The sequence below is a fragment of the Amblyomma maculatum genome, chromosome 1 (genome assembly GCF_055883805.1).
Source record: "Amblyomma maculatum isolate TAMU_Amacu chromosome 1, ASM5588380v1, whole genome shotgun sequence".
Taxonomy (NCBI): domain Eukaryota; kingdom Metazoa; phylum Arthropoda; class Arachnida; order Ixodida; family Ixodidae; genus Amblyomma; species Amblyomma maculatum.
The window spans coordinates 311,760,884-311,814,513 of record NC_139344.1 but is presented as its reverse complement, the minus strand read 5'-3'; the positions used below and the strand labels follow the sequence as shown (position 1 = coordinate 311,814,513).

General features: G+C 46.4%; 2 protein-coding genes across 2 annotated transcripts; one reads left to right on the top strand and one right to left on the bottom strand.

Moving 5' to 3' along the window:
• The first annotated feature begins 4,597 nt into the window (after positions 1-4,597).
• LOC146207098 (uncharacterized) lies at positions 4,598-49,119 on the top strand. Its single transcript, XM_084599219.1, has 7 exons — positions 4,598-5,036; positions 5,335-5,466; positions 22,494-22,662; positions 47,064-47,227; positions 47,335-47,839; positions 48,355-48,389; positions 48,814-49,119. The coding sequence occupies exons 1-7, from the start codon at positions 4,811-4,813 to the stop codon at positions 48,930-48,932; spliced, it is 1,350 nt and encodes a 449-aa protein (XP_084455345.1). The 5' UTR covers positions 4,598-4,810; the 3' UTR covers positions 48,933-49,119.
• A 30-nt stretch (positions 49,120-49,149) lies between these two features.
• On the bottom strand, positions 49,150-53,035 carry LOC146207097 (endothelin-converting enzyme 1-like). Its single transcript, XM_084576233.1, has 3 exons — positions 51,293-53,035; positions 49,951-50,063; positions 49,150-49,768 (listed from the first exon to the last, which is right to left on the bottom strand). The coding sequence occupies exons 1-3, from the start codon at positions 53,033-53,035 to the stop codon at positions 49,150-49,152; spliced, it is 2,475 nt and encodes an 824-aa protein (XP_084432359.1).
• Between the last annotated feature and the right edge of the window lie 595 nt (positions 53,036-53,630).

The following is a 53,630-nucleotide window of genomic DNA, read 5'->3' as shown; positions in this document are numbered from 1 at the left end:
AAATAGCGCTCGAGGAAGCGTTTAACAAATATACTGTCTGGTCCATGTCTGCTATATATCTGTTTTATTTATTCAGCTGAACCGGATAAGGTCTTAAGCAGAACACATATTGACTTCCTGATATCCAGCGAGAGAAGAAATTTGAGAAAAGCACCTAAAGTTGACACGGTTGCAATAGTTTAAGTTAATCTTTGATTAAACGATCGAGTCCGGGCTGGATTCAATATATGAAATATTCCGATGACGATTTTATTTGATCTAGAGCCACTCGATTGCGATCCACGCATCGCGATTGCGGATGTAAGGTATCGTATGCATCTTCCTTCTGAGTGAGCGCTCAGTCGATCAGCCCAGGTGGTTGTCCCAATTATGGGAACTATATTCTCAATCGCGATCTAACCCGGAACGGATCGACGACGACTGTTATTGTCCGTGTGACGCAGGTATCAGAAAATACCCTTAATATTTTACACTGTTCATTAATCCAACTTTGAATTTTATTTACTCTTCGGTCTTTTCTTATGGTCCATGGTATATCGCGATGCCGCAGTCAAGTGCTACGAACGTCAATACGTATACGGGCCTCATATGCTTTCGGATAGGTTACGTCGACGTTTCCGCAATTCAGTCATGCTTATTGCTAAGGTGATATATATCAGGTTAGCGACGTTTTATAGCGTCACATTTATGCTACAGAAAAGAAGGGCCATCTTGCTTTTTCGTAACATATATTGGACGCGCGCATGTTTTCAAAAATCGCATATGCGACAATAAACACAAGCAGTCTGAATCATATGACTTCAGTTTTTGTTCTTACTCTTTATTCATTTGTTTTATTAGGAAGTCACTTAATTGTTGCTTCATACATAAATGATTATTATGCGGTATGCTTTCTTTTGTAACAGAAGGAAAGGCAAGAAACAAAAGTGGTGATTGTATCACTGATTCTTTTTTTTTACAAAGTCTACAATATAGTAAAATTTGAGCAAAAAGGCGCAGCAACAATAAACAAGTAAAAATATAGAAATGCACCGGTAAAGGTTTTGGAGAAAGGCCGTACATATGACACCGCAATAATTTTAAAGTAGTCTGATACAAATTTTTGGTGGTATTTTTTTTTTCACTTGCTAATATATGATGCGCTAGATATTCCTGTATAATTTTCCACGTGGTTTCTCGCTTACCACCGCTAAGTAATTTATAATTAATTTTACTTTCTTCACCAGTTTCGGCTTCGCGGTTTCAGCAGCCGAGCGGTTGTTGTACGGTCACAATATTGTATAGGTCACGCGCGGGATTAAAAAAAAAAAAAAAAGCTTCAACCGCAGACTCACTTATTAGCTCCTCATTTTGCGCTTTCAATAGAGCCACTTGTTCTGCGCTCCATGCCAGTTTTCTCTTAGCTCTTCTCAGAGCGCGAGAAATGTTGCAGCATTTATTTGGCTAGTTGCATGCTTTTTCCAATTCTTTCTGCGCATCTTGTGTAAGCCTCCACTGGTATTTTGCATTAAGCGCAGCTAACCCCTTCAGAGTTGACAGTCAAGCGACACTTTTTCTGCAAAATATATTCCCATGAATGATATGTGCTTCCTGAATCAGCTGGTTGCAGGCCACATTCGGAGCAAAGACCCTCGAGTGCACTCTACCTATATAGCTCTATCTTCAGCTTTAAATATTGTTGTATTGTACGCGCTTGTTTTTTTCTTTTCCGAGAATATACACTATTGTGTCCACAGAACTGCGTTCAGGCTTCCAAAAGTTATCACTTTTTCTATGTACAAAGTGACAAAGTTAGGCTCGATAACGCGCGTAGGCTACAGATCCAGCAGGTGCTTCGGTTAATTTGGTCCAAGTTGCAGGTATGTAAATTGAGTCAAACGGATCCCGAGGCTCAAAGCTGCACGTCTGCTGCTGCGGGCATGAGTTCTCGCTCGGCTCTTCTGCTGCCAGCTCCTTGGAAGCATTGTCAAACATCCTTGACGGTGCGTACATGGCTGTCGTCTGCACCACTGGCATTACGGCACTGCGTTTTTGTCGTTTAGCGGCCGGTTGGTCACAGAGGTTCCTCAACTTTCTTTTCGATGTCTTCTTAGGCAGAAGATGGTTCGGATAATGGTCGAATAGCGTTGGCACGGTTTCGGGCTTAATTCGTGGTCTATAGCTCGTTGACGATGCCGTTTATTGTCACTTTGAACGTTCTCTCGATGTAGCTCTCCTCAAAATATTTTTCGCAGACAACACACGTTAAAGTCAACTTGCGGTCCTGTCTTTTAATCAGCCGCTTCCACTACGCAAGCTGCGCAGGGTCCGATGGCACACCGAACATAGAAACTAGCTAGTCCTGAGCGGTAGCCACTCCGACAGAGCGACACGAAACATGTCTTTTCCCTGCCCTGATGCTTTATTTTTAGCATCATTAGTCGTTGCAAATTTAATTATCTCATATGAATGCAAGAAACAGAACGACTAAAACAAAAGAACAGCGTAGACGCGTCCAAAGCGCTCGAACCCACTGGTGGCTCGGCCAGCGCAGCTGCGGCAAATCAAGGGCGCGCCGGCAGCCGACGGCGTCGACGGCACGGATGGATGGATGGGTGGATGGATGGATGGATGGATGGATGGATGGATGGATGGATGGATGGATGGATGGATGGATGGATGGATGGATGGATGGATGGATGGATGGATGGATGGATGGATGGATGGATGGATGGATGGATGGATGGATGGATGGATGGAATATAGGAGCGTCCCCTTTGAAACAGGGTGGTAGCAGTAGCTATCATGCTCATTTTTCTCCATATATCTTAATTATTGATTTAAAATTGTTAACTAAACAATCATTCTATTTATTAAATTTTGCTCCTACATTACTAACATTATGTCACTTCTCTGCTTTTAAGCCACCAATCTTCCAGCCGTTTTTTGCTAGTTTCCACCGCCGCGGTTTATTCACCCGGCCACTGTTATCTCTAAACCCCAGAGCTTCAGGAACAGTGATTGCGCCTGCATCAACTTCCGGATGGATACCATTGCATTCGAGTATAATATGGTCAATTGTTTCACTGGAGTTTCCACATACAGATGCGTCATCTCCATTGTTAAACTTCTTTTTGTAGCTGCGTGTTCTAAGGCACCCTGATCTAGCTTCAAAAAGTAGGGCACTGCCTCTTGAGTTATCAAAGGAATCTTCCTTCCTGATCTGCATTTTCCACTTTCGGTATAATTCCACACTCTGTTTTCTTTCCATCGAATTTATCCAATTTTTACCTTCTGTGTTTTTCACCTGTTGCTTAATGCTCTTTATTTCTCCGTCCTTGTTACTAACATACTTACTAGTTAGTTTCCTAGTTCTTTTCCTCCATTGTGAGTCAACGCTTTTTAGGTACAGGTATTTAAATACCTTAGCTGCCCATCTGTTACTGTCCAATTTCCTCAGGCGTTCCTCATATAATATTTTACTCTGAGCTTCCCGTACTTCGAAAGATGCCCAGCCCATATCTCCCTGTACCGCCTCATTTGTAGTTTTGCCGTGGGCACCTAGTGCTAATCGTCCAACGGATCTCTGATTTGTTTCTAATGTCGACTGTACCTCTGATTTTAGGCACAAAACCGCATTTCCGAAAGTAAGTCCGGGCACCATAATTCCTTTCCAAATACCCCTCAATACCTCATACCTATTGTATCCCCACAATGCCTTATGCTTCATTATCCCGGCATTCCTTCGCCCTTTGGCCTTAAGTGATTGCTCATGCTTTTCAATGTATGCCAATTCTTCGTTTATCCATACCCCCAAATATTTATATTCTGCTACTCTAGGTATTTCAAGGCCTTGAATTTTAAGACCCTGATCAGTTGAGCCGTTGAAAATCATCAGACCCGACTTAACTGCGCTAAAACTGAAGCCTAGAGCGTCCCCTTCGTCTCCGCAACACTTAACTAGAGTTTGCAATTCTTCCAGACTCTCAGCTAGCAGCACAATATCGTCTGCATACATCAAACCTTTACGATGAGCAGCGCCCCTGGCGGCCAAAGTTGGAAGGCATCGCCGGCGCGGACACCTCCTCCCATTGAGAGAGCCCTTCGCACGGCACACTAGCCAGTATATTCTAGGCACATAGCACTATAGCACTGCTCCAGCGCGCACCTTCTAGTTCATAGCCTTCGCCGCTAGGGAACGAACATTACGGGTAACCTGGCGCTACTGTAAACTTGTTACTAAGAAGGGTCTATTAGTTCTGTCATTTTTATTCGTCGTTATAGTTTATTTACCTGCCCACGTTGTAATGCACAAGCACTTGTTCTGCGCATGTGCAGCGAGTAACTGTAGTGCCGTCGCACAAAGCGGAATCGCGGTATGTCTTCTAGCGAGAGAAAAACATTATAAAAATAAACACTCTCCGCTAAAATACAAAAAGGCAAAATTTTAGAAATATAACTTTGGCAAAGATTTTTTTTTTTTTTTTAATTTGGGTACAGTTTGTTTGTAAAAACATGGCGTTCAATGCGTTTGGGGAAATCTAGGGATAAAATTTTAGCCGGAAAAGCTCTATTCATGGCGGATTTTCTCGCCCCCTGGGGGGGCCGACTCGCTCCATTTTATTTTTTATGACTAGCTTCATGGATATTGCCGCGCGCTCCCTCCTAGTTTTTCCTTCGTCCATGCTTCCAAGCGATGGCACTCGCGCGCTAGCCAGCGTTATTGATAGCGCGGGATATTCGATTATTTGTCTAGTTGGCACGCTTGCCGAGTCCTCAGTCGCTCAGTGGTGATAGAGGCTGTGTTAGAGTTCTGTGACTAGCGTGAAATATGACCGAGTCAGATGAGCATGCTGATTTAGACCTACAGTCTGCATGCAGTGAAAACATGGAAGATTATGACGCGAGCAATCAGTCGGATGCCTTCGGACAGCTGGTGCGACGTCTCAACAACATAGTCTGCCGATCAGAGACAAACTCCACTAATGAGGCAAAGGTGCAACTCGATCCTGCTGAAGAAGCGTACGAGTATCAAGCTCTGATGGAACTCCTCACAGGTGCACCACACCCATATGTTGTCCGGGCTCGTGCAATATATATATATATATATATATATATATATATATATATATATATATATATATATATATATATATATATATATATATATATATATATATATATATATATTCTGTTTGATCGTGCGCACTTTGCTGTAAGGTTTAAAGCTCGAGTCGCATGTTCATATATATATATATATATATATATATATATATATATATATATTCTGTTTGATCGTGCGCACTTTGCTGTAAGGTTTAAAGCTCGAGTCGCATGTTCATTTTTGCTCCGCAGGGGATCCCACTTTTATGCCTGCAAATGCGAACGTCCTGTCGCTGGTCTGTGCCGTGTTACACAATGCGTCCAAGTGTACCCTCGTTGGATTGCCCGTTCTTCTGTCACATCACCGAGAACTCCTTGAAAAAGGCAAGCTCATGTGGCAGCAGACCTAGCTGCAAAGGGGCTGGGCTTTATTGTGAATCAGGCTACGTTCACGAACAATGCTGTTTTCCAAAGAGAACTTGAGAAAGGAAGTGGCTAACTGTGTGGGAGCAATCAGTGAGACCTGAGGAATCAAGATTGAATTGAAATGTATACATTCCCCTTTTGAATGGGATATATATTGGGTGGAAATTAGACCTGCAATTCTTGCACGTTGCAGCCCACATGTTTAGCTAGAGCACAGCCTACCCTCTTTGCTACTTTTGAGGCTGTTTGCAGTGCAGTGTCCTATCATTTGGCTGACACTCGTGTTTATAAACAGCCATGTACAGTGCCTATTGCTCTTAGCAGCTACATTATACTGGAAGGTTTTCTTTGTCACCCATCTTGCTTGTGGACCCCTCCTGATTATGTTATTTTCTCCTAGTATCTGCTGTGGTACCACAGGTTTTCAGCTCTGAACATTAGTCTCTTTGTCTGTCTGTATTTTCATGTTCGTGATATAATACAAGAAGTTGCTACTAAGGTAGTTCCAAAGCAAAAGAAATGCAAGAGAGCAAACTGGTTATCTGAAGAGGCTTTGCAAATAGCTGAGGAAAGGAGGATGGCAAAAGTTATGGGGGAAAGAGAAAGATACAAGGTTCTCAATGCAAGGAGAAATAAGAATGCCTTCCTGAACGTACAGTGCCAAGCAGTTGAGGACAACAACCAATTAAGGAACACAAGAGCTCTGTATAAGACAATAAAAGATATCAAAGGAAGCTTCTGTGCTAAGCTGGGCGTGATAAAGGACAAATGAGGCAAGGACCTCACTGAAGCCTCAGAGATAAAGAAGAGGTGGCAGGAATACACAGAAGAACTGTACAAGAAGGACCCGAATGTGCAAACCCAACATAAGTTGGTTGTGATTACTGATCTCGAGCCGGGCATCCTGAAGAGTGAAGTTGAATGGGCATTAGACAGCCTTGCTAAGAACAAAGCTAGCGAAATTGATGGCATTCCAGCTGAGTTGCTTCAAAACCTCAACCATGGCGCTGTTAACATTCTGCATACATTATGTCAGAAGATTTGGACAACCCTGCAGTGGCCACAGGATTGGAGGAGGTCAGTTTACATCCCCATTCCGAAGAAAGGCAGTGCCAAAGATTGTTTCAACTACCGCACGATCGCGCTTATTTCGCATGCTAGCAAGGTGATGTTGAAAATCCTCCAAGGTAGGCTGCAGCAGTATGTGGATCGGGAGCTTCCGGACGTGCAAGCTCGGTTTCGCAAGGGCAGAGGAACTAGAGACCAAATTGTCAACCTTCGCTGGATCATGGAAAAAGCAACAGAGTTCCAGAAACCCATCTACTTCTGCTTTATTGATTATGCGAAAGCGTTTGACTGCGTAAATCACAGCAGATTGTGGCAAGCTCTCCAAGAGATGGGAGTTCCAATTCACCTCATCTGTCTCCTCAGGAGCCTGTATGAAGGACATGAGGCCACAGTCAGAACTGGGCATGGTCTTACTGATTGGTTTCCGATTGAGAAAGGAGTGAGGCAAGGCTGCATACTGTTGCCCTGCTTATTTAATCTATATGCAGAGTGCATCATGAGGAAGGCCGGTCTGGACGAGTCTTCAGCTGGAGTGAAGATTGCTGGAAAACGTATCAACAACCTTAGATATGCGGATGATACCACTTTAATGGCAGAAAGTGAAGTGGAACTCAAGAGACTTCTGATGCGCGTACAAGAAGAGAGTGAGAAGTTTGGGCTTAAACTGAACATTAAAAAGACAAAGATCATGGCGTCTTGCCCTATCAAGTCCTGGAGCATCAATGGACAAGAAGTGGAAGCTGTGACAGATTTTCTCTTCTTGGGCTCCAAGATTACTTCGGAAGGAGACTGCAGCAATGAGATTAGGAGACGCCTGCTTCTGGGAAAGAGAGCAATGGTTAGCCTTGACCGCCTAGTAAAGAGCAGAGACATTAGTCTGCCAACCAAGATCCGTATAACTCGTGCTATGGTCTTTCCAGTTGTGATGTATGGATGCGAGAGTTGGACTGTGAAAAAGGCTGACCGCCGAAGAATTGACGCGTTTGAATTGTGGTGCTGGCGAAGACTCTTGAGAGTTCCTTGGACTGCCAGAAGATCAAATCAGTCGATATTGTCGACCATAAACCCTGACTACTCATTGGAGGGTCAAATGCTAAAGTTAAAGCTCAGCTACTTTGGTCATCTGATGAGAAGAGAGGAGTCGCTGGAGAAAGATTTGATGTTGGGAAAGGTTGAGGGTCGCCGGAGAAGGGGTAGGCAACGAACGCGATGGTTAGATGGCATCCTCGAGGCACTGCAGATGAAGTTATGTGATGTTAGGAAGATAGTGAGAGACCGGAAAGCGTGGCGTGACATGGTCCATAGGGTCACGAAGAGTCGGACACGACTGAACGACTGAACTGATTTTCATCATACTTATGCGTATCCTTGGCTTCTATTTAACATTGCACTTGGTGTATGGCTTTCTATCCCTCATTGGACTGTTTAATCGTGATGTCTATAGCCTTTTAGTTAGCTTTCAAGTCATGGTCCTATCAGTTACATTACTTTTCAGCACTGTGGCAATCTTCTGTTCATAATTTCCATGTTTTATATCTTAATGCAGGTCGTCCAATTCCATCTGTTTGCTAATTTCTCTCCCGAGATTTTGTGCCATGATTATGGTATCTGTAATTCTTTAGGTGCTTGTAATATCTGATTACCCATTACAAACCATTGTCTGCTAGTGAAACTTGAATTAATTTTTATTTAAAGTATATATATTTATTTGCTAGTATTTATTCGTTTTATAAAATAAATAAAAAACTAATATCTTTGATGATTAATTTTGCTTCTTTAGGACCTTCATATTTGGTGAAATTCATCCCTTGAGTTACTTTTCAGGACATCATCATTGGAGAATCAGAGGAGCTTAATACTGTTTTCCCGATGCATCTTTCTACTTAACTTGTGGAACTTAAATTAGCCTGGATGGATGGATCTTAATATGGCAGGGGTGCAGGAAATGAAATCGAAGGAATTCTGTCTACCTACTCTGACTCTCCTTTTTACTCTTTGTAGGTAATCTGGGGAATTGCTTACACAATTTTGCCAAAATATATGGTTGTAAATGCTCACTGTGAAGATATCAGATCCTTGCAACAAAAATGTCTGGTGGTATTATTCCCACCACTCAGTAGGTAGACAAGGTTTGTCAAAGTATTAATTCGAAAGCATTTCTTGGCTCATAAGTGACGTGGACAAGATCTGTGGACACAGCATATTGTCACGGGTTCTTTCGCTACCCGGACGGCAGTCCAGAAGGACAGGGTCAAAGGATGGGGTTGGGGCGCTGAGGCACAGGAAGCAGAGAACCGGCGCTTGACCAGGCAAAGCAGCGGCGGCCCAGAACCACGCGCACTCCGCACAATCTTCGTCTTCTTCCCCCCCCAGAACTGACACGGTTAGCGCGGATTACACTACTCCTCCCCCTGAAAGGCACAGTGTCCCGTTGCGCGCTCCAGCGTAACTGAAACGTTAAATCGAGCAGAGCGCAGAGTCGGAATACATGGTTCTAGCGTTCACAATAAGTTTTGAGGCGAACCACATGCACCACTTCAGAATGAGGGGGCCGACGAGATGTGCTCAGAACAATTGGAATCACCTCGTAATTCACGTCGCTTATACGGTGAACGACCTCGTATGGGCCAAAGTAACGTTTTAGGAGCTTCTCGCTGGAGACCGCGACGGCGAACGGGGGTCCACACCCACACTTTATCACCAGGTGTAAAATGAACTTCACGATGCCGGAGGTTGTACCTGCGTGCATCGACGCGCTGGCGTTCTTGGATGCGTAGTTGTGCCAACTGTCAGGCTTCTTCCGCGTGCTGGGTTACCAGTTGGACATCGTCGTAAGAGTTGGCCTCCGGCTCATGGGGAAGCATGGCGTCAAGCATGGTAATCACCTCTCGGCCATGCACCAGGTCATGCATGCACCAGGTGGAATGGCGAAAACTGTTGTTTCCTGAGTTGCGGTGTTATAAGCGAAAGTTACGTAGGGAAGAATGTTGTCCCATGTACGGTGCTCGACGTCCACATACATAGATATCATGTCGGTCATAGTCTTATTAAGGCGCTCAGTGAGCCCGTTCGTTTGGGGGTGGTATGCGGTAGTTTTGCGTGGAGCGTGTTGCTTAAACACAAGATCTCTGCCATTAGCTGAGACATGAACGTGGCACCGCTGTCTGTGGTCAAGACTTCAGGAGCACCATGACGGAAAATGATGGACTCGGCGAAAAACTTCACTACATCAGCCGCTGTTGCAGAAGGCAAAGCTCGCGACTCAGCATACTGCGTGAGGTAATCCGTGGCAACAGCAATCCAGTGGTGTTCCGAGTTGGACGTAGGTAAAGGTCCGAGCAGGTCCATGCCTACCTGCTGGAACAGAGTCATAGGCGGCGGGATGTTGTGAAGATGTCCTGCAGGTCCTGGTATAGTGAAGAACAGTCTGAGGAAGTTGAGGCCAGTAAAACTTAGAACGAATTCGTGCGAGTGTTCGGCTGTATCCCAAATGCCCGGAAGTTGGGTCGTCATGACAGGCGTCCATAATTTCATTGCGTAGGTCAGCCGGAACAACCAGTAGCCAAGACCTTGCACTCGCTGCGAAGCTCTTTTTGCATAGCACATTGTTGCGAAGACGTAATGCGGGTAGAACGCGCAAGAAGGCGCGTGGAATGATGCCTTCTTGACCTTTCAGATGGGCGATTACTTCACGGAGTTCAGTGCCGTGTCGCTGCCGCGCTGCCGTATCGACCGTGATTATGGTGCCTATAAAAGCGTCTTTATACTTGTCATCTTGACCGTCAGATGCTGATTCTATAGGGGCTCTCGAGAGGCAGTCAGCCTCTGTGTGCCTACGACCGGACTTATAAACTATAGTAGCATCGAATTCTTGCAATCGAAGGGCCCACCGTGCAAGTCGTCCTGAAGGTTCTCTCAGAGTGCTGAGCCAACATAGAGAGTGATGGTCGGTAACCACCTGAAATGGGCATCCGTACAAGTAGGGTCTGAACTTATTAATCGTCCAAACTACCGCGAGGCATTCTTTTTCAGTGGTCGAGTAGTTAGTCTCTGCCTTCGATAATGTTCGACTTGCGTAAGCAATTACACGCTCGGTCCCGTTCTGTTTTTGGATGAGCATGGCTCCGAGGCCCTTGTTGCTGGCGTCTGTATGAACTTCAGTCTCGGCGTCCTGGTCAAAGTGCCCGAGTACAGGGGAGGTCTGTAAGCTTTGTTTAAGGCGGTCGAATGCACGCTGCCGTTCATCCGACCACTGGAAGGCGACATTCTCCTTCGTGAGATGAGTAAGTGGTGCAGCGACATGATAAAAATTGGGAACAAAGCACCTATAGTAAGCACAGAGGCCCAAATACCTCCGTACGGCGTTCTTGTCCGATGGTGTAGGAAAGGAGGCGACTGCCTGTTTTATCGGGATCTGGACGAACACCCGCGCTACTGACGACGGGGCCAAAAAATTTTAGTTCATCGTAAGCAAACTTGCACTTTGTTGGCTTCAGAGTGAGGCCTGCGCTTCTTATAGCTTGTAGTACTGCTTTCAGGCGAAGAAGATGATCGGAGAACGTGCTTGAGAAGATTACAATATCGTCAAGGTAGACCAGGCAAGTTTGCCACTTCAGTCCGGCCAAGACGGTGTCCATAACGCGCTGAAAGGTTGCTGGGGCGGTACAGAGGCCGAACGGCATCACTTTAAACTCATATAGACCATTCAGGGTGATAAAAGCAGTCTTCTCTCGGTCGCACACATCAGCTTCGATTTGCCAGTAACCAGTTTTCAGATCTATGGATGAAAGGTAACGGGCATGTCGTAGATGATCAAGTGCGTTATCAATGCGAGGAAGGAGATAAACATCCTTCTTGGTGACGTTGAGGCAGCGATAGTGAACACAGAATCTAAGAGTGCCATCCTTTTTCTTTACTGGTACCACTGGAGCTGCCCATGGGCTGTGCGAAGGTTGGATTATATCGTCGGCCAGCATTTCTTGCACTTGGTTCTGAATAACTTCACGTTCTTTGAAAGAAACTCGGTAAGGCGACTGACGAACAGGGTGAGTAGCATCATCGGTAATTATTCTGTGTTTGGCAATGGTCGTCTGGCGAACTCCGGATGACGTAGAGAAGCAGTCTTGGAATTCTGCAAGCATCGCTATCAATTTGGCTCTCTCGCTCACAGAAAGATTAAGTGCAATGCTTACACCCAAAGGTGTATCGTTCTGCTGCGAAGAGAAGGAAGAGAAAGCACCTTCGGACAGGGCAACAACTTAAATAGGGGCGGGAATGCTCTCGATGGTACCAAGAGCCGTGCCTTTCGTAAGGCGCTGTGGACTGCCACAAAAGTTGCTGACAAGGACGTGTACGCAGCTGGATACTGGCTGCATACACGTCCTTGTCCAACGCCAAGACCTCGTTCAAGAAGCAGCTGAGCACTTCCTTCTAGCAGAACTTCGCCAGAAGCAACATGTTCGGACGTGACAGGGAGAAATACGCTAGACTGGGGCGGTAAGGTCACGTGCTCCGCCAAGACGCGTGCCGTGCAAACTTGGGGCTTTGTTTGCGCCGAGGTAGATCGAGATTGACGAAACGTGAGGCGGCGGTCGGTAAAGTCGATTACAGCGCTGCAATCACTCAGAAAATCCATGCCGAGAATAATGTCTCTGGAACATTTCGATAGTACAACAAAGGTAACCGGGCACCTGAGACCGTTAATCTCAATATGAGCAGTGCATCTGCCGATTGGTCTCACGAGGTGGCCTCCAGCGGTTCTGATATCGGGGCCATCCCACTGCGTTGTTACCTTGCGAAGTCGGCGGCATAGCTCCCTACTCATAACAGAATAGTCTGCACTGGTGTCAACGAGTGCCGTCACGTCGTATCTGTCGATCACAACATGAAGGTTATTGTACACTGTGCCGCGATGGTCGTCGGAAGGTTCGTCGGGAAGGTCGTCGGGTTGATCGTCGGTTTGCATGGGGGAGCGGGGCGAGAAACGTGGAGGCTCTTTAACAGAAACAGGTTCAGCAACGCCACCTCCAGATGTGGCCGAGCTTAGTCACACTTTCTCGTCGATTGCTGCGAAGGGGAGAATCATACCGGCGGGACGGTGGTGAGCGAAGGTCGCGACGTGAAGACCGGTCGGGTGGTGGTGAACGGCGCAGATAATCCGCGATGTCATGGGGTTGCTCGCCGAACTCCGGGCGGGGAGCATTTCGCTGGAAACCACGAAGACCAAGCTCGCGGTAAGGGCAGCGACGGTAGACGTGGCCTGTATCTCCGCAGTGGAAGCATAGCGGGCGTTGGTCGGTTGTCCTCCACGCGTTGGCCTTGCTCATCCATTGCTGCTGCGGACGAAGATCGTACGCATGGATACGGGGTTGTGTAGGCAAGTACTGACGGCGAACAGGCGGCGGTGGTGGCTGCTGCGGCGGCGGGCAACTAGCAACGGACGCGTACGTCTCAACGGGCTGAGTGGGTGAAGAAGCAACGAGCACTGTGGATAAAGGGCACATTGTACTTCTTCGCGGACAGCATCCGTGAGGGCGCAGGATGCCGTATCATCAGCAGGTGGAATCAGCTGCCGTACCTCCTCCCGTACAACTTCGCGGATAATCTCGCGCAGGTTTGCGGTGTCGAGGGAATCAACCGGAAAGTCAGCAGCTGAAAGGTTCGAAATGCTGGGACCTCCAGCAAGGCGATGATAATGGTCTGCTCGCGTAACCAAGGCTCGCTCGATGTTCGTCGCCTCATTTACAAATTGTGCCACTGTAGTCGGCGGATCTCGAATAAGCCCACCGAAAATGTCGCTCTTGACGCCCCGCATGAGTACACGCACCTTTTTTTCCTCGGTGGCACGGGGGTCGGCCCGGGAGCTAAATCGTAAGACGTCTTGAACAAAACTTGTAACTGTTTCGTCAGGTCGTTGCACTCTTGTTTGCAGACTGTCTTCTGCTCGCTGTCGCCGATACTGATTGGCGAACGTCCTTCGCAGTTCTTCCTTGCAGGTGTCCCAGGATGTAAGAGAGGCCTCATGGTTTTCGAACCAGTGCCGAGCAGTACTGTCCAGGCAGAAATACAAATCCTGAAGACAGTTTTCGGCATTCCAGCCATTGTGGCGGGCCACACGTTTGTACTGTTCCAGCCAATCCTCTACATCTTCGGAGGCATCGGCATGGAACGTGGCAGCTTTACGAGGAGCCATCGGTAGATATACTACGGACGGTGCGAGAAACGACTCCGTCTGTTGACATTGTGTCGTGGTACTTCGGGCCATTGTAAGTCGTGGAGAGCCGGAGTTCGGCAACAGACCAAATTCAGGAGCAAGCCCTTGAAGTCGCCGGCTGGCACGTATCTCGACCTCCTCGTCGAAGGGGCGGCGGCTGAGACTTGGGGGCGGACTCAGAGTAGCGAGTGTTGAGGGGCTGTGCTGCATTTACCCCGCACCTCCACCAGAATGTCATGGGTTTTTTTGCTACCCGGACCGCAGTCCAGAAGGACAGGGTCAAAGGATGGGGTTGGGGCGCTGAGGCACAGGAGGCAGAGAACCGGCGCTTGACCAGGCAAAGCAGCGGCGGCCCAGAACCATGCGCACTCCGCACGATCATCGTCTTCTTCCCCCTCCAGAACTGACACGGTTAGCGCGGGTTACAATATCTGCACAAACTCAATAAAGGAAAAACACGGTCGCCACCTGGGTTTGAACCCATGCTATAAAGAACAGGTCAGCTTCCCTGGCCCAGGCTCGAGAACTCTATACTATTGCTGCAGCCGATCATACCTCAAGTAAAACTGCAACATACTCTTGTGCTGGTGCAGGGAATACTGTCATCTTCACTAAGCTCCAACTACAAAGCACTCTCGCACTGTATATCAAACATTGTCGTCTTCATCAAGTTCCATGTGGGCCACTCTTTCATTTATTTTAGGTAAATATGCCACGCACGTACGTCATTTGGCCGAGGTCCGCTAGCGTAGTGTTAGGTGTGAATTCATCAGGTGGTGTGACAGCACTCGCAATGCTTTCGTATTACTGCACCTAAACAGGCTGAAGTGCACCTCTGGAATTTTTTACATTTCTGGTAAGGAGGCTTTCCATACTTCAAAAGAGCTACCAGGCATGTTCCAGTGTTATTGAAGTAATTAAGCAGTGCAGTTTGACCATCCTTGCCTAGGTTAGAGTAAAATAAGAAATCCTGTCAAAACCAGGTGAATGCCCACAAGTGATCTCATTCAGGCATTGAAAAGAGCTAGCTGTATTGGTAATTCGGCAAAGGTGGCATAAGAAACTGAATTTGGTTGACTTGGTGGTGGTACCTAGGTTGCCCACAATTATTTTACAAAGATCATCTGCTACCTCAACTTTACTGCAGCAGTGATAAAGAGCACAGAAAGGGTGCCTTTCTTGTGGAGGTCAGTGCAAGCTCCTGATAACAGGCCAGATGTGCGCACAATTTTTTCATTGAACTCGACGAGAAAGGACGAGATCGTACGCAGTGTTTGTTCCTCTGTACTTTTGGCATGCCGACAAACTGCGTGCAGGCTCAAACTTCATGTTGATGGTGGACAATGGTGTAGGCGCACAAATATGGCGCGTGCTCTCATCGAGAGAGTACATAATCAGATCCTCTATTTGAGATGGAAGTCCACACAGGAAGTCCCCACAGATGTCCTAAAAGCGGACCAGTCTATGCATCACAAAGTGTTAGGTGAGAACCACTTGATGCCTACATACATTGGCATGTGATCACTTTCCACATCATTGAACCAGGTAACAGGATACGTGTAGAAACAAATACCAGCAGCTACTATAGGATGTGAAACACGTAAATATGTTGGTGAGTTGTCATTTATAGGTCCTGCGTAGGTTGGCCAGGTCTCTTCCTCGACTGTTCGTTATGGCACTACCCCACTGAGGGTGGTGAGCAATAATGTCGCCCACAATAATATGAGGAGCTGCATAACGCTGGATCACTGAAGATAGATATGAATAGTCAATACAATCGAACCTGTATATAACGAACATGGATATTGCGAATTATCGGATAAAAGAACTAAAATCAAAGTTTGGTTGGTCTATGGTTTATTTTTATGGGAGTTCTTTCTGTGTAATGAAACAAATACTTCAAAATTTGACGCTAGATTGGTTATAACGAAGCTGTTCTTTTGCATTAAAACGGCAAAAAAAGGTGTAAACAAGCCAGAAAAAACAAAGAAACAAAATTTTTCAGTCAATCGAATCGGCCGCCGCCGAAGTGTGTTTAAATTGCCCACGCTTTTGCGTGCCATGCCATCTAGCGGGGACAACAAAGACTAGCACCAACGGTCTATGGCCTCCGAGATCACATGCGATGATCTCAGAGGCCATATGAACGGCCATGGCTGGACTCGAGCGTCACCGCCGCTGCTGCTGTTTGAGTCCGACCATGCAACAGCTGGCAGGCTTGTGACTGGCATGTCATCACCATTGCCTTGTCATGGCGTGAGCCCCTGCCATGCCTCTGCCACTGCGACCGACCCGTGCGCGCGCGCTGCACTGCCCGAGTCCGTTGGCTCCATCTCGCAAATTGTGTGCGGAGGCAACATCCGTTTTTAGTATTCATTTTTGCTCTCCAGCACAGAACGAAAGGCGAGATTTCATGTTTACACAGAGCATTTAATTAAAAAATTGTGCATTTTTGCAACTTTGTGTTGTCCCTATTAGTGCACATTTTGTTTTGTTTTATTAGCAAGCTTATTTACAGGAATTTGGCCGTGCACTTTTATAACAAATATTGGATATAACAAACAAATTTTCCTGCCCTGTACTACTTCGTTATAACGAGGTTCGACTGTATAAGCGCCAATTACAGAAAAGTAGACAAGTGTAGTGATCCATGTTGTGGGGCTGTAGGGCATGGCGGATGTACGCATTGTCTCGGCATATTGCTTGTTTCTTCTGCTTTCCAAGACCATAGGAGAGCATATCCAGAAAGGGTGAAGGCAGATTCAGTCAGGAAAGCAGTACTTCAGATAACCTCGCAGACCTTGGGAATTCCACTGCATCAACACAGAGGAGGTGTTAGTTTGTTGCGCTACAGTGAATTATTGCAGTGCCACTAAGCATCCGAAAATTGGAACAGTCCTTGCTGTTTGCATGTTGGGGCCCGCATTGTATGCATGAGCTGTTTCACCATTTCTTTCACCTGCTGACTGTTGGGGTTGTCGGTGTATCAACTGCTTTGGCAACCAAACTGGGCAACGGTCTATTAGAGTAATCCAGTCACCTAAAATGTATTAAAGAATGCGGAAACTATGTGAATGTTAGAGGCAGAGACACAGTAAACCTACCTTTGAGAATTCACTTTCTGCAAACTTGTGCCATTCAAGATAGGGGCAGTTCGGAACAATGCATACGATGCGCATTGATGGAAGAAGCAATATACGGAAATTAACAAAGCATGCTTTGTGCAGTCAGCAGCACACTTGTCCGCTCAACACCTTCCTTTTGCACAAGCAAAGTGAAAGTTTCAAGCAGATGCTCTATTGTAGGGACAATACTATTGCTAGACCGAAGGAGCTTAAGTGCACTGTTTGCCCTAACAACTGCAGTGCACCGATTATAGAACAAGCTGGGCCAAAATGTCACTCACTTTCTTTGTTACGCTGCACATCGCAGTAGCATTCCCTTTGGCATAACCTAACGTGTTGCCAAACTGCCTGCCAAATTTGACGACCACATATACCTGCACATTTGACAGTACTTCTTCAGGGACTTTGCTCCTCTTCATTTCTCTCAATTGTCGCTACAGAATGATTGCTTGCTGGCACACGCTTGCTCACGTCCCTTTTTCGCTGCACCCATTCACAGCTGGTTTTCCTTTCAATCTCCCACAAATTCCGCGATTGCTGCTACAGAATGTTCGCTCGTTGCTACACTTGCGATCTGTAGCGAATCGTGGGCGGTAAGATGACACGCCTATCTTTCCGACTGGCGTTACGTAACCACCACAGTGCTTCTGACTGCCTCTGTGGCTGCCAACTTTGGCTAAATTTGACAGTATAAAACTGAAAGCATGTTTTTGTTCTATAGGTGCCAAAAATTCGATTTATATTTGCTAAATTGAGTTACATTTTATCTTATGCAATATCCGAAGCCTTCTTAATGCCTATAAAATCATTTTCTGCTTGTTGGCAGGTTTGATAATAGCTTAAATTTCACTATTTCTGGCAATTTCATAGGAGAACGCAGGTGTTTTTTTCTATCCTGTAAATTTTGTTTTATTTCTAAGTGAAGTGGTATTCAATCCGGTTCCTAGTTATATTATTTCATTTTTTGGTTATGACAAAAATCAGCAATGCTATGTTTTCGAACACCATTTATTTAATGTGCACTCTTAAGCATAACGCTTTGCAGCATGGTGATTTTGGTGGAAATATATATTGCTTATGGCAGCAGCACGAATGAGCCGAGATGAGTATTCTTGTCGATGACTAAGCTATCTAGCCCAGAGAAAATGTGAGCCAACACGGAGTGAATCTGCTGTGCACATTAGCTGCAGGTTTGGCTTTGCAGGTTAGGATCCAAATTTAAATTCAAATGCAGTTTATTTTCCATCAGAAAACAAATCAATGGAGGAGGCTCGAGCAAAAAGTGAAACATGTTCACTTGATTGCGCTCAAGCCTCCTTTTACATGGCATATAGTGACGACACACAGATGGATATTTATAAAACATACTCGTGGAACATGGAACAAAGCAAACAAAACGTACAAGAGTGGTCTTGCAAAGCTCTCTTGTGGAACAATTTTTATATGTACAGCAAGTACAAAGAAAAAAAAAATTAACTGTAGTAATTTACAAACAGAATGGAAAGTGCATACATATTCATAAAGGCAAAAGGTTTTGTCTGATGCTTGCTCAGACAGGAAAGATCTTTAAATACTAATGCCAATTCCGTTATGTTCGAGGGAGTGTTGGTAATGAGTGACATAGCATTTGTTGACCATAATTTGTCCGCGAATAAGGAACTTTTCAAGGTTCTGAAAAGCATGTATCACGTACATGTGTTGATCGAGTTAACTGTGCTACATATTTTAATTCTTGCTGGCTGTTACGGAGTTGTTGTTTGTATCTTTTTGCCAATGTATTTAGGTATAGATTATGTACACTTGTTACATTAAGCCGCATAAAATATTCACCTGTGTGGGCTTGCAAGTCGACCCCTACGATATGCCGAATAGATTTGTTTTGGAGTATGTGCAAACGATTTAGATTTGTGACGGTTGTTCTCCCCTAAACAAAAAAGCAGTAACTTATATGTGATAGAATCAAGGCATTGTATATATGCAGTTTAATAGCTTGTGGTAGGAAAGAGTGGAACCTCGCTAGTATTCCTACAGATTTATATATTTTGGTTATAGCATAATTAACGTGAGTGACCGATAGCATAATTTTGTGCAGACATACGCCAAGTGTTTTAACTGAACAAATTCTATTGGTTCGGATCCTAATGAGATATTTAAGAAGTGTGGTATTTTCGATTGCCTGGGAGTGAACATGACTGCCTTTTTTTTTTGTATTAATGTCCAGGGAGTTCGCTTTACTCCATTGATAGAGATCTTGAAAGATCGTGTTAATACCAGCCTCTAAGGATTGAAAGTTACGCTCGTGAAATAATAAGGTGGTGTCATCTGCATAGGATGTATAATGTGGGACATGTATGTTAAATAGGAAGGGACCAAGTATGCTTCCTTGAGGTATGCCGGTGGTTACAGGTCTGTATGATGACATGTTGTTATCTATTGAAACGCTTTGCCTTCGATGTTGTAGATACGAAGTTATGAGTGCTAGTGGTGTTCCCCTCACTTCATATATTTCTAGTTTCTTCAGTAATGTTATGTGATTAAGACGATCATTGAAGCGGGTTCGCTGCGTGTTGGTTTACCCTTTTTTTTTTTTTTTTGGACTAGATATTTTTGCAGACAAGAATGCTCATCATCTTGCCTCATTCGTACTGCTGCCATAAATAAATATATAATTCCACCAAACCTATCGCGCTGCAGAGCGTTATGCTTATGATTGTACTTAAGTGCACATTAAAAAAATTGTCTTAAAAAATGTACCGTATGAACTGGAATATAGGTCGAGACTTTTTCTTTAAAAAATGCAAGCTAAAGTAACCCCTCGTCTTATATAGCGCTCTTTAGCAGAATTTGAGGCACAGTCTGACAACAAGTGGCGTGCCTGCTCATAAACGGACAGCTAAAACCGTATCAGCATCCAGCAGTTGCTTGCATTTTATTTTTCCGTCCCAAGCGCATTTATCTTTGTGTGTGCTCTTTTGTTCGACCAATGAGAGTGTAAAATGCATCTTTAGCAATGAATAACGGCATGTAGAGGCAGTTTACAGTGGCTTTCCAGAAAAAGTGATATCCGCCGAAGCGAACAGTAACATGGCTGCTCTTTCAGCGACAATTCGACGGTTCGGCGTGCGGTGCCGCGGACAAGATCAGCTGTTTGCATGCAGCCTTTCAAGAAATGCTGCATAAGCAACACGCTTGATGGAACCAGATGACACACTCTGGGAGGTGGCAAGTAGCAAAGAGTTACCTTCCGATGACGCTACTGAAATTATTTGGAAGTTTGGAGTGAGACCGTAGCTCCGGTGATACAGGGACACAGCTGATGTAAACATATTGCTTCTCCAATTTGTTTTCCCGTTTTATTTTTTATTTATTTATTTTTTTCACTTCAACATAAGGGGGTCGACCTATATTCCCGCTCGACCAATAATACGGTTTATACGGTAGTATTGTTCATTCTCTTCATAACCAAGAAATGAAATAATATATTTAAGAACTGGATTGAATACCACTACACCGCACATTAAAACAATAATTACAGGATAGAGAAAAAGTTCCACCGTCACTTGTGTTCTTCCATGAAATGGCAAGAAATAGCAAACTTATTCCATTTATAGCTATCATCAACCCTGCTAACAAGCAGAAAATGAATTTATAAGCATTGAGAAGGCTTTGTATATTGCATAAGATAATATGTAAATTAATTCAGCAAATAATAAATTTAATTTCTGAGGCTACTTCTTAAGAGGTATTTAGCCCTAAGCCCTTCTATGGAACAAAATCATGTATTCAGTTTTACAGTTATTTTACATATTTAGTTTCATAGCGTAATACTTTCTGGTGCCTGATATTTATAAAGTGCTTAGGATTATTCTAGGGGATTTCGATAGAAACTGAAAATGCGGTAGTTCTTTAAATTTCAATCAAAGTGATCTGTTTTTTATATTTTTGAATTTTGGCTGATTTCGAAATAATGTATAGAGAGAACAGGCAACTCTTGGGCTACAAGTTTTTCTCGTAATAAATAAAAAGGCCTGAATAATATAGAGAAACATTTTCAGTGCCAACATGTCATGCGTCATGCCAGAATGTAGAGCTGAATACTGAGTTAGGACAAGTGCTCTGATTTATATTTGTTTTTATAATTTTGTATGGTATAACGCAACACTTCTTTGTTTTGTAATATTTCCATGGTACTGAGGATTGTTGACAGAGATTTTAAAGAAATTGAAGATTAATATTTTGTTTAAATTAACATCAAAGTTGCCCCTTTTTGATAATAATAATAATAATAATAATAATAATAATAATAATAATAATAATAATAATAATAATAATAATAATAATAATAATTGGTTCATAGGTAAGGAAAGGCGCAGCATCTGTCACACTTGTTTTTGTGGACACCTGAACCGCATTGTAAGGGAAGGGAGGAAGGTGGGTGTGAAAGTGGAAAGAAAGAGGAGCCGTAGTGGAGGGCTACGGAGTAATTTCGACCACCTGGGGATCTTTAACGTGTGCTGACATCGCATAGCACATGGACGCCTCTTCGTTTCGCCTCCATTGAAACGCAGCCGGCGTGGTCAGGATCGAACCCTGGTACTCTGGCACAGTAGTCGGGCGTCTTACCACTGCACCACCGCGGCAGGAATGCCCTTTTTTGCTGTTTTCAAATTTTGGGCGATCTTCAAATATTGCCTGAAATTGTGAACATACCTGCATAACAGAGGAAAAGCTTTAGTGACAACGCAATGCACCATGCCAGACTGTAAGGTTAAAATGGACTTTTTTGCAGAATGTCACTCCTGGAGCAATGTTTGAAACTTTGTTTAATAAATCAACTGCTGCACTAAAAAAAGGTTTTTGATAGCTCTTATAAAAGTAAACATTGCACAGGTTTAGTCAGTAAAAAAAAAAAAAATGGATGAAAAAATTTTAGTGCATAAGCAGGTCTCCAAGCTTGCAACTTTTTGAAATGGCAAAAGTGGCGTTTTGCTTCTCTAATGATATATGACTTTTTTCTGAGATAACTATGCTGTTTTGTAAAATTAAGGTTCATTTCTTTGTGTCGAGACATTTGCCCACTACATATAAAAATTTAATTAAAAACAAAAAAATGGTCATGGGACCTCGATTACCGTTCTCATCTGAACACATCCATATACATATATCTTCCTCATAATTTTCTTTTCTTAACCAATAATGAGCACCTCGAAAAACGTTTACACATACTTTCAGGAGTGCTTAATATTCTTTAGATTGCATTGTGAGGTGGTCTAAACCTCCTAATCACTGTTGCAAAACTCTTACAAATGAGCTGGGAGGTCGGCAAAATCACAGATTTTCTAAGGAGTGGTAGGGAGTGGTAAATGGCCATACCAAATACTGCTAATATCAGTGATCTAATGTCTGTAGAGTTTAACATACTGTGTTCGCTAAAAGCAGCTTATGAAATGTCTCTGCTTGTAGTAGTATCGACACTGTACGATGCATCATGAAAGTGCTAACAGCTAGGATTTAGTCCTCGGATATGTAGCATTTTTGTTGAGTTGGCACATTTGCATTTGTGTCCCACGTGGTGGCAGTGCGAGGCCTGCGGTCCGGTTCCCTTGGCTGGCTGGCGGCTGACCTGGGCAGGGTGCGCTGCTCACTAGCGCAGCGGCTTCTGGCCGAAGGGGACCCGCGCGGCTGCCGTCACATGCTGACACCACTACTGCGCTGGCTGCACCGGCCGGGACAGCTTGACTGCGTTGGGTGAGGAATTCAGCTGGCTGGTTTTAGCATGAGGGGCATAAGTCGCGATACAAGGAAGACATTTGCAAGCACGTGGACATATCCTTCAATACCACTTTATGGTCGTGAAACTTCTCCGTCACTCTATGGCAGAGCTTGGTACGCTGCCCAGAGCGGCTACACAGCGGCGCTGGCATCAATCGAGGAGCATGTGCTTGCGGACAAGCAATGTGTTGCAGGGTGCGTTGTAGGGTTTTTGGTTTTTGCAGCGATTTTATTGGAACATTGTCAAAGTATGTGAATGCGCTTGTTTTCATAAAGTCATTGTGCTCTGCGAATGATGCTGTCAGCTTGTTTTGTGATGGGCTGGTGCTACAGTTCTGGGAGCAATGACGAAAAGGCGTCGCTTTCTTGTTTCATGTGTGGTGTCGAAGTATGACAGATGTGGATACGCGTCATCCGTCAAAAAGAAGTTTCTGACCTGTGATTTGACTTCCCAAATGTGTATGTTTCTGAGAAATATTTAGGCACCATGGACATCGTGCAGTATGATAAATTCGCAGCGAATTGGAAACTTGGGACCTTGAAAAGCTCACAAGACTGATGCCTGCAGGAGTCCTGAGAATGTCCCAAGGGCTACCACGGTATTTAACGATGACAAAACCACGTCCTTGTCCATCTCCAAGTGGCGCCTTATTTCATTATTTGCTGCATACATTTTTTCACTCGGGTAAAAGTCAGCACCTTGAAAGCGACTGTGCATAGTGGAGGCAAAACATTGACAGCGATTTATTAAAATATGCTCAGAGCCCAAAGGCATTGCAGAAGGGAGCGGGAGGAAATATACATTGCATAACACAGCACAGCAAGAAAAATATGCTTGAAGCAATATATATTGGGCGCGAGCCCCACCACTGGAGCGAATGGCGCTAGTGTCGATCTAGGGGAGCAAGGGGGATCACGTGACTCCTCTTACTACTGCTGGAGCAGACGCTGTATTGAATTTATGCATTTTAAAAGCTAGCAGTCGCTTTTATTTATGTAGTTTTGGTTGATAACGAGTGCCAGCATGCACTTTTTGATCTCGCATAGTTTCTGAGGCTGCTGAAGTTTATTTAAGCTGTTGCTACTGTCTGTTACTGCTCTGTATCTGGACGTAAGCGACGGAACCCGGTGCAAGCTCCCATTGCTAGCCGAAAAATAACTCGCATAACCTTCCTTAATCAAGATTTGAATGGGCAAAAAAGCGAGTGGTCATTCTAATGTGTGCAGCAGACATTTCAACGAGCAAGATTTTGTCCATGGAGTTGGTGCTAAAGAGATTGGTGAGCGGCAGAAGAAACGGCGCGCGCGTTTTGATTTGCTCTTATCACTTGTGAAGCTAATGATCCTATAGGTGGAAGGATGAAAAAGATGCTAGTTTCTTCATGGAGCAGTATTCTCCCAGAAAAACGAAGGATCGTGCGAAAGCCAGAAGGTCTCAAATTCTTCAGAATGAAGGCGTTGACTCGGAAGTTTCACTGAAATGAACTAGAAGATCCTGTCGCCACAAGCAGCGGTATGCGGTTATTCTCGTCATTTGAAATCGCCACAGTACTGGAGACGCTGCAGTTGTCTCAAGTACTGTAGTGATTTCAAATGACAGAGTATGTGAATAAACGAAAGATAGAGCATTACATGCATGTTGTGATATGTTGAGGTATGCGGGAAAAAAAATACTTTGTGCAGGGAAAACAAATATCCGGTTGAACCAAGCGTGCCAATGAAGTAGTCAGTGCACAAGAATTCGCTGCGTGGAACACACTTCTTCACACTTGCTATACAAATTAATCCACGTGTTCCCCACAGTAAAACTTGCCTGCTCCACTACGTTCAAGGGAGCAGACGAACTGCCGTTTCTGCCGGCGCTATTCAAAGGCGCTCAGTATCTATCGGGCACCTGACATCTCCGCTGCTCTTGCGGATGAATCCCATTACCTGTTCAGTGGCAACTTCAGTTCTTTTTTTTTACAATAAGAGCAACACCAATACTGCGCAGCCAGTGCGCGTCGTCGTCAAAGCTCGCCAACTTCGCTAATTCGTCAAGTGTTTTCTTGCCGAATGAGTGGGTCTCATACCTCAAAATAAGCTTACACGGGCCCAGACCAAGGTGTATATTAAATGAATAAACGAACGCAATATTAATATGCAGCTAAACTGTCTAGGAAACCGTCCTACAGCAGCAGTTCAACGCGCGTTATCCCACTTAGTTCGTCATGGGGGCGCTTCCGAGAGGTGGCGCCACGGTATGTCCTCGCGCCCAATATATAAAAAAAATTTTCTTGTGAGAAATAGGAATGCTGAAAGCAGGTGCAAATAAAATTGACTAGAGTGATTGCATACGGCAGCCAGTAATCTTGACTACTTGGTAAAACATTTGCAGGGATGTCTCCTTACGTGCGGAAATGCAAAAGCACTATGAGTTTCGTGCCTAGTTCATTTATGAGTTCGTCATTTTGCTCTTTTGACGTCTGCAAATTTACTTTTACTTACTTGCTTGCTTACTGTACTAACTTTACTTCTTCGTACGGTTCTTGTTTTTACAACTTCTGTGCACTGTGTGCGATGTCTGTATAGGTTAAAAAATCCCAGGCAGTGGAAATTTCCAGAGCCCTCCACTACTGCATATCTCATAGCCTGAGTCGCTTCGGGGTGTTAAATCCTATGCATGTCGCTAGTTAGACAAAGGGGCATTTAAATACCATGAGAAAAGCATAGTTATTACCATCATATATCCGCGCTTTCTTTAGTGCCCAGTACTTTCTCCTCATCACTGGCGTCACTGAGGTTGTGTTTATTTGCTGGCACTTGTCAACCCAATGAAGTGATTTTTTGGAAAGAAAATAATTTACATTGCCATGGTAAACACCTTGGTACAAAGCTGAAATCTGTATCTAAGCGCATTGAAGTTCAAAACGCTGCTATTCGATCAGGGTCAGAGAATTTAGCGACACTGTGTCATAGCATTTAGCTTACAAATCGTGGAACCATGTAAACCTATGCGTGCTAAAACATACAATAATAAACTCAAAACAAGAACAAGTGAAAATGTTCACTGCTGTGCAAGTATCGCAAGGGAGAATGCACTGTTCTGGTCAGCACCTCAATGCCGCGCACAGTAACAAGTGCGATATTTTTGCTCGTTCGTGTGCTACAGTCTCGGACGTTCAGTTATCAACCGACCAGTGAAATTGTCAACATGCAGCAAGATGAAGCGACATACTTTGAATCCTCTGTTAATCTTGGATGATCACATGAGCAAGCCGGGCGAGCAACAAGCGCAATGTGAATCCATTGAGTTCTGTCTGTTAACACGGGCTTTACTTTTACTTTACTGTGCACTGCTCCGCAGTCACTCGTATGTTGTAGATTAATGAACACTTCACACCCTTCGGCAGTGTTTTAGTTTGCACTATAAGCATAACAAATCTTCCGGCAGGAGCTAGACAGTCAAGAGTAAGGAGCTAGCTGCGCGTGGCTCTGTCAGCAGCGTCTTCTTCATATAAGCTTAACTCTGCTATGATTATGCATATGCAGTGGACACAGGATTTCAGCTTCAATTTCGCACAACTAAAAGCAGGCAAAACAGCAGGAGCGAGAAAGCGAGAATTTTAGGTGCAAACACACTGTATGCAGCCAGGACGGCCGGCCGCTTGCGGCCGCCCGATCGGCAATAGCGCCCCTCGTGGCCGCTTTTGTCAGCAAACCAAACTTCGGCAAGAGTTTCATGATCATTAGGAGTATTAAAGTACTCTGACGTGGATATGTCAGACTTGTACAACATTATGAAATTTGCTCATTGCAAAGTGCGTAAAATTGTAGCCATAGTGTTGACACATGATGTAGCAGCGCTCCTTGCTATTTCAACTTGTACAGATAGCGATAAAGGCTTGTTAAGTTGCCGAGCTGCATCGGTCGTACTGCAGGTGTTGCGAAATTGTTCGGTGCCTTTTGTCTCTGTGGCAGGGTGTGTAGGGACTGAAACTTGTGTCGACAGCAAGTCATTTGATGCTGCGTTTTGTTCTATTTCTCGGTACTGCATGAAAAATTAAGGGGTGCGCAACCTTTGCCATAAAATGGACACAATAGTGCCTTTAACACCGCCTCTTCATTGCGCGTATTTGCTTCCTAATGACACAGCTAGTCATTGGCGTACAGTCACCTACTTGTTTCATGATGCACCGTAAAACAGGTGTTAAAAACAGTTGTTGGAGTTATTAGATAGCCTTGTGTATATGAATTCTTCCGCACTGTTTAGTGTCTTTTGAACTGGCTGTTTTTACCCTGCATAACTAGGTGCACTTTTTATACTTCTTGCACGCCATCTGCACTGCGGTGGCACAGTACAATTGCAGGATCGAGTATTGCCGTTCCCCAAAAACTGCAGCAACGGAAGTGCCGATTGCGTCACTACAAAATAAAACATAACAAAAATCAAGTCAAGAAAGCCTTACGATTTGTTTGAGCATAGAAAGCAGTACATAAACTAAAATGCATATGCAATAAAATACTTGGCCGGATTAAAATTGCTTTGTGGTAATCCGCTGATCATGCCAGTTGTGTCTGTCACGCCATCTTTAGTATGTTGCACAAGTTGGATGTGCAGTGGTGCGGTAAGCAAAACTGCTGCTTTCTGTTGACCATCAAAAAGCTGCGTTTACTGGTTGTAGCATTTTTTTTATAAAACACGAAAGGCAAAACAATAATTAAGCGTTTGTTCACGATGCCAACACACTGTTCACAGATATAGGGGGCGTTTGAGCTCGAAGTGCGAAAACTCAAATCCTGTTTCCCAGCGTGTTTCTCTGCAAGGCGAAGCTCAATAACGAAATTGTGCTTGCTTCCTCCCTCTGAGGAAGACCTTAACTTCGGTTGGCAATGCCTCCGGGACATTTCGGCTTCGACAGTGGACACTGTTGTGCTACAAAGTAACCTTAGCAGCAAAGCAGACGCCGCGGAATGGGTGCAGCGCTACAGTGCTGCTACCAACTCTGTGTGGATTGTGCACTGTGCCCAAAAGAAGGGCAAATGCGAAAAGCAAGTCAGCATACTTTATGTGCTTTCTGTCATCCACTTTTGGTATATTAAGCGAATAAAACCTGGATAACTTTGTTTTGTAGTTGTGTAATAATGCAGTTTGCTTTCCCACAAAGGTAAAGCTCATTGCAAAGGTGCGCTGTAGAAAAGGTAACCTGCACTTTATTTTATTACTATTTTTCTGGGGACATAACTACTTAACCTAACTGATATTATTATGCTGTGCGGCGCATAAGTGACCGAATGGGAAATAGGTCAAAGCGCAAGGACTCGGGCCGTGCCTAGCCTGACGCCGGTCGTTCTCTTTTTGCAGATTCCCGGTTCATACAATAAAAATCCGACGTGGCATAGCTCCGATGTTGCATAACAATATTATATTTATGCCTTTAATCGTTATATCTAGAACGCCGATTCAAAATCCAACTATTCAGCTTGAGATGAGAGAGTTCATGTTTAGAAAAAATTAATTTGTTCAAGAAGTTCACGTGATGCGAGATACGGGCAGTGTGGGGAAGCTACCTTACCTGTAAAGTGCTGTTTCAAAAACATTCGTTACGATGCTGCTGTCAGTAATAATTTTTTGCCTGCGATACTGAAAGCATTATTAATGATCTGTGCAGGTATTCTGAAACCAGCTTTTGTGTATTATAAATTTAAGATTGGAGCATGTCATATGCATTATGTCAGCGCAGTGTCTGAAGCATATCATTGTGCACATTTATTTATTTATTTAATTTATTTATTGATGCAGTACTCCTAGCCCCAAGGTGTGGCTGTAAGCAGGAGTGGGAGACATGAAGTACAGACATAAGTAACAGATCCGAAAAATAGGCCAAGGCACACCAAGCATGCTTCTACAAACCAACACGGACAGCCGAGTAAATGCTAGCATGGATTAGAGAATAGTACTGTTAAAAAAGAAGAAAATCCAAAATACAGACAGACAAGTAAGTCACACACGGTAGAGTTCAAAGCGCTTACAAGCACAATTGAAGGCATTTCACGAATGGTTCACTAGTTGGGCTTACCACAGCACTGGCTGGCAGCTGATTCCACTCACCGTCTTCAGTAAGGATGAGCTTGCGAATGTGTTTGTATTGCAGGAATAATCGTTTAATTTTTGTTATGATGTGATCAGGTGGTTCGCCTGCACACTAGCTGAACGACTTAAGTTTGCTGACGCCAAGTTTATTGGGGTATAGCAAGTACATATATTTTACAGATCATTCTGGCATCATTTCTCTCAATACTCTAAGCCTGCCTTTTTTACCAGAGCAGTGGCGGAAGTATGCCGGCAGTATAAGAATGGTGTACAAATCTAGCTATTTGCGTTTGATCAGATGATAGTTTCTCTATGTTGCCCTCTGTGGTGACTCCCACACGATTGATCCATATTTCATGATAGGATGGTCAAAACTTTTGTATGCTACTAATTCCATTTCGCTGGTACACTGTCGCAGATTTCTTCTAGACAACCAATTTTCCTTGTAGCTCTCTTCATAACTTCTAATATATGCTCATTCCGTCTTAAATCCAGTCTTATGAATATGCCTAAATATTTATAGATGTTTACCCTTTCGAGAGCGCTACCACCTACAGAGTGCAAGAAAAGTAATGGTTGCTATGTCTGTGTTTCTGCCATTGCAACTTATTATTTTTTTGCATTTATTACAATACTTATTTATTTGCAATATGAACACATCATAAAATTGACGAGTTGTACGTTAATTAGAGGATGAACACTTTTCCTTTGCAGAATGACGTCTGTTTAATGAAGTCAGAAGGCGACTTCCTCACTGAGCGCTGTGAACGTTTCGATCACATAATCTCCTTTCAGGAGGCGTGCGCCCTGGCCATGGAGCCCAATCCTTTCGAAAGGCGCATGTCGAGCCATGGTTTATCCTGCTCACAACGGCGAAAGTGAACAAGAATCCAGGAACGCTACTTTCTGCACAAAGAAAGGTGTTAGGCAAGGAGACACGATCTTCCCAGTACTATTCACAGCTTGTTTAGAGGAAGTATTCAGAGACTTGGAATGGTAGCAGTTAGGGATAAGGGTAGATGGAGAATACCTCAGTAATCTGCAATTTGCTGGTGATATTGCCTTGCTAAGCAACTCAGGGGATGAACTGCAAGGAATGAGTGATTACCTAGACAGGAAAAGCAGAAAGGTGGGCTTGAAAATCACTGTGCAGAAGACTATGTTAATGTTCAACAGCCTCGGGAAGGAACAGCAGTTTACGTTAAGTAGCGAAGCACTGGAAGTAGTAGGCGAGAATATGTCTACTTAGGGCAGGTAGTAACCGCTGATCTGGACCATAAAAGAGAAATAACAAGATGGAGCGCATTTATTTATTTATATATTTGTACCCTCGAGACTTACAAGAAGCATTATAGAGGGGAGGGGCTTTTGCACATCATTATATATATGAAATACAAACAGAGTGAAGAACATAATTGCATCGGCAAAATAGAGACAGATGAGTAATATGGCAACTGAAGAAAATAGATAAACAAAATCAGATAGCTTGCAGTACGCGAAAGAAAAGGAAGTGAGGAACAAAACCTAACCTAAAGTTGTCATATTGGAATAAACTCAGTTTCTGAAATATTTGTTAGTGCTTTGCGAAAATGATCGGTGTCGGTGATAGCAACTAAAGACGCAGGCAGGTGGTTCCACTCGTGACAAGTCCTTGGCAGGAATGAATATGAGTAGGTGACTGTGCACTGCGAAGGTACATGAACTTTGAAATGATGATCCACACGTGGGGAGATATAAGACGCTGGTGTAATGAGCCGTGACTTAAGTATCTGGTTATGATAGTAGATTTTGTGAAAAAGGGAAAGACGTGACAGTTTTCTACAGGTAGAAAGAAGGGGTAGGTTAAGTGCAATCTTCATATTAGTAATGCTAGCAGTACGATTATAATTGTTAAGAATTAAACGGACAGAACGATTTTGTACGCTTTCAAGGATTTTTATTAGAGTGGCATATCCTGGGTCCCATATTGAACATGAATATTCGAGGATAGGCCTCTGACATTTGTGATGTAGAGTTGATTTTTTTAGAGGTGCTCGGGGTAGGGAAAAGTTACGTTTGAGATAGCCAAGAATGCGGTTAGCTTTTGATGTAATGTATTCAATGTGTTGATTCCATGTGAGATTGTTAGTAATATGCACGCCAAGATATTTGCATGAAATAACCTGGTCAAGTGGAGTATTATTAAGTACGTAAGTGGAGCAAGTTGACTGATTTCGAGAGATTCTCATTGTTTTACATTTTGAAGGGTTTAGTTCCATTAGCCAAATCGCGCACCAGTTTACAATGTTATTCAGATCATGCTGGAGTGTTATTGTATCGTTACTGCTTTCGATCTTGCAGTATATGACACATTCATCAGCAAATAAACAGATGGAACTTGAGATTTGATTAGGAAGGTCATTGATGTAAATTAAGAAAAGCAACGGTGCTAAAATGGATCATTGAGGTACCCCTGAACCGACTGGCACATCAGAAGAGTCACTGTCATTAGTGGTAACATACTGCGTGCGGTTAGAAAGAAACTCTCGAATCCAGTTTAAAACCAAAGAATCAATGTTTAGTTTGCCGAGTTTTAATAACAGTAGGTGGTGGTTAATTCTGTCAAATGCTTTCGAAAAATCCAGAAGTATACAGTCTGTAATAAAGCCAGTGTCCAGAAATGCATTAAGATCAGTACAGAATGTTAATAATTTAGTTTCGCAAGAAAAGGACTTTCGGAACCCATGCTGACTGCTATGAAAAAAATTATTTGATTCCAAGAAGTTAGGAAGATGTGAGAAAATGACGTGTTCAAAGATTTTACATGGAACTGATGTCAATGAAATAGGTCTATAGTTGTAGGGGTTATGTTTGTCACTGGACCTGTGAAGAGGAACCACCTTGCCTGTTTTCCAGTCCTCCGGTAAAGAGCTATTGTTAATGGAGTTTGTGAAAATTATGTTTAGGATAATGGAACTATATTCTGCAGTGCCCTGCAAGAATTTGGACGTAATGCCATCGATGCCGCACGAAGATCTTTTTAGATTATTAATAATCGAGTGTATACCAGATGAATCAAATACGAACGGGTCCATTGGAAATAAATTAGGGGAATTGAATGGGGGAAAGCTGCTAGAGGATGCGGAGCTAAATGAATGGGTGAAAGCAAGGTTAAGTACAGAAGCACAATGACTGCTTGTTATTACATCACCTGATTCATTAGTGAGGGTAATAGATTGATTATCGTGGCTTTTCACGACATTCCAAAAGCGCTTTGGGTTTGTTTTAAGGGGGGCACTGGTCTTAAAACTATTTTCCTACCAATCGAAATTGATGCAACTTGGTGGGTTTGTGCAGTTCATTGTGCAGATTCCAAAACTGCAATTATTTCTTTCGTGATCCAATTATTTCATGAGATAATTACAGCAGTTAGTCTAACTTTTACAAGAACAATTACAAAATGACCACTGAAGAAAAACTTCAGATGAACATATTGCTGGACACTAGAAAGAATGAGGAACACAATGTTGCAAGCAGTTTTTTGATTGAGCAATTATTTCTTATTGCATAACAAAGTTCAAAGGTAAAAATATAGCATGATAATGGTCACAAAAAAAAAAGCCATTTTAAAAATTTTCAACTAGAAATTAAAAAATCTACTTGAAACATTGTGTGCTCCACATATATGGCTTCATGCTGAAAAAGAAATTATTACTCTATCTGCAGTAGGTGCCGAGATATTAAGGACGCAAAACTGCAAGTGGTCGACAATGCATGTTTTGAGAAAAGAGCAAAAAAGAAACGGGACTATTTAACGGACATTCACTGGTGCGATGCACACATTTACAATTTAATTAAAATGGCCAGAAATCTCCAGGAATGTAGTCTCTTTGCTTTCCAACGTCTAAATGTCGCCTCTTTCATTTTGATTTGTAGTTGCAGCAAATTCAGTTGTCACGTTCTCGGCTGCGCGAGTCATTGCAGGCAGCGACTTTTTTTTTTTTTTTTTACGTACGTCGTTGTGCCACATTCTCTCGTCAAGACCGCGGTGACGAACATTTATTGCGGAAAAAGAAAATGTAATTTGGAGCTGTTTGCTGCTTCCCAGTGCTCAGGGGCCGAATTACGGACTCCGCTCACAAGTTTGTGAGCGTGACGTCAAAATTACGAAGCTGTGACGCAGCCTTGAGACGTCAATCGTGACGAGTATGCGAAATCGTCCAATTACCAGCGACTATTAGCGTGGCTCCGCCCTAGTAGTCCCGAATCCTCGGCAAACGTTGATGCCACAGTGTGGCACAAAACTGAGCAGGGACCGTCTTCTAACTTTTTCTAACACGACGCAACTAATACGCAATAAATAAAACAAACAAAGGTTTATTTTGGCAAGATACTATTTTTAGTATTGATTAACATTGAGCTCAAGTTGAAGCGTTCTTAGTTGTGTAGTTATACTTGCTATTAGGTAACTTTTGTTGCCGCGAGGGTGCGCCGGCGGCGTCATGGCGTGCACATGGCAGCCTGCAAGCAAACAGCTGATTCCCCGAGAAGGTGCTGCTTTTTTTAGTGTCGTCGGTAATCGAAGTACCGTGCAAGTGCCGTGAGCATGCTGAAATTCTAATAGAATGCAGTCGAAGTCCAGGGCCTGCAGCGATAAAATTTCATGGAGCGCTTGACACGGAAATGGACAAAGACAACTTGCGAAGGTGTTTTCGGTCGGCGCCTACTAGTATCGATGAGAAAAGTGCTTAAAGTGCAACGTGCAGGCTCCGTGGTTCTATTTGTTTCTCTTTAGGAAATGCAAGACGACTGTGAAGCATGTAGTGTAGGCCAAAATGAAGCTCTGTCCTTGCATTATCATCTGTTTGTATGTAGCTGGATGGTTTAGGAAAGAACATGATCATGGGAATGCTTCCACCCCTGCCGTGACTGAACCCGAAGCCTTCATTCACTGCAGTGCCACCGTGACAGGGCTTTCGATGTAGCTTTCGTTGTAGTGTGCTCTGTATTTCTTTTTTTTCTTTGTTCTCATGACTGAGTTGCTTTGTTTTTGAGCGATACCTTCTGCCCACACACCATTTGCTTGATGCATATGTGATGTTTTTCTGCGTACGCTACAATCACTGTGAGCACTAAAACTCGCAATATTATGCATTCAATTTGTCAGCTTTACACTGTTTAGCATTAAGCAAATGCTTTCTATGCGTCCTAACAGTATATGCAGGCCTGTAGTCCTGGAAGGTTCACTAATGGAGACTACCTTATGCAAACATTGTACATAGCACTATTTGTGTCATGTTTCTGCACTGTTAAGAGCCATACTTTGTTTCCTGCTTCTGAAATGTGCCAAACCTGTGACAACTACTATGCAAGCCTGTAATCGTTAAGCAACTATTATTTTGTGTCATGCCTCTGAGTCGCAGTTTTATGCACAATACTTTCATTTCTTGTTTCTGAAGTGTGTCAGACCTGCGATGAGTACAGTGCCAGCTTACAGGCTCTAAAAAATTATTCGTGTATGTCTTCTCTGTGTAGCACAATCGTGCAGCACGTGCAAATAACTGCCTGTGCTATTGCAGGCAGTTGGTTTCGCTGCTGCATATTCAAGCGTGTGAAACGCTGCAGGAAAATAAAGGGGCACAGTTGATACACGTGCTTCTAAAAAACTTCTGTGAGACTTTCCCGTTCCGATAGGCATCACAATTGCTGCCTCGTTGTGAAACACTTTAATTATGTACTCAAACACAGGCACACACGCAAACACCAACATACACGGTTGTAAGCAACAGTGAAGGGGGCTGTACGAAGACAAATTTGACTTGACGGATGAGGTGTTTTAACGCATGGTTCGAGAAGATGCATCTTTATCACAACAGGTTTCTGGCACAGACATGAAAAGAGAAGACGCTGCACTTGGCTGCCTGTGATGAGTTGGTCAGCTACGTGTGGTATATCACGGCCGATTGCTGGGCTGGGATTGACGCCAAAGCGGTGGCCGCACCATGGGCAGCTGCGCCAGCCTCTGGTGGTAGGTTCTGTGGAACAGGCTCACAACATGATTCTGTATGACTTTTCACTAGAGGTATGCATGGCAATAGTGATCCCACTTCCAAGTAGCCAGTGCACAGATGTGACCTTTTCTTGTCCAAGCCAGCAGCACCCTCCTCGTCTGCAGGCAGGAAGACATCCAAAGAAGTTATGCAACACGGCACATGTTACACGCTCTGGCTGGTAGAGGAGCGTCTAGTATTTTTGCAAGCACTGGAAGCGGCTCTTCAGCACGCCTACGCAGTTATCCACCATTAACCTTGTGGAGGTGTATGCCTTGTTCTATAGCCGTTATGGAGAGTCCGGACCGGGATGCCATGACACTGGCAGCCATGTCTCCAACAGGTGCCCCTTTCACCAGCATAACCGAAAATGGCACGCTGTTAAGCACATCCTTCGTCGTTGTCGACCTCAACAGCCTCATAAACTTTAACAGCCTTGCTGACACAATGGAAGAGTCGCATCAAGTAGCTCATTGCCAGGTCTTGCTGACGATGACATTCATGGGAGTGCAGACAATGAATGATTGAAACTTTCAGCAACACTGCTGTAAGGACAGCCTTGCACTTCATATCGGTATAAATGGTGCCCCATTCCTACTCAATACAGGCATCAAACACACGCATTCCCATATTCGTTTCTTACGTAGGCATTTCAAAAATGTACGACGTCTTACGTTTCAGCTTTTATAAAAGCCCAAGAACGGCAATACATGTGAGGCATGTGGAGCCTACCGTAACTTATCTTGCAAAGAGCAGCACGGCTCACTGTCGTGAATTCGACGCCTCGCAGAAGGCCTTCCTCGGCCTGTGTCATGCCTGTGTGCAGCCGAGAAGGCCGCCAGAAGAAAGCATCATGCCAAGATACCACGTAGGGAGGTTCATGGCCCAAATCATGTCGGCATCTCATCTGAAAACAGGGACATCACAAGGCTACTCGTAGACGCCCGATGGGCCGTCGACAAACCCGACGACGCCCGGTATGCTGCCGTGACTAAGGAAGCCTTTCTTCGCCGCCGCCTTGCTGCATGCAGCAAACGCTTTCGAAGTGTCGGCTGCGCGAGGCCGATGTTCGCCTCGTTGCCAGTAGCGGTTTGGAAGCCACTAGGAGCTCGGAAAAAGCGCAGTGCACACATTATCTGCCGCCACACAGACAGCGCACTCGGCCGCACACACCTATCTCAGTTCGTCGCGTCGCACAGTCACTGTCCTATATCCTTCTCGAGTAGCAACATGCGTCGAAACATCTCGCCCGGCACGTCAAACAGTCTTCGTACACCGTCCTTTGCCGATGATCGCGTCGGGGCGCCGCCGCTACCGCCTCACGAGAACGCCGGCCGCCGCATAGACCGCCGCCATTTTTCCTTTGTGAGCGCGCTCACAAACGAGTTGTGAGCGGCTCGCGTCGCTCACATCCCCCGCTCACAATTGGCCCGTAGTCGACGTCACCACTTCAAGTGTGTTCATGACGTAAACAGCAGACGTCGATGATGTAAAGGACGGCCACTCCCACCGTTTTGCCGCTGGCCAATAGGAAGATTGTGAGTGTGAGTGTGATTGTGAGTGTGAGCCGTCTGTAATACGGCCCCTGCATTGCACGGGAAGCATGCGGGAAGCTCTAAGGACTATGTACGAGGTACGATCGGCGCAAACGCGCAGCGAGCCCTACGAAGACGACGTGTCCCGCAGTTTACGCATTGGAGAATAAGTTTGACGGCGATTTCTTATCCACGTTCACTTTTTTAAATGCCAATATCGTCGCCGTATGTTTTACACTTCGCCAATCTCGGCAAACTGTTTAGATCTGACGATCGTGAACTGCGCCTCGCCAAGCGGTCTGTCCGCCGCGCTGCCGTCGTCGTCGTGATAACAATCCGACTACCGCTTCGTTGCTGGAGTTGGCGCGAGTTCAAGCTTTTTCTTTTTTGAGCTTATCTTTCTGCTCATCTGCGGCCTGCGATATCACTGTCGCGGCGGGTGAGACCGCTGGCAGTAGCAGTCTCCCGTGCTGGGGAACACGCTAGGCCTACTTCAGGCTCGTACACACGATCGTTCGGCGCACGACTTTCGTCGGCCTGAGCGCGCACAGCCGAGGCAGGGCATCACTTGAGATTATTAACCAACTATTTTTTTTTTCACTTTTTTCACAAATTCTTGCCGTGAATGCACCTCGCGGTTCGGAACCAAGCGCGGCCGGCGTCACGTCTCCGCAGTCTCCCCTAAAGCAGGGTTGCCAGGTTCAAAAAACGAAAAGTCGCCACAAAAATGGGAAAAGAAGCCAGAAAGTAGCCAACCAGAGGAAGATCAATAAAAAGTAGCCAAAAAGGAGCCATGGGGCCATACATGGGGCAGTAAATAAAGCTCTCACTGCAAAAAGACAACCAAAAAAATTCGTTTAATAGTCGTTTTATTCCAACGCTCATGAAGAAACAAATGCCAGTTGCGTCTTATAGTAAATAAATCACGTAGAAAAGTTTTCTGAAAAAAAAAAAAAAGCTGGCTGCGTAACACGGCGATATTATATAAACACACATAAAACTAAACTGACCAGATAAACACAAGTGTTATCAAAAACTTCTCTGTGATGATTACAAACAGTATAAAATGCATAAAATTATGTCCACGAAAATGTAAGTAAAAGATGTTAGTGGAGTTGGACGTCTCAAACAATGGCTACAAAAGGAGAATACGACGAAACGAAACTGCAACCACTCAGGTACGATATTCAGGCCTGCCGTAAATAGTTGAGTTGACCTTCTCAATCATGGTTTGGGTTTATCAAGGATACGGCCAATGTGCAGGGGGCGTTCACATGATCACACTTTTCTTTTTGATCATGACTACTAGGCGTTGGACGGGAACCTTCGGTTTTTCAAGTATAATATTACACTATCGAGAGGAGTTTACCTTGCCTAGAGATATAGAAATCATTTTTTCATAGGTATACCGAGTATATTCGTAAGTTCCTTGACACCAGTGCCTAATAATGTTCGGCGAATAGCGGTCAATGAATGGTTGTCCGCGCTCCTTGATCGCATTGAAAGTACGCAACTGTTTTATTAAGTGAACAAACTAGAGTGCAAAAGCCACTTTCACACTGATGAGACAAACCTATGGACGGAAGATGCACTCATGACAAATTTATTGTCAGCGGGTGCACGCTAAATAAGACCTACTGCACGCAAATATGCCCGGGCAAAGAAAAACATTTCGAAGCAGTTCGTGGTAAGCCTAGCTAGTGTGTTAGCTCGGTTGTTGTGATGTTTATCTAAGTTTGGCTAGCTAGCATAATGCGTTTATACTTGCCCTTATTTGGCCATCTATAATGCAAAGTTCGGCTTTAAGTGCAGTTAAATAATTAGCACTAATTAATTCGGTTCGATAACTAGCACAACTCATTTGCATTCAACCTAAGCTTTCGAAAGGTATATGACTCGATGCTATAATGCAAAGGGTGGTTTTGATTGCATATAGCTCACTAACGCAAATATGGATCGCTAATTCAGAGCATTTGGACTCAGCCTAAGCTTTTCAACGGTATATGACGTGATCGTCTAGATCGAAGTTTGGTTTTATACAAAATTAACTAATTAACGCAGATTAATGAGGATCGCTAACTACCACAGTGCCCTTACACTTGGCCTAAGCTTCCGTCCCGTAGTTGGTCAAAATAAGTGTATAATTAACCAATGATCCAAACTCAAGGTTTATCACGTGACATATACTATGCTTAGCCAAGCTAGCTTGAAAGTAGCGAAATAGACTCAGCGGCTGCTTTGACTTTCTCTGATCTTAAAGTTCAAGGCACCAGCCTGGGTCGTTTTCTCGTTTTGCGATGTTTTACCGCGGTGATTGAGTTCACGCTCAAAAAGAAATACAAAGTCAGAGGCAGTACTAGATCGAGCGCAGACCTGGCCCAAAAACGCGCGCTTCACTGACTGCTGTGGCCGGCCGGCGAGCGCCAAGGAGAAAAAGCGTGTCGTGCGCAGAGCTCGCAGCCGCCGCACCACCTTAGCCGCGCGAGGAGAATTGAGGAGGAAAGCGCGGCGCGGAGGAGAGTGTCGCTACTTTCAAATTATCAAGGGGTTTTGGTGGATGGATGTTAAGAGCGTTACCTTTGAAACAGGGTGGAGACAGTCGTCACCATGCACAGTTGGTTGTATTGCAGCGCTACCGTTGATAGATTTGCTGTCTATAAAAACGAGCATCCTGAACAGCGCGCAAACGGGCTCGTTGGAATAGGCGAAAATTTTTCAAAAGTAGCCAGAAAGTAGCCAAGTAGCCAACCTAAATTTTTTGTTGCCAGGCGGCTCAGAAAGTAGCCAATTTGGCGTAAAGTAGCCATATCTGGCAACCCTGCCCTAAAGTCGTCTCCCCGCGGCTCGGGCACGCCGAGCAGACGCCGTCAGCCAGCTCCACCAATGCGGTGACGCCTTATCGTCACGTGCACCCCGAAAGCCAATGGGATTGCAAATTTCACGTTTTTTTTTATTTTGCTATTTTTTATGCGACCAATGGGCGAATGTGAACAGCAGAGGCGGCAATTTGAAGTCGAAAGGCGGCTCTTTCGAATGAGACCAAGATGGCTACGGTACAACACTGTAGCTACGGTGCCGCGCACAAAATGGGAGCTACGCCTCGCGGAAAATTGTTGTTTCGGGGGCCATTTTCGGCCCAGATTCGGGCGATATCGATTATATAAATTGGCATTGTTACTAAAGTACCAATCCTAGAGATGAAAAACTTAGCAGATAGGTAGATAAAGAGCTACTGATTTCGCAAATCCCATTTTTTAAGAAGTGATTTTTTCGCAATTTTTTGGTCTCAAAGACCCGATGGGAGGGTGGTGTTAAAGAAATTTTGCTTCCTTCAAAGCTCTGGTGTATTATTTTGCTGCAATGGCGTAAGCGGACCATTTGTCAGCAGTTGGCGATTTTTTTCACTGCTCGGAAACGCCTACCTTTGTGTTTGATAAACGGTTAAGGTGTCTTGTGTACCATGGCGCGTTAGATGATTGATATACTTTCCTTAGGGGAATGTATGCTTTTATTATGTGTAACGCTTCACCTTTGAAAGATGCCCATAGGTCATGGACTGATGCATTAGGATTTAATAAGATGCTGTCGAGAAAAGAAGAAAGATCGGCATTGATAGCAGCAAAGTTTGCTCTATTATAATCTCTGTTAAGCTTCAGGCGTGCAAGATGCCGGGCTAGTTGGTACTGCATAATGAAATAAAACAGCGCTAGGAACGGGACGAAACACGAAGGAAAAGAAAGGTTATAGATTTTTTAAGTATTAAACATGACTGCAACCTAAACGCCTTCTCGGTGGACATCAAAGATTTGTATTATTCTTTACCGCACAGAGAACTGCTGTCTTGCATTGAGGAATCTATCGACACCTTCGGAGCCGTAAATTTTCAGAACGAAGTAGACCTTTCTATTGGTGATTTTCTACGACTTGTGAACTTTTATCTGAATTCTTCCTATGTTATTTCAGGTGAATATATACAGAAACAAGGTGTTTGCGTAGCACCTATTCTAAGCGAACTCTTCCTTGCTAGATACGATAGGTTGTTGAATGACAGGATACGAGCGTAGTAAAAAATTTTCGTTACGTGGATGACTATCTCGTCCTTTTAAATTGCGGCCACGAAGCAGTTAACCCAATGGTATTCGAAATTCTTTCCATGTTTGGCCAATGTATTCCTCTGGTTTTGACGCATGAAACGCCGCATGAATGCTCAATCATATTTCTGGACTTGCGACTGCATTTCTCTAACGAGCATACCTGCTATCAGCCCAGGGGTAAGAAACCTCTTCTGCCTTTTATGTCTGCCCATACAAAACTCGTTAAGAGAGGGATAGTAAGACATTGTTTTCAAAATGCGCTTCAGAAGTCCTGTGAACATCATTTGCAGGATAGTTTTAGCAACCAGGTCGAGCACCTGTCGGATATTCCCTGAACGCTCTGTGGCCGGTTCCGCTGCCAAGAAACAAGGACCGAGCACAGAAGAGGGGTCGTAATGCCCTACATTCACGAGGTCAGCCACCGCCTCAAAAAAGTTCAGGGGATGACGTCGTCTTTTCAGCGCCTAACAAGCTTCCTCTGATCGCCCGTGGGTGTGGGCTGAACTCGTCCCCTGCAAAACCGGCGTGGTCTACTCTCTGCCCGTATCCTGTGGGAAGAGATACATTGGCCAGACTCAACATTAGGCTTCAAGAGCACAGGAACAATGTAAACATTATTGCCTCGCCATGCACTGCAAAAAGTGTAAACGTAACGATGATGATCCGGACGAAACCTGTTACCCAGATTTCAGTAGCTGCACAATTCTTGCTAGAAGACGGGATAGGGAAATCGCAGAAGCGTTCGAAATCCACAGCGGAACAATGTGTGAGTACACCCTCCCTGTGCTTGTCGCAAAAAGAATTGGAATTTCTGAAAAGCAGGGTAAATGTTTAATCTTTTTCATAAATGCCCCGCCGCTTTTGTTAATCACTTTGTGCCGCGATTTTAGTCCCGTGTTTTTACCGTTATATTTTAACGCTTTTACTTGCATTTTTTGGCTATCTGTTTTTATTTTCCGACCCGTGGTTTTTATCGTTTTTGCTCTTGGACGTGACTACACTGTTTCGGTGATTGTGCAGGATCGCCTTGGCACCTGTCCTGCATGGAAATAAAATTTCAGTTGTTAGTGGTTGTGTTTCTTCGTGTTTCGTCCCGTTCCTTGCGCTGTTTTATTTCATTAAGTTTCAGGCGCTTGTTCCTTTTAGAGGCTGGTACGGAAACAAAAATGTAACTCGTCATGATCACTGAGGATTACTGGTGATGTAATATCAGGTGATGACGTCAGTATCAAATCGGCTTTGCAAGCGGACAAGAATGAGTCCATTGAATCGAAGGGAAGTTGAAATCGCCCAGAAGGAAAACTGGTGTACCGGGTAATCGTACCAGTACTTGGTTGTGGCTGTTATGAAGATCTTCGCAAAAACAGCTGTTTGAGTCTTGCGGACGGTAACAAACTCCAAAAACGATCTTTCTAAAACTAATATTTAAGCACCACACCATTTCTAATTTGGTTGATATATTCAAAAGAGCACAATGAATACAATCGTTCACGGCAATGAGGACACCACCACCTTTTCTCTCATTTCGGTCACAACGATACACACTGAAAAAGTTCACTGTTTGCAATTTTAGTAGATAACCAAGTTTCAGTTAATAAGATTATATCAGCATCTGTGTCATTAATTAAAGCGATCAGACTTTATTTCTTTATTCTTTTCATAATAAGCATAATACCATGTAGAATTTCATTAAAACAGCATTTATTTGCAAAATAAAAATGTTTAAATACAACACATTTGCTAATATATAAATTATAATAACACTGAAAACTCAACCTTCCAGTCTTTACTTTGACTGTTTACTAAAACTTTATATCATGCAAGCATTATGCAACTTACATTACAATTTTATGAAATTATTTTCATCTTCGGTGCTATGTATGGATGGTTTCGCATCTAGCGCTGAAAGACGGTTTTGCTGTTGCAGGCGAGTTGCTGTAATGTTAGCCTTGAAGAAACTTCTATGTGATCAGTTTTTTTTTTTGCTATTCTTGTGCAGGGCTTGGGAAAAATTCGGACTAAAATGGACAAAAGTAGCTACAATGCCGCAATGCATGTCATATGCTTGTCGAACGTTTGCTGAGCGACAGTGTTTTTTATATCCGTTCACGCGTGTAGTACGTTGACGGCATGCCGCTGCAGCATCTACCTTCTGTGTTCTTTAATTTCTGGGCTGCACTAACCACGAAACTCGCGAGCGACAGCGCGAAACCAGGCAAAAGCCACCCGCCGCCGCTGAAGCAGACGCGGAGCGAACAGTGAGCAGGTCGCGCCCCTTGCGGTGGCGGAGAGCGTAACTCAAGGAGAAAAGTTCCCATTGTTCCCGCGGCGATTGAGGAGGCCGTAAGAAAGAGTGCGCGCTCTCTCTATGCTCTCTCCCTCGAGACCGGCCGTGCCTCGGAAAACCGGCGCGCGCAGCCAGTCCGCTTGAGCGAAGCCATTTTGATACAGCGCAAGTTGCGTACAAATATTTCTAGTTCACTGTACGCACAAAGAAAACAGTTTTAAACCAAGCCCAAGATGGCGGCGATCGCTGCAACGCTCGCGGTGCACGCGGGAGTTTCGAAATTCTTTTCGGAGGGGGCTGACGTGGCGTTTTGGACGCCGATTTTATCGCATTTCCTGACCCAATTCAGCGTTAATAATTTGAGTGTAGGTGCTAGAAAGGATAAACGTTCCGAAAATGTGTTTTCGCGAAACCGATTTTGGAGCGGCCCGTTTCACATGATGCGATTTTTGTCCTGCGACGCGGCGGGTCTTTGTGCGACTGACCAATGAGGAGCGGCGCAACGTCATGTGACGGGCTGGTATCGAGAGCCCACCCCTATTTTCACCTGTTTCATTGCGCGCAGCAACGCGCTACTGAAACACTGCCCGGAGTTATCGCTAAGAATCTAAAAATACACCTGAATATATAAATCACTCTGCGTACGCATTTTCTGCAAAGCATCAAACGACGCTGAGGGTATCTTTAACTGATTCGCACACGGGTTCGCTGCTGAAAGCGCTGTGCGAAATCGCACTGCGGCGTCACCGACTGCACCGAAAATTTTCGCTGCAGTCGCAGCATGTGAAACGGGCCTAAGACTCGCAATTAACTATACGGCTGTTATCTTTAAGAATTTTCGCTACTGCAAATCTTTAACTAATTTTATTTTCCACCTGATTGCGCACTTATCAACAATCTAAAAGTTTGCAACTTAGATGCAGTTTCCTTTAATGGCCGTGGGCAGAGAAGCGCGCTCTCCCTCGAGACCAGCCGTGACCTAGGGTGCCTCGCATCGAGGCACCCTATATACACCTGAATTTTGACCAATCAAAACTGCCGTTTTTTGATACAAGAGGCCTATAAGAAATTTCGCAACTATTAGTATCTGAGAGCTCTGCTGAGGCTAGCATCAGTGTGCCTTTAATTTTCAGTAAACTTACGACATTTTTACCTGCCACTAACACTTTTAACAGCGTTTCACTATTGTAAATTGGAGAATATAATTAATTAGCTTTTTGTTTGGAATTATTCGTCTATGTTTATTATGATCAGCAGCTACATTTTTGAATCTCTTCACTAGTCAGGGAATTTGACCTGAAATAATCGGGGAAAACCTGGAAAAGTCAGGGATTTTGAAAATAGTGGTTTGCTAGACACCCTGACCATGAAATGCAGCATGGTGGCGCTTAAATAGGAAAATATCCCCACTCTCTCCACACATAAAAATAAAATATATAAACTCTGTACATCAGCTTGGACATTTCCATTTCGTCAAAAATAATGCTTTTTCTCCTTCGCCATTCGATTGCAGAACATCGCGTAGCACATGCCGATGGTGCGAACATCTCTACACTCACCCTTAGAATGCAGAACATCGCCTGGAACCATGCATGAGGCGAAGATATCAAGCAGTGTGATTTGAAACCTCTGTCGTGCTCGAAGTGAGGGTTCAGTTACCCAGCAAGGCAGAAGTATGCTGTACAAATATTTCCGTATAGCGAAAAATGAGGTCTTTTTCCTGCTCGCAGACAATAAATGAGACAAAAAACAGGAAAGCGACGCGCCGAACCTTAAAGAGCATACGACAGCCTCTGTCAAGAACGTACATCAGGGCTGTGTGCAAATTCAAGTCTGAAAGAGGTTCGCAATTTCCTTGCTCCTCCTGAGGATTGCGACGATGAGGCTTCAGGCACGCCGTCTACGACCGATGGACAGATGCAAGAAAAGCTCTGCAAGATGCGGCCCCTCCGGCACAGCTGTTAAGGCGCTCTGTGCACAAGGAAGCGGGATCGAAGCGGAGTGGCGTCCGTGTGCTCTACTATCGGTACTCTACTATCGATCATATCCATACCATCAACCAGGTGCCCAGAATATAACCAGCACTTATACATAGCAGTCATTGATTACGAAAAAGCGTTTGACTCAGTTGAAACCTCGGCGGTGATGCAGGCATTGCGAAATCAGGGGGTAGACGAGCCGTACGTGAAAGTGCTGGAAGATTTATATAGTGGCTGCACAGCAACCATAGTTCTGCATAAAGAAAGTAACAAAATTCTCATAAAGAAAGGAGTTAGGCAAGGAGACACAATCTCCCCAGTACTATTCACAGCTTGTTTAGAGGAAGTATTCAGAGACTTGGAATGGGAGCAGTTAGGGATAAGGGTAGATGAAGAATACCTCAGTAATCTGCGATTTGCTGATGATATTGCCTTGCTAAGCAACTCGGGGGATGAACTGCAAATAATGATTGATGACCTAGACAGGAAAAGTAGAAAGGTAGGCTTGAAAATCAATATACAGAAGACTAAGGTAATGTTCAACAGCCTCGGGAAAGAACAGCAGTTTGCATTAGGTAGCGAAGTACTGGAAGTAGTAAGCGAATATGTCTACATCGGACAGGTAGTAACCGCAGATCCGGGCCATGAAAAAGAAATAAGAAGATTGGGATGGAGCGCATCTGGCAAGTACTCGCAGATTATGACTAGCAGCTTAACGGTATCGCTCAAGAGGAAAGTATACAACAGTTGCATCTTACCTGTACTCACCTGCGGGGCTGAAACGTGGAGGCTAACCAAGAGAGTTCTGTTTAAGTTGAGGACAACCCAGAGGGCTATGGAACAAAAAATGGTAGGGGTAACATTAAGAGATAGGAAGCGTGCATAGTGGGTCAGAGAAATAACTCAAGTTACCGACATTCTAGCGGAAATTAAGAAGAAATGGACATGGGCAGGACATGTAGTGCGAAGAGAGGATAACCGATGATCGCTTATGGTAACAAACTGGATTCCAAGGGAAGGAAAGCGTAGCAGGGGGCGGCAGAAAGTTAGGTGGGCGGATGAGGTTAAGAAGTTCGCAGGGGTCAAGTGGGTGCAGCTAGCACAGAACCGGGTTAAGTGGAGAAATATGGGAGAGGCCTTCCCTAAAGTAGGTATAGTCCGGGTGATGATGATGATGGTTGAAAACTCGTGTTACATGGCTTATCAACATTGGTGAGGTGCAGTACCCTGTCTCTAAATGTTGCGTGTAACTGTGCTCCAGAAAACTCTCCGCTACTAGAGGCAAGGCTGTTTCCATGCCTCTTGACGATACGCCTCTTCGGGCTTCCACCTCGCCAGACCTCAGTGAGGCGCCTGGTAGCGACGCAGGTGATTGTCTCGCGGGATGTTTGGTGCTGCATATCCCGCCCGTTTTCAGACCAGGCGTCATGCAATATCATTGAAGAAGGTGCGCGAACCTGTCCTTCGGGTGGAACATCAGTCATTACGCCGCTTGCCTGTACCATAGGGTGACACGGATGCCTTTCAGCCGCTTCTCACAGACCCCCGATGGGGGGCACTGGTTGATTGCCCTAAACGCCCCCACGCGGCTCTGGTGATCCCTTACTGACGGTGTCCCCCAAAAGTACTCGGGCATCCGCCGGGCTGAGAAAGGGGTATAATAGATTCTCCTTTCAGTCGGGGCTGAGCAGGGCGGCTTCAGACCAACTCAACGACAGCAAGATTTAACCCACATGCTACGGTTAAGTGCTGCAAGGTGCACTATATGCTTTGGCTGTGCGACGGCGCCGAGCTATCTGTGCATGAGAATGTCCGGTTAACCAGCTCAGACCCTGAGGAGCATCTGATGCTGGTGGACGACGCAGCGAATGGCCAGGACCCACGACCTCCTGTGCTTTTCAACGATAACATAACAGTCGATTCATACTCCTAATGGCTCCGCATCTCACTTGCCTAAATCTACTTTATCAGACGCGAACTGCCATACAACCACCACATATTCGAATACTCTGGCCACGACACTGTGAGGCGGCTACCCTGACAATACACATGGACATTCACATGACAACCAGTCACCTCCAGCGCAGGTACCCATCCGCCTTATTCCTGAGAGAGCGGCCGCTCCTCCTTCTGAGTGCCGTCCATTGCTTTGGTCACAACTCGTTGCTCACTTGGCCCACGTTTGGGCGATGTGGGTCCCAACTCGTCTGCTTAAGCCGACGTCCCGGACTAGAGTGAATCAGTAATATTTTCCACCTTTTATTCCGCACCTTTTGGTGTGAATGGCCTCAGGGGTGAGCGCAAAAAGTCGATGCAGGCATTTTACTCGCGATACAGCGGCGCTTGTGATTAACTTATGAAAGATGCCTTCACCGCGCAGTGGCTCTCTGCGGTTCGTGCGCGCGGACGACCACTGGTCCCTACATTCGCTGGCCTGCCTGCTGGCGGCGCTGGCTGATTACGCGCTGCGGGGCACCTGCTGCGTCGCCCTGCTCGACCAAGTGCGCTGCCCGACGCTCGGGTCGCGGCTTGCCCACTTCCGAGGTGAGTACTGCACATGATAGCCTAATTAGGTTAAGCGCTAAACTGGAATTGCAGTGTTGTTTTTAAGTGACGCGAAGTGAGTACCCAAACGTATGCTTCCTGCGCAGCGCTAGCCAACGAGCGGCATTTGTGGACGGCGCTTGAGCATTGGCCGCGCGAGGCCGCCCTGTGGACACTGGCCGGCTGCCGGTTGGCGTCCGGGGGCCGATGGCGCGCCGCACTGCGACTGCTGCTGCACGCCGCCAAGCTGGAGGGGGGCGGCTTGGCTCTCTGGAACGCAGCAGCTTGCCTGGGCGCCCTTGGCCTGCGGCAGGCGCAGGAGCGCGCACTAGTACGTCTGGCCACCGACCGGGAGATGGCAGTGGATGCGGCCAGGGTACTAAGCGGGCTGGGCATGCACGCGGAAGCAGCGCGTGCTTACGGCGCCCTCGTGCAGAGCGGCAGGCCGCTGCTGCGCGCCGAGTGGGCGCTGAGCCTTCTGCGCGCGGGACAGGCGCAGGCTTCCTTGCAGGCGTGCGGCAAGGAAGGAGGAGGTCCTCGGCTCGCCTTCTGCCGTGGGTCGGCGATGGCGGCTCTAGGAGACAACGGCGCAGCGCTCCAGCAGTTCCGCAGGTAAAGGTCCTCTTTATTGAGGCGTCGCCTGTTGCGGTCCGGTCAAGCTTGAGAATCTCGTGCGAAGCCTACAAGCACTCGATACTTGCCTTCGCGTACCCATGCTGCGGTTTCACTCTAGACGAGGGTACAGCGACCTTCGTCTGAGAACTGAACCAGCGTGCACCCGCATTCAGTACACCGATTACTGATTGAGGCTGTGATATGCACTGAAACGTAAGCAGCTTCTGGTTCCTACTTTGAGGCTCCAGCTTTGGCTTAGCAACAGTATTTCGAGATATAACAAGAACCGTGCAGTATTACGTCGCCGTTTCGCGCTTTGCGCCCTGTCTACTTAGAGGGTTGCAGTATTTGCTGTCCGCCATGTTGACCATCGTGCGCGGAACGGGACACATATTCGCTTTGCATTCTGTAGGGGGGGGGGGGGGGGTGTCAAACCGTTTGCTAATTTTTTTCTCTGCCTGCCCCATCATTATCTACGATGGAAAAATAAAGATAATTGCGATTTTCTGCAGGGGACTGGCGATGACTCCTGCGGCTGGCGAAGAGGGTGAGTGACAATGTGTAGTTCAATGCAAATCCTCACTTTTACTTGTAAATTAATTTTGCGACCTCGATCCACTATTAATCATCGCATAATGCCCTGTGTGGCGTCGCGCTCAATTGATGTAGCTATCATTGCACTGGTCAAGCAGGTTCCTCCAAAATAGGGCTCTGGAAGAACCTTCCTTCGCACCTGGAATTTTTTTTTTCGAAAAGTTTGTCACGAGGCATAAGTTGAGAAAGGGGGAATGGGATGCAGAAGATAGAAAGTTAAAAGGAGGAGAAGTCCAGTTGCGCTTAGGTATTCGCAGAGATGCAGGAGTTAAACTGCATATAGCTGGTGGGCAGCAGTCTCTCCACTGACCTGCGCAATGGCCCTTTAATCAGTTGCCGCTTTACACACAATTGTGCTACCTTTATTGTTTCTGCAGGCGGCGACTGGCTTCGCTCGCAGCTGCTGGTGAACATAGCGGTGCTCCGGGCTCCCCAAGAGGAGGAGGCTTCGCGGCGGCAGCTGTCGCGGGCCCTGGCCATCTGTCCCGGTGGGTGACCGCGGGGTTTGAGGCCGCGCCTGACCCCCGCTCTCTGTGCAGAGAACATGGACGCGGCCTACAACCTGAGCCTCCTGTTGCTGGCCGCCGGCCGGACTGAGGCCGCCCGGAGCGTCTGGCACGGGTTCCGGCCAGGCGGCAGCAGCAGCGTAGGCGCAGCGCAGGCGGCCTGGCTCGAGGCACGGCTGTTGGCCGCAAAGTGGTGCGCTTCCTGATTTATGCGTTCTGCGCTTCAGTGGGTAGGCACTGCTGTCGGGGTGCCATGGGACTGCGTACGCGGCAGTCCCAGGTTGTGGCAAACTGAACCGTCTGGCTCAACGCGGCATTCACACGACCGCTGCCGCATCCGGCGAGTGCGAAGAGCACGTAGAAGAGGCGTTCAGAGGTGAGGTTTCCGGGCGCCAGGAAGGCGGCGTCCTGGATGCCCTGGGCGCGCACTGTGGACACGTAGCGGGCGAACAGTGCCCGCGAGGGCTCCAGGGAGAGGCGCGCCACCAGGCCCCCGGCCGGCTGCAGGCAGCGCTCGAGCTGAGCCGCCTGCATGCTGGTGTTGAGCGACCAGTGGTACCTGGCCGCCGGGTGGGCCCTCTCGTGCAGCGCCTCGAGCAGGGCCTGCGCCAGCCGGGGTCCTTGGGCGGGCAGCTGTGCGGCCAGCCAGGCGTCTCCGCCGCGCGTGCTGCCGTTGACGAGCGCGGCCGGCACGAACACTCGCAGCGCGTCCGCGTCCAGCCCCGCGTGCACGTCCAGCGCCGACCAGGGCCACGGCGCGCTCAAGGGCGCATCCAGCAGCTCGCCCGAGGAGCCCAACTGGGCCGCCAGCCGGCGCTCGCTCAGCCTGCAGAATTAGTGAAGCAGACTTGGATTATGTTTTTGCAGCCTTACAAGGCACGTCAGCGTTTGTATAATATTGGAATATGGTGGGAAGTTCGACTCCTCTCGCATCGCGGGGAGATAGCTTGAATATACCAGAGTGAGTATCGGCGCATTTGGGCTGCAGAATTGTTATCGTCGCCGTACTTGCGCGTGAAGTCCCGGTATGTCTGCAGCACGTTTCCGCGCGTCACTTCAGGAAAGAGTGCGTCGTAGGCCTCGCGCAGCGTCGAGTTCCCGATCCAGACCGGGTAGAAAACCTGCGAAAGTTGAATCACCTCGTTCTTATTTCGCACTTTTGTATGTGCGTTATTTAGCAGGTTGCTCAATCTCGTCTACAGTGAATTACTATTTATACGCACAGCGTTTGCCATCGCCGCCTTTTCTTTTTCGGACTCTAGCATTATGCCTATAATCGACGAGGTAGCCTTTTGTGACCTGTATGAGGTGAGGCTTGTCACCCTACTCAGTGGGTTACTCCGTCCTTTTAAGGCGAGAGCCTTTGTAGGCTCGATGCGTTGGCAGAAAGTGGCCGCTAGACATCTGAAAATGGCCGTATGAAGACAGATTAAAAGAAAATGACTGATAGTGAATAATAGAGATTGGTAGAGGATATAATGACTAATAATGACTACTAAATGACTTGTAATGGCACATATGTCTAACCACGACTTGTAACGACTACAATTGATTAATATGACAAAGTGTTTAGTAATGACAGATGACCTACTAATGACTCGTAACGGCCAATGTATAATGACTTGTAACGACTACAGTTGATTAAAAATGACTAGAATGCTTAGTAATGACTAAAAATAATACTACCACTACTAATGGACCCTCACCGCTCACCTCTTAAGAGATATTTTAGGCCCTGTAATTTTTGACTTGCAGTTGAACTATTACTTCCCTGACCTGTCCCCCTTCTTCCTAGTCCCCCAACTACAGCCTTGACCAATAAACGTTCATTCATTTTCGGCGTCTTTGACTCCAGCGGCGCATATTGAGTGAAATTTCTGTACGGTGCTGAATTGCGTTGGCCTATATGCAAGATTCGGCCTGAACAGCATACGCCACGAGTTTCTTGCAAGTATAACCAATGATTCACTCCATCGAGTAAGGAAAAGTATTGACAAAAGCTGGGTAGGCTGGGGTAGCTCTCGCAACTGCTATAGGGGGGGGGGGGTAGTGTGGTCTTCTGATGGTTTTTTTTTTTCAGTGCTGTTTAGTTTGCCTTTCTGTGCATCAGTTATTCGACGCTTTTTTAGGCAGTGCATGCTGAATCTCTTCTCTGTCGCAGATGTGTGCTGCCGCGTTCATCACGTTCATGGAGCTTTGAAGCGGACTGTGGCTTCATCGAGACCGGCCTTCCAACCTCACTTTTTGTTGCAATTTCTTGACGAATACAGCGTTTTTCTTTTTGCATCTGACCTCACGTTCATGCTTCGCAATAACACTGCGGCTCAAGCTATTAACAACGGAGCTGCACCTGTACGTCTAGCGCGGCCAGCAGCGTGCGCGCGTTGCGGCGGTCGGCTTCGGCGAGCCACCCGAAGGCGCCCAGCGACTCGTTGACGGCTGCCGCCAAGTCCCGGGCGAGCCGCAGGCCGGCCAGCCGATCCAGCTGCGTTGCGCGGGCCAGCGCGTACGCCATCAGCTCTGGCGCAACGCGCTCGGCGAGCCGGACGCAACGGCGCCAGCGGGGCCAGCCATACCGGCGGCGGCCCGTGATCTGTAGCATTCGCGCCGCCGTCAGCGGCCGGGCTTCCTCGGTGAGCAGCGGTGACACGTGCACCAACGCTCGGTAACCCAAGTAGTTGAGCAGGTCCCGGTTTCGCGTCGAGTGCAGCAGCGCCTTGAGGGCGCGCACGAAGCGCTCGCAGCGCACCAGCAGCGGCGTACGCTCCTGCAGCCGCACCAGGTCGCCCACCGCGAGCGCCAGGAAAGGGGCGAACGACGCGTAGCTGCGCAGGGTGCTAAGGCGGGCCGCGCGCCTTCCGGTCACGATCTGCGCCAGCCGCGAGGAGAAATCCCCCACGCGCTCGGCCAGCTCTACGTATCGGCCCGGCGTGTACTGCTTGAAGGCGGCATCGAGCGCGTGCGACTCCTGGGTCAACAGCTGCGGCTCGTCTAGCGCCACGAGCGGCTGCGACGCGTTGCGCGGATGCGGCGCCACGGCTACGCCGAGCAGCGGCGCCAGGGCCAGGTGGCGAAAGAGTAGCGCGGCCGCCTTCCACACGTCGCCGCGGCTCTGCGTATCTGAGCGGAAAGGCCAGCCGTACAGGCCCAGGTCGCGCAACAGGGCACGCAGCTGCAGCCTGGACGCCTGCGGCAACGGGCTGCGGAGGCACTCCTCGAGAAGGCCCTCGACGCGCCACACCTCCGGCTTGAGCTTGCTCGAAAGCGACAGGTACAGCTCGCGCTCCAGCTGCTCGGCCAGCAGGGCGTCGGCCGGCGCTTGCCGCCAGCTGGAGCAAGCGAATGCTTCGAAGTCCGCGCATGGGTCCACTGTCCAGTTGAGGGCCGAGAGCACCGCGTCACTGCGCTCCTGGCAAAAGCGCGTCAGGCACCTGCGACGGCGACTGGCTAGTTCCGGAGCGGCCTCTTCGGGCCGCAGCTTGAGGGCGCGCCGGCGACCCAGCGGTGTGCCGAAGTACATCTCCCGCCGCGACGAGCTCGTGGTGGTCGCCTCCGTCTGCTCGGCGGCAACAGGAGCCTGTGGAGCGACGAGCAGCGGCGCCTGTAGCTCCGTCGTTGTCAAGGCGAGCATCGAGGCACGTGACGTGTGTTGTTTGGCGAACTCCTCGTGACTGTACCAGACGTAGTAGGCGCTGATGGCCCCGCTGCAGAGGAGCACGAACGCGGCCACGGCGAAGGCGAAGAGCGTACCCGAACGGCCATGACGGGGTGTCTCTGTTGGAGCCTGCTGCTGGCGTGGCAGCGTCTCGGACGGCCTGCGCCTCGAGGTAGCCACCAGCCTGGGCCCGGCGCTCCGCAAGCTGTCGCTGCTTGCGGCGGGGTGTTGCCACGGCGCTTCGCGGGGGACGCAGCACTCGCGCAGGCACCGGGGCTGGCTGGTGGAAGCCGAGCGCCGCGAACTCGCCGCGTCCCCTGCCAGCAGCAGGGAGCGTTTGGCGCGGCTCTTGGGGGACGACGCCTGACCGAGAGAAGTGGGCTCTCCCGCGAAGCTGTGGCGTGCTCTGTGGTCATTATGCTGCTTGGCCGATGGCATCTGCCCCCGTCACGGCGTCAGCCATCCCCGACTGCGGCGGCCATGCGCTCCTCGCCGGTCTCCGGCGGCTGCGTTGTATGCCTTTCAGTTCACCGCTCGAGGTGGCGTTGGATTGGATTGGATTGGTACTGAGGCTTCCCTTTTTTACCAGGTGGACCAGACAGATCCTAGCCAAGTCAATTCCCTACTGTGACGGTCTCCCGCCCTGGCGCAACGCCACCAACACTATTTATCTAGTATGCCTTATCCAGTTCTCAAGGCGTCGTTTGGTTGTCTCCACAGCCCTCTCATCCCGCTGCGCAGCGATAACGATGATGCTGTGGATGCCTCCATGTGCCTGCTGAGGCTCAGATGATCGGCCTGATTTACGCATTGTTTCTTTCTACTGCAATGAATGCGACTTACAGCAGCTCAAGCTACAGCCAGAAGTCGACGAAGTGGAGCCATGGTTGACAAAGATGGATAGATTGCTCTTGAAAGACCCTGGCAAAGGATTTCATGTTGAAAACATTCGGCCGATAGCTTTTACTTCGAATCTAGTAAAATTAATAGAAAGAATTGTGCATGGCCGCCTCTCAAAGCATATTTCAGAGGT

Bases quoted from the DNA above. Each gene is read 5' to 3' on its own strand.
- LOC146207098 (XM_084599219.1), top strand. From the start codon at position 4,811: ATGACCGAGTCAGATGAGCATGCTGATTTAGACCTACAGTCTGCATGC. The intron at 47,840-48,354 runs GTAAAGGTCCTC...GATTTTCTGCAG, and splicing joins GCGCTCCAGCAGTTCCGCAG to GGGACTGGCGATGACTCCTG. The intron at 48,390-48,813 runs GTGAGTGACAAT...TTGTTTCTGCAG, and splicing joins TCCTGCGGCTGGCGAAGAGG to GCGGCGACTGGCTTCGCTCG.
- LOC146207097 (XM_084576233.1), bottom strand. From the start codon at position 53,035: ATGCCATCGGCCAAGCAGCATAATGACCACAGAGCACGCCACAGCTTC. The intron at 50,064-51,292 runs GTGCAGCTCCGT...CAACTTTCGCAG, and splicing joins TGGCCGCGCTAGACGTACAG to GTTTTCTACCCGGTCTGGAT. The intron at 49,769-49,950 runs GTACGGCGACGA...CTAATTCTGCAG, and splicing joins TACCGGGACTTCACGCGCAA to GCTGAGCGAGCGCCGGCTGG.